Here is a 72,089-nt window from a genome sequence, read left to right as displayed (position 1 = left end):
TGTGTTACAGCCACATCTTTGATATGATCTACATCTCCAGACTGTATTTTCCTGTAATAACCCTATGCTGCCTAGAGAGCCTCAAGATTAAAAAATTTCATTTTTAATTTATTTTTAAAATTTTACTTTTGAAAGAGTGCTTACAAGCAGGAGAGAGGCAGAGACAGAGAGAGAGAGAGAGAGAGAGAGAATGAGAGAGAGATTCTTAAGCAGACTGCATGCTAAGCATGGAGGCTGATGCAGGGCTCAACCCCACAACCCTAGGATCATGACCTGAGCTGAAATCAGGTGCTCAACCGACTGAGTCACCCAGGTGCCCCCGCAAAAAGTTTTATTTTTTAACTAAGTCCTGCCCCTCTCCAGTCTCTCTAAATTCTTTTTGCCAGTTCTTTCTTTAGCTCATACCTGTCTTCCTGTTACAAGGTTACACAGTTAGGAGTACCCAACTGACACTGTCAACACTCTGCCTAGAGATTTCCTTAGCCAACCAAAAACTTTCTGAGTATTCCCCCCCCCTCCCCGCCCATCTTTCAAGTTGCCATAGGCAACACTTTGGCCAATTGTTTTGCTACTATAAAACACAGATCACCATTTTTCCAACCTCCAGTAACAATTTCCTCACCATTTTTTCCAGACTTCACTGTTTGCTTGCCATTTTTCCAATCTCCACCCGTCCCTGATCCCAAAACCAATGCCATGAATTTGGGATTTTGTTAAAGGTAAACATTTCACTTTCAGACACTAGTTCCTGTGATGGTCAACTTTTGCTGTAAAACAAACTACCCCAAAACTTAGTGGTTGAAGACAACTCTTTATATGTCTCACAGCTTGGCAGTTTGGACTGAGATCAGCTGTCTGGTTCTTCTGGCCCAATTATCAGATGGGGGGCAGCTACCAAGTTGATTGAGTGCTGGTTAGTTCAGGATGGACTCAGCTGGGTTGGCTGAGCTCTGCCTCATGTGGCTCCCATATTTCAGGCTAGCCCAGGCTTGTTCACATGGGTGCCTGGGCAGGGATCCAAAAGGGAAGGTCAAAGCATGTAAGGCCTCTTGAGGCCTAGGCTCAGAACTGGTACATGTCCCTTCTTTTGCATTTTATTGGCTAAAGAATGTAAAAAGGCTTTCCCAGATTCAAGGGGAAAGGGAATGAAGGGAAATTCAAAGTCACACAGTAACGGGTGTGGATACAGGGCAGAATAAAACCATGGTTATCTTTACAGCCCACCATACCTCCTCAGAAGCCAGCCTCATCATGAATTTGGTATGCATCCCTCCCTTCCAATCTTAATAATTATGTGAACACAAAAATATATTTTTCCATCACTTTTATATGTTTTTAAATGAATGACTTCATGTATACTAAAGAATTTATGTCATGTTACTGTAAGATACAAATAATAAAATACTTTTGTAAGAGAGAAACTGAATTTTGGCAATACATGTTAATCTCCCTGTGTATCCTTCTCAACAAAACATTCATGTCTCACCTGGACTATGCAGTGGCTTCCGAGCTGACGTTTTCTGCCTTTGGTCTTGCTTCCTCCAGTGAATCAGTTCAACCCACTGTAGTCCCAGTGATCTTTCAAAACAAAAATTGAACCATATCGTTCCTCTGTTTAAAACTGTTCAGTTGTTTCTCATTGGTCTGAAGATAAAACCAAACTTATTAATAGACTAGGCCCTTTCATCATCTAGCTCCTATTTGCACTTCCTGCCTCATTTTTGATCCCTAAATGTGTGATGCTTTTTCTCTAAACTGATCAATGGGTATTGGCCAAAGAAAGTGGCTTCCATAGTTCCCTGTACCTTCTCCTACATGGCATATATCACTGTTGTTATTGGCTGTTTGCTTGTCTGTCTCCACTACTTGACTGTAAGTGTTCTAAGGCAGGGAAGCCACCTGGTTCCTCTGCTTATCCCTGGGTGCTAAGCACAGCACCTGGAACCATGGATACTCACTAATGGTTGAATGAATGCATGAAGAATGAATGCTAGGTTCTGGGGACAAAGAGAAGTTCCACCAAAAGCTCCTAGTCTAGATGGAGAACAGATTAGATAGATGATAGATAGATAGATAGATAGATAGATAGATAGATAGATAGATAGATAGACAGACAGATCAATCTCTCTCCTAAACAAACAGCAAATGCATGACAGGTTGGTAGCTTTAAGTTAGCTTCTAAATTCCACCAGGGGGCACTATGGGAATGCCTCAGGTTTTTCCTGAAAAATCAGTGTTCTTTCCTTGGAAAGACCCTACCTACTTTGAAGCAAATGTAATTTTCAAAGGTGATTGTGGCGGTATAAACTGCCTAGTCAGTCTACTTGAAAGAGCTGTACCTCAGCCATCTGAGTTTGAAGGACTGAAATAACCCCTGTTGGTGTCCACTTTATATCTGTAGTGGTTCTTAACTTGGAATCATCACATGAGCTTACAAAACCATGACTTAATTTATCTTCCACACCAACTGTTGGGAACCAGAATAGGAATTGTTGTTATTATGTCCATCTTAAAGATGGTAACTCTAAGGGTCAAGAGGTGAAGTAATTTCCCCCAAGGAATCAGTTGTAAATACCTTAGCAAAGACTTAAATCTGTCTTCCAAAGTCAAATGTATTTATTCGCTAAAACTATATGTAGTTCCAGGCTGTGTAAAAGATGATAGAAATACAAAGGCATGCCCTCCAAATGACTTAGAAATAAAGACTGTCAAAACTAGAGGGAATTTTGAACATCACCTAATGAAGTGTCCTCAACTCAGACATGCACAAGAATCTCTTCAAGAGCCTGTTAAAAATACAGATTCCTGGAATTTGTCCCCCCCACCCCCCATACACATTCTGATTTAACAAGTCTCAGTGGGAATCTGGAAGTGGAATTTTTCATAAGAATATCTGTTTGTCCCCACCATGATTCTGATGCAGGTGAACTGTGGACTATACTTTTAGAAACATCAATCCACTGGTTTAATCCTTTCATAACAGAAGAGAAAACTCACAAGAAGTGAGTGGAAGTGAGTCCCATAGAAACTCTCCTTGGATATAGTAAGGGAGGCTGCCTCCAGAACTGATAACGAGCAACCTGAAGTAATGATATAACAAAAGAATGCCCAGCCAATAACTGGAGACTCTGATTTCAATCTGAGGCTTTACCATCTTGCTAACGAATCACTTAACCTCACTGAACTATGATTTTCTCAATTATAAAATGCAGAATTTTATATGTATGAATTATACATATTCCATAGACTTATTGTGAGGGGAAAAGGAGATAAATAGTTAGAAAGGGTTTGTCAGTGGACTGGCATGCAGAGGACCCTTGATAAAGAGATTGGTTGATGGGATTATTTTGAATGCTCTTTCTATTCCATTTATTCTATTTCTTTTCATTTTTTTTAGTTTATTTATTTATTTGAGAGAGAGAGACAGCATGCGTGGGGTCAGGGAAGAGAGAGAGGGAGAGAGAATTCCAAGCAGGCTCCACGCTGTCAGCACAGAACCCCATGCAGGGCTGGAACCCACAAACTGTGAGATCGTGACCTGAGCCAAGATCAAGAGTCAGACGCCTAACCTAGTGAGCCACCCAAGTGCCCCTAATTCTATTTCTTTAAATGAGTAACTACTATTGCCAGGTACTCTGCTAGGCAGTCCTGCCTACACAAAGCTTGTGATCTAGTGGAGCAGATAGTCATGAATTACAGAAATGAGAAATTACTATTTTAATAAATACTACTACTAAAGGAAAATATAGGGTGTGTTTTGAATAATGTGGAGATTCAAACCTAATCTTCAGACAAATAAAATGCCCTGAGGAAATGACTCAAAGGATGAGTAGGAATTATTCAGAAATTATACACGGGTCAGGAAAGAGCTTGGCAGGAGCGGGAAATGAAAAGGCCAAAGACCAGAGTGGCTGATGTGGAGTGAGCAGGAGAGAGGGGCATGAAACTGAGGATGATTATTATTTCTGGAAAAGCCTGTCTTTATCGTGCTTTGATATTTATGTGAAAATTTTGATCTTTTCCTTGACACTTTTTTCCATTTCCATTTTCCCCCCACTTTTGCACTATAAAGCCTAATACTAGTAACATTTCCTCAAAGCTAACATAGTAGTCCCACCATATCTGCAGGAAATACATTCCAAGACTCCCAGGAAGTTACTAAAATTGTGCATAGTACTGAACCCCATATATACTATGTTTTTTCCTATACTAATTTATAAATTAGGCACAGTAAGAAATTAAGAACAATAACTAATAATGAAGTAGAACAAATATAAACTACTTTATAGTAGTATATATAGTATATGCTACTATACAACATAGTATAGTTATATACTATAATGTACTATATACTATGTATTTTCTATAATGTAGTATATACTATATAATACTATATATAATATGCTATATACTATAGTATACTATAGTATATGTACTGTATACTATATACTATCCCATATATAATATATACACATACATACTATACATATACATATATATATACTATATATACTATAATAATATATACTATATTAAGAGTTATGTGAATGTGGTCTCTCTCTCAAACTATCTTATTGTACTATACTCACCCTTCTCTTGATTATGCTAGATGATAAAATACCTACATGCTGAGGTAAAGTGAAGTGAAGACATGGGCATAGTGATGGAGCATTTAGGCTATTATTACCTGACTGGGCGTCAGAAGGAGAATCATCTGCTTCTGGACCCTAGTTGGCTTCTGGTAAATGAAACCACAGAAAGTGAAATTGTGAATAAAGGGGACTACTATGCACATTTTTCAGTTTCGGATATTCAGAAATAGGGATTGTCTACTAAGACAAGTTTAAGAATAAAAATCACCTTGCTAAATACCAAGCAGGATCATAAATTGAGCTCTTACAAATTTAGCTGTGCTTAGAAACTATTCTATTGTCACATTGTTATTTGTACTGGTAGTATAATTTAGTTACATTTTAGTTCGGTTTTAGTTACACTTAGAACCCTGTGCTACTTAGAGTGACTTTAAAATTCCTTTCTGGTGCAGAATCAAATTAAATATTACAATGGAGGAAGTTGTAATTATGGGAAGATGGGACACATTCTACAGTGTCTCCCCTTCTTACTGCAGCTATGAAACCTGGACAGAACACATAGAAATGGCATTTGAAGACTCTGAAAAGTAAATGACAGCAGGTAGATTTGGGAAGAAGATCAGAACTTGAAGCACCACTGAGCTGGCATTAAGTTTCCACTTTTCAATCCTCAATGGCCCTAAGCCCAGAATTGGGACCCACGGTGAGGACTGGGAGAGGTGTAGGAGAAGCCCTCTAGCTCTGGCTCAAGCAAAGAGGAATAGAACTCCCCTACTCAGAGGGGCGAGATCTCACATTTCCCTTTTGTTCACTCTTTCCTTGTACCCCACACGTCTCCCGGACAATCTCACAGTAGTGGCCCCAATGGCAGTAGTGGTAGTGAGGTTCCTATGGCGGTCTAAAACATTGACGTATCGTATGTATTACATCTACCTACACTGAAACCATCTCAAATAATGCTGTAATTTTTGTTTCTGCAATTCCAACAGAGTGGGGAAACCCCCACTGATTTTTTTTCTTTCTGTGTCCTCTTGCCATTTGGCTCCAGACATATGTAGTAAATGAGAAGCACATAGCAGAGTAGAGTTATTTGAAGCCCAGGTCTCTGGCCAGAGAACCAAAAAAGGAAGTATCAGCAGGATGGAAACTATCAGAGAGATTGTAGAGAGGGAGAAGCTGGAGAGATCAATCCCATAATTCCTGGACTCACCCCTTAGCTCTGCAGGCATGGACCTGATGCTCATTTGAATAACATAGACCTAAGTACTGAGGTATGGGATAGACCACTGTCTGGGTCCAAATGTGGCACACAAATGGGACAAATCTGAATAATATTGCAAAAACTTTGAAAACTGAACTGACATTGAAATCATGGCCACAGAAGGCAGATCAGAACTTGTGGCCTGACAACAGACACATGAAACGATGCTCAGCGTCCCTCCTCATCAGGGAAATACAAATCAAAACCACACTGAGATACCACCTCATGCCAGTCAGAGTGGCTAAAATGAGCAAATCAGAGAACTCTAGATGCTGGCAAGGATGTGCAGAAACGGGCACCCTCCTGCACTGTTGGTGAGAATGTAAACTGGTGCAGCCCCTCTGGAAAACAGTGTGGAGCTTCCTCAAAAAATTAACAATAGAACTCCCCTATGACCCAGCAATAGCACTGCTAGGAATTTACCCAAGGGACATAGGAATTCTGATGCATAGGAGCACACGTACCCCAGTGTTCATAGCAGCACTCTCAACAATAGCCAACACATGGAAAGAGCCTAAGTGTCCATCCACGGACAAATGGGTCAAGAAGATGTGGTTTCTCTATACGATGGAATACTACATGGCAATGAGAAAGAATGAAATCTGCCCATGTGTAGCAACATGGATGGACCTCGATCGAGGGTGTTATGCTGAGTGAAATAAGTCAGGCAGAGGACAGATACCATATGTTTACACGTATAGGAGGATTAGGAGGAACTTAACGGAAGACCGTGGGAGAGAAGAAGGGGGGAAATAGTGGGGGAGGGGGAGAGAGGCAAACCATGAGAGACTCTTGAATGCTGAGAACAAACCGAGGACTGATGGATGTGGGGGAGGAGGGGGGAGATGGGCATGGAGGAGGGCACTTGTGGGGATGAGCACTGGGTGATATATGGAAAACAACTTGACAATAAACTATTTGTAAAAAATAATAATAATATTTTAAGCTTAAAGAAATATAAATATCTTATGTATATGCACTTAATAGCACTAATTAAAAATAAACCTAAGTATTAAAAAAAAAAGAACTTGTGGCTTGAGTCCAATGGAGTTAACTGCATGCTAACACAAAAATATTAATATTTTCTGTATAATTTAAATAATATCTAGACACATATATTCAAAACATATAGTACTTAATCCAAAAGTACTCTGCATTACTCTGCATATGAAGAACTAGGAAAATCTCAAGTGTGAGAAAAGGCAACCAACAGACATCCAGGAAGAGATAACACAAATGCTGAAAATTGTCAAAGATGGAGGGCACCTGGGTGGCTGACTCGGTTAAATGTCCAACCCTTGGTTTTAGCTCAGGTCATGATCTTATAGTTCGTGAGATCGAGCCCTGCCTCAGGCTTTACACTGACAGCACGGAGCCTGCTTGAGATTCTCTCTCTCCTTCTCTCCCTGCCCTTCCCCTGTTCACATGTGGGTTTGGTTGCTTGCTCTCTCTGTCTCTCTGTCTCTCTCTCTCAAAATAAATAAATAAACTTAAAAAAATTAAACTTAAAAAAAGAAAATTGTTGAAGATTCACAAAATGCTCCAAGAAGCAAGGATGAATACTCTTGAAATGAATGTAAAGGTAGAAAGCATCAACAAAGAAATAGAAGATATAAAGAAGGACCCAATGGAAATGTTACAATTGAAAGTAAAATAACCAAAATAAAAATCTCGTTGATGGATTCAATAGCATAATAGAAATGACAGCAAAGAATCAGTGAACTTGAAGATACGTCCCTGGAATCTATCTGATTTGAACAACAAAGGAAAAATGTGTTTTTAAAATTTTTTTAAATGTTTTTATTTTGTTTTTGAGAGACAGATTGCAAGCAGGGGAGGGGCAAAGAGAGAGAGTGAGACACAGAATCCAAAACAGGTTCTAGGCTCTGAGCTGTCATTACAGCGGCTGATAAGGGGCTTGAACTCAGGAGCTATGAGGTCATGACCTGAGCCGAAGTCAGATGCTTAACCGACTGAGCCACCAGGGGCCCTGAGAAAAAGTGTTTTTAAGAAATGAACAGAGCCTGAGGACCTATGGGACAGTATCTAATTCATGTCATTAAAATTCCAGAAGAGTTTGTTGAAGAAGTATTTCAAGAAATAATATATGAACATTTCCCAAATTTGACCAAAGACATAGGTCTTCAGATCTGAGAAGTTCAGTGAGCCCTAAACAAGGATCTAGTGAGGGGGTGGACTAGAGACCCAGCCATTCAGGACTGCTGTGAGGCAGCTCTGACGGGAGATACTAGCTGCAGCCTCCTTGCCACTTTATTTTAAAAATGTTAACGTTTTTATTTATTTTTGAGAGAGAGAGAGAGTGCAAGGGGAGGAGCAGGGCAGGGGAGACACAGAATTCCAAGCAGGCTCCAGGCTCTGAGCTGTCAGCACAGAGCCTGACGCAGGGCTTGAACTCCATGAACCGTGAGATGATGACTTGAGTTAGAGTTGGAATCAGTGAGACACCTAACTGACTGAGCCACTGAGGCACCCCCACTCCTGCCACTTTGATCAAAGCTTTGTCAGGCCTCTTTGACTTCTCCCTCTGCCCTTCCCTCCTTCCTCTTCCCTTCACAGATATTGATCTATAATAAATATCCTGCACCCCAAACTCTATCTCTGCTTCTGAGTGTTGTAACATCAGTGCAAACAATAGAAGTATAGAGCAGAGACGTGAACCCAGGTATGCAGATCCAGAGTCCGTGTTCTTAGTGGCTACCAGAGGCAGTTTGCCATAAAGCTTAAGCTTCAAGACCCCTAATGTGCACAAACGCTTTCAGAGGCTCTTAGGTCTGGGAGGATGAGGGAGCCTAGCAATCTCTTCACATTGCTATATGAATTTGTAAAATTTGCCAAAAAAAGCTATTTTAGCCACAATTGGTAAAGTTGTCTCTTTCCACTCTGACTTCCTTTCCATTACACTTTCCCTCCTAACACTTCTCATGGTAAGAATGGTGAAATGGCCATGGACCTTTGTTTGCAACAGAGTAGCCACCTCAGCCTGTTTTCAGCCCATAGAAGTTTGGGGGCTTTGGTAGGCAGAAAAATGGCCCCCTAAAGATGTCCATGCCCTAGTTCCCCAAATCTGAGACTTTTGGTGTATTATTAAGTTAAGGATCTTAAGATGGGGAGATTATACTGAATTCATCTTGGTGAGTGACGTAATCACAAAGGTCCTTAAGAGAATCAGAGAAGGAGATGTGACAGTAGAAGCAAAGTCAAATAGAGATGTAAACTATTGCATTGTTGGTTTTGAGGGAGAAGGAAGGGGCTACAAATCAAGAAATGTAGGCAGTCCATAGAAACTGGGAAAAGCAAGGAATAGATTCTCCTCTAGAGCCTCCAGAAGAAACAGCCCTGCTGACAGCCAGTGAGACCCATTTCAGACTTTTGAACTCCAGAAAGGTAAGATAATAAATTTGAGTTGTTCCAAGTCATTAAGTTTGAGGTAATTTGTTACAGCAGCAGTAGGAAATGGATACAGGGTTCCAAAGGCATCTTTTTAAAATTTCTTACCTTCCTCTCTCCCTCCCTATCTTCCTTCCTTCCTTCCCTTTCTTTCTTCCTTCCTTCCTTCCTTCCTTCCTTCCTTCCTTCCTTCCTTTCTTTCTTTCTTTCTTTCTCCCTTCCTTCCTTCCTTCCTTCCTTCCTTCCTTTCTTTCTTTCTTTCTTTCTTTCTTTCTCTCTTCCTTCCTTCCTTCCTTCCTTCCTTCCTTCCTTCCTTTCTTTCTTTCTTTCTTTCTTTCTTTCTTTCTTTCGCCCAAACTGGCAGTACTTCTTCACATAAAATTATCTTAAACCATTTTTAAAGTTTGTTTGTTTGTTTGTTTATGTAATCTCTACACTTAACTGGGGCTCTGAACTCTGCACCGAGGTCAAGGAAGTCACATGATCCACTGACTGAGCTGGTCAAATGCTCCTTATCTGAAAACTCTTGGTGATTTCCTGTAAATCTGATTGGAATCCGTTCCTTTAGAGAAAAGCCACATCTATTTTTCTTTTAGGGCCCTTCTCTCACATGGGCTGAGAGTCAGGATGCTGTGGTACAAGTGTCTTAAGGTTCTTAGAAACATTTTTGCCTGGCTAGAATAGTCTACTTTATAGGGGACACTCTCAAGACTGTTAGAGGCTCTCTTGTTTACCAGTGAAAATCAAAATGAAATAACCTTTCTTTGAAGGTCGGCTAGGCACGCCTTTAAATCTTTCTAAAGTCTCAACATAGAGTTTAAAGCCATACTTTTGAAAGCTTTACCTTGAGGTCATGTTTTACTTGTAGTGCTCCGGGCTTGTTCTTTACTCTGCATCATTTCTTTATTTGAGAAATTTTAGATGCTTGTAAAGACTGTTAGACCTTCTATATTTCCTCTAAATTCAGCTTAGAAACTGAGCCATTCCTTGTATGTTTTTTGTATTTTATTGTGGTCTGTCAGAAGAAGCCAGTTGGCACTTTCATCATTCTGCCTGGAGACTTCATTAGCCAGATTCACAATGTAGTTATTAGAATGTCTTCTGTTTTCACAGTGCCTGCAGGACAAGCTTCATTAACTGTTCTCAGTACAGAACAGCACTCAAGTGCCCTTTTCTCCATCCCACAACAATGTTTTCCTTCCTGTCCTTCAAGCCCTCATCAACAGTCTCCTGGAGGCCCTTCCAGATTTTGCTAACAGTCTTTGTGAGGGCCTTCACTTTGTCAAAGCCAGTGACACATGGTTTAAGGTAAGCTCAATCTTTATTCCCTCACTCAGGAACTGGAGGTGGGCTACCCAAGGAAGTTTTGAAATGGCTTCAGGTAAGGTTGCTCTCTGCTGCAGGACTGACCCCAAAGAGCTGACTGCTGGAGGCTCTTCTGACTCACTCTCTGGAGCTATGCACCAAGTCCTTCCTTGAAAGGGGATCTGGGTGATGCATCTCTGTGTCTTCCAGGAGCAGTGCTCTGCTGGAGCTGGCCCATACACCCTCAAGAGAGCCAGCTGTTAACTCTTTACTGTGTTCAGTGATACCATCTCAGTACCTTGAAAGTGGCCATTGTGGGAGAACTTACACCACAGAAATTAGCAAATGTCACAAATCAGGACTTCTATTGTCCTGGGGAGCTATTTTACCAGCACACCTTTGAATGTAGTCTATACATAATTAACAATGAGTAAGTTATTTATTCTCTCTGTGCCTCAATCTTCTTATTTGTAAAGTGGGACAAATAATACTACCTATGCCATAGAGTCAGTATGAGAATTAAATGAGCTAATACATGCAAAATGCTTAGACAATGCCTAGCACAGAGGAAGCGCTAAGTCTTAACTATTATTTTTACTGTTGTTGCTGTTACTACTGTTATTGGCACCTTAAAACTTCCATTAGATTTTCATAAAGGATAGGCTAAATTTCTTAGTATGTCATGCAATGACAATATAATCCGACAGTTCCAACCACAAGGAACTTTTCATCATTTCTGGAACTCAGACTATTTTTCCATCTCCAAATGTCAGTACCCATAGGTCCCTTCTGCCAGAAAAGCCCATCCCTCACTTGCCTGTCATCTTCTAGAGAATTTCTTTTCATCCTTTTAGACCCTAACACATTGCCTTCTCTGGGAAGCCCTCCACCACCTACCCATGGCAGGAACTCCCTCCTCAGTGTTGCCATTGCTCATTGCACAGCCGTCCATTATCCTGATAGTGCTTTATTGTGCCTACCTGTTATCTATTTCCCCTTGTGAGTCCAGGGTTGGATGTGCTGTTTCTCTGTGTCCTCAGCACAGTAACAGAGGTACTGAATATTTGTTGAATGAATGAATGAATGAATGAATGAATGAATGAATGAATGAACATTGCCTGGGAAGGTGAGGAAAAGAGCAAGTAGCCTAGTAGGATATAAAACTAATAATATTTTTGTTTTCTTAAATGGCCATAGGTATATGGTAAGGAGCAACGCCCCGGGACCCCAGCGTTTTAGGTGTGATATGTCCTAGATTTGTCATGCAGCGACCCTAATCGCCTCGGCCCTCTTTACCAGGATTCTGCCTGTCTCTCATGATGGCTCAGATAACAAGTCTTCCATGAAGGGTTCCTTCCTCTGCTCTCCTACAGCTCTCCACCCACATCGTCATGGCCAACCACATCATTCACTCCTCTGGATTTCCCCATAAGGATCCGGTGGTGTTTCTGTTTCCACTCTCCATCCACCGGGGGGAATGCTTGGGGGACGGCGTCGTTCAGCCATAGACCGGTGAATTCGTCCTCCCGCACCCCCTGCCTCTGTTTCCCCGAACCTGAACGCGGCACAGCGGAAACCCCGTCCCGGGGCCGTGTCTCAGTGGAGGGCGGGCGAACCCTGAGGGCGCCGCAGCCCCCACGCAGGCGGAGGAGCCAGGGGGCAGGCGGGTGGGAGACGGCGAGCGCCCGACGGGAGGCGTCAGAGCGAAGGCGGGGGGAGGGGGCCCGAGGCTGGGCGGCCGGGCGGGGCCGCGCGGCGCGCGCCCGGGGCCTGGCGGGCCGGCCTGAGGGGACGCGCGCGAGCGCCGGCGATGGGCCCCGCGGCGCGGCTGGCGGCGCTGCTGGCTGTCCTGGCGCTCCTGGCGGGGGACCCCGCGGGAGCCGCGGCGCGGGGGGAAACGTTCTCGGCGCTGACCAGCGTTGCGCGTGCCCTGGCGCCCGAGCGCCGGCTGCTGGTGCTGCTGCGGCGCTACCTGAGCGGGGAGGAGGCGCGGCTGCGGGACCTGACCAGGTGAGGGCACGCGAGTGGGGGCGGGGAGAGAGCCGCAGGGGCGCCGGAGTTGGGGAGACTGAGTCAGAGGGCAAGTCCGAGACGCCCTGCTCTGCGGTGGCGGGCGACTCGGTCTCGTTGTCCCTCTGCGTAGGACCTCAGACTCAGCTGGAGACTGGGGAAGAGCCTCGCAAGACTGTGAGACTGAGACACCGTGGCCCAGTGTGACGGTCAGATCCAGGGTCACCTGCGCGGGACCCCGAGACGCCCCCGAGGTGTGCCCCGAAGCATGAGGTCGTGGGGAAACAGACTGAGTGTGACCCCAGGGACGTTGTGTCACACGGTGTGGAGCCTCGAACTCCGTCGCACACACACAGTAGCTCCCCAGATCCACCCTCGCACAGCCAAGTTGATGGCTGTGCAAAAGTGTGGTAGAAGTGACGGGCTGAGTAGGAAGGACCTCACAAGGCACTGTATCCAGCTGTGTGGGACCCCAGGCTCTGTGCCACAGAGACACAGGGAGACTCTAAGAGTGAGACAGAGAAAATCCTGTGTGACGCTGTATCCGCGTGTGTTGACCATGTGTCCCAGAGAACTGGTGTTTAGTATGCAGTGACATTCTGTGACCAGGTATGAGATTCACATGCCTCTGGGACTGCGTGGGCAGGACACTGTGGATATCTCTGCGTGTCTATGAATGCTGATTGTACAGCTCACTATATGACTAATGCTTCATGTTCATTAACTCATTCAACACACACGTTTGAGTGGCTGTTATGAACCAAGCACTGTTCCAGGCAGTGAGGATAAAATGGTGAACAAGACCCAACCCTGGCCTCAAGGAGTTTGGAGTCCATAGCATCATGATTGTTAATCCAAGATATCCTTGCCTCCTTTGCTTCAACTTTCCCTTCTCTCCCCACATAGAAGAGCTCTCTAAATTCTAAATGCAAGATAACTGAGATTTAATATGTCTATGCTGACATCAGGAAAACACTGGGGAGGAGGGCCTAGATGGTTCAGTCAGTTAAGCCTCTGACTCTTGATTTCCACTCAGGTCATGATCTCACCCATTGTGAGTTTGAACCCCGTGTCGGGCTCTGTGTTGACAGCTCAGAGCCTGGAGCCTGCTCAGGATTCTGTGTCTCCTTTTTTCTACCTCTCCCTCCCTCATGCTCTGTCTCTCTCAAAAAACAAATAAACATGAAAAAAAAATATAAAAAAAAAAAGAAAACACTGGGGAAAAGCATACTTGATACTAGACAGTACTGCGTGTAGCACACATAGGCAAATGCTCAACTGTATTCTTTTGCTATGAAATCAACACACTCTAGTGCTACACACTGTGGCATAAAATACTATAGGCTTGAACACGGGCACTCTAATCATGTATTGACTGTCAGTGTCAAACTATGAAAAATGAATGGTTGTATTTTGGTATCGTGTGTTCGAATATGTGTTGTACCTTCTCTGCTTGGGACATTAAGAAGCCTACAACAGTGGTGTAACCACATTGCTATCTGAATATATTAATATAGCTCTTACATCATCTGACCCTCTGCCGAGCCGAGACAACAGAGAGCTGTCTCACAATGTGCTGCTGATAAAACTGAGTGTATGTGATATAATACCAATTCTGGGGTGCATGGGAAGAAGGCGTGTGGGATGCTATGCTGTGTAAGAGAGCCTGGGTTGGAGAGAAACCATGTGTGTGTGGAAGTGTGTGTGAAAGATCTTGTTTGTTACTCAATAGTGGCTGAATGATGATGTAAGTTGGTATGTGCTTTTAAGTATGTAGCTTGCATATAAGCAGTTATATGCATGTTTAAATTTAATATCAGTTTGAAATAGTGTGAATATCCACACACGTACACGCACAAAATGTATGTATGTAACAATAAAAATGATAATTTCAATAATTCTTGTCACTCTTCAGAGTTGCAATTAAGGGGAGCACAGAGAAAGAGAGAGAGAGAGAGAGAGAGAGAATCCCAAGCAGACTCCCCACTGTTAGCACAGAGCCCCATGCAGGGCTCAAACTCACGGAACTGCTAGTTCATGACTTGAGGCAAAATCAAGAGTTGGACACTTCACCAACTGAGACACCCAGGTGCCCCGGGCCTACTCTGTAAAGCAAAATGTTTTAATTTTGTTCTCAGTCCACATGCATTGGCGTCTCAGCTTGTTGGTGGAAGTAAAAGACTCTTCTCTTTGATGTGAGATTCCAACATGCTCCCTGCTACCCACATGCTCCTTCTCTTTATTTGGATGGCTCAGATAGACATGGGGAGGTCAGAATCTTGATACTGGGCCTCTCAGGGAACAGGTTCGAAACTGGGAGTTTTTGGAATTGATAAAAGTGACTGGCAGAGGAGATGAGGGGTGTGGCAGGACTCTGATGCTGGTCTCCTTTACTGTATGATCACCATTGTCACACATTGTCATATGTGTCATTGTCACAGTTTTGTCACAGAATCCTAATCTCATTTGATTCTTACACACAGTGCTTTGAAATAGGTTTGTATTACTCTCTTAAACAAATGAGAAATCATTTAATTATTAATGATTATTTATAATCAAATAAAATATGAGAAAACTAAAATTTAGTACCTTATCCCAGATAGTAGGTAGTAAATCCAGGATTAGGACATAGTTTTTTTTGATGGTTTCTTTCTATCATGCCATGATGCCCTGACTACTTGCTTTATCTGATGTGCCAAGACCCAGACCAAGCCCCATAGTTACTGAGGTTTTATGAGCAGCTGGTGTACATAGTGGTTAAGAGTCTGGATTCAGGAATTTAACAGACCTCTTTTTGAATCCTTGGCTCTGACTTCGGGCAAGTTCCTTTACCTCCATTCTGTAAAATGATGATAATGATAGTACCTACCTCATAGAGTTGTTGGAAGGATTAAGTACCATGTAAAGGTATTTATCATTTTGCTTAGAAGGTAATAAGTGCTTAACAAATGTTAGGTCTAATTGTATGATTTTTCTTTGAGACCGCCTGGTGAACCTAGACCCCGCTTTTGGCTCTAAGCCGTAACTAAGATTGTGAGAGCCCAGACAATAAAAAAGAATCAGAAAAATTCTAAATTTTCTTCTCATATGACTCATGAGCAATTAATTTCACAAAGTTTAGCTTGATATTTTACAGACTGTCTGTTCTTTAGTCAATGCTTTAAAACTTATTGAAATGTTTGCTTTTTAGAACAAGAATTTTGGCAGCTCTTATTCATTTTCCTATACTCCCAATCTGATGATCTAATGTAACTTGAGATGTTATTTCTAAAGACCTCAGTTGATAGTCTTCCTTAATATTCTGAATTTAGAAATAAAATATTTTTCAATGTTGAAGCTACATCTTACCCCAAGTTAATGAATAGAAATTTTTACTACTTATAGTATATATAATTATATACTGGTATAGTGTAAATACTAGTTGTATATATAGATAACAGTTGTTGTAGTTTAAAAAAAAAACTACCAAGATAGAAAAAGTAAAATCAGCAGCAATAATTTTTCTGTTAGGAATTAAACATTCAGAATGTCTCAGAAGAACTGAGGCAAAGCCATTTCTGAATTCCCAAGGAGAAACATATTGAATTAAAATAGCTCATGTATTGCGGTTGGATAACCTATCCAGGCTATGTTTATTGCAGGATTGGGTTGGGTTGCGAATTTTATGTGCACATTCTTGAAGCAAAGGATCTGATTTTCCACCCTCAGCAACATTTGTTAAAGCAAAAAGCCATTTAGGAAACCTTGAGGTTTGAATTCAGCATCCAGTAACTCGGTCTCTGAAAACCAGCTATTTGCTCAGAGGCTGGGAATAAGGCCAACGTTTGGATTCCAAACCAGTCTCAGATATCTGTTGATAGGTTTTTTTTTAATTTGTGTGACAGAAAAATGAGGTATCTGAATAGTGAATTGAATTATGTGGTGCAGAAGAGATCAAACCCCTGCCCTAAATAAACTGACCCCGTAATACAAAGTGGAATATGAAGAGAACAAGGAGCTTGTGCTTTTGATGTGCTGGAAGATGTGGGGGGAAATTTTCACCTCTCTGCCTTGCTTCTTTCCTTTGATGTTTGTTAGTCCTCAAGCACTAATGAAGAATCTATTCAGTTATGGAAAAGATGAAGGAAAGAGAGCATAGAATGGTCGTGCTGAAATAATTCATAGAGATCTTCTAGATTAGACCATTTGTTATGTTAATTTTTTAATGTTTATTTATTTATGAAAGAGAGACAGAGCACAAGTGGGGGAGGGACAGAGAACGAGGGAGACACAGAATCTGAAGCAGGCTCCAGGCTCTGACTTGTCAGCACAGCGCCCCACACGGGACTCCAACCCATGTACTGCGAGACCATGACCTGAGCCAAAGTCGGATGCTTAACTGACTGAGCCACACAGGTGCCCCCAGTTCAGTCATTTTATAGAGGAGGAAACTGAGGGATAGTTAGAGGCTGGGTCAAGATACAGCTCGGGCCTCCTTCCAGTCCAACTGTCTATAACATTACTGCCCACTCAGCCTCAGTTGTCCTTGGACACTTACTCTTCAGGCTGGATTCAGGCCTAAATCTCTGCTTGCTTTAAGCTTTTGTCTAGAAGTGGAATATCTTTCACTAAGTAGTTCCATATGGAGCTGAAGCAGGAAATAATGGGTAGTAAAAAAAAAAAAATCCCACACCCTGGAGGTTGGCTTAGTTTTTAAAACCCTAGAGTAGCCGCTGTCAAAGTGCACTGTCTCAGGGATCAGAGACATCCTAGGACTTGACAGAGTCTCATTTCCTCCCTGGGGCCCTCAGGCCCTGATTCTTGTTCTTTAGTTTATGCTTGAATTGAACTCTTGGCTGCTCTGGAAGCACCTGGGAGCAAGTCATCTTCTGTTTCAGGCTCCATTTCACAGTGGCGGGCTCCACCCTTGAGAAATCCTTAGGTCAGACTCAGCTTCAAGGGAGTGAATCCCTCCACGCTGCCACACCTCTTCTCTCTACTTTCATCCCTTCCACTCTGGCCAAAGGACTCACACACTCTTGAGCACATTCCTATAAATCCATATCCTCTTCATTTTGCACATACTTTTTTCTTTTACATCCATTGTTACTATATTGTTCTTGAAATTAATAATTTTAAAACAAAAAATTTTTAAAAAGTTAATGTTTATATATTTTTGAGAGAGAGATAGAGTGCAAGCTGGGAGAGGGACAGAGAGAGAGGGAGACACAGAAACTGGAGCAGGCTCCAGGCTCTGAGCTGTCAGCACAGAGCCCGATGTAGGGCCTGAACTCATGCGCCATGAGATCATGACCTGAGCCAAAGTCGGACATTTAACTGTCTGAGCCACCCAGGCACCCCAGAATAAGAAAACAATTTTAGAGGGCATGGCTGGAACTCTTAGGTCTGCCTTATTATAGTCAATAATTTAATAATGTTAATCCCAATAGTGTGTTATAAATGGAATAACTGTAATGTGCCAGGAAAGGAAATAACATCTTATTTTAATGTTTATTTATTTTTGAAAGAGCAAGACAGAGTGTGAACTGGGGAGGGGCAGAGAGAGAGGGAGACACAGAAACCAAAGCAGGCTTCAGGCTTTGAGCTGTCAGCACAGAGCCCGACATGGAGCTTGAACCCACAAACCATGAGATCATGACCTGAACCAAAGTCTGGTGCTTAACTTACTGAGCCACCCAGGCTCCCCAGAAAACAGCATCTTTTGCTTATGTGAAAACTCTTGTATGACATCTGAAGAGGAGAGAAATTAACTCAAAAGATAATCACTTCTGGTCCCACCATTTCTGGCCCTTTTCTACACATGTCAGCAAGCCAGAGAGGCTGGAAGCATACTGGACGGCCCCACGTCTACATCCCCCATTACAACCATCACTGGTTTCTATGTGGTGTGCTCCCTAAGTAGCTCCATTGAATCCATCCCATTCTCTGCTGCCACTGTCATTATCATGGTTCAGACTCTCCTTACTCTTGGTTAGTTTTGAATTGGCCTCCTAACTGGTCTATTTGCCTCTGGTCATTCCCGCTTCTGAACCCTCTTTCTCACCCTCTCACAAATTCATATATGTAAACATGTCATAGTGTGTCCAACTCTCACTTAAAACTTTTTGGTGGCTTGTGAGGCGCTCCTCACTTTTCCTGGCTAACCTACCTGTCCTCCACCAGTGCTGAACAGCTTGTAATTTCCCTACTGGTTCTCTATCCTTTCACATAGGTTGAGCTGTCTCTGCCTGCCTCTCCTCCCTTCCTCACTGTTTGCAAGTTTTAGTTTATTACCTCCTCTGAAAAATCATCTCTGACTTGTTCTGGCCAAATTAATTACCCCTTCTCCTTACAGCCCCTAAACCTTGTTCTTAAACCTGGTGTTGCATCTGTAATGTAATTATTTGTTTCTTACCCAATAGTCTGTGATTCCTTGAGACCAAGTTTATTGTCCTATTCGAAATTCTGTTCCTAGATCCTAGAGGAGTATATATTAGTCATTCTTTCATAGAAATACATATTGAATTTAGGTATAGAGTGATGAGAAAAACAGCTATCTTCTTGTTCATGAAATTCTCGAGCGTTGGACCCTGTCTTGCCTTTGCAATGGGGTCTGACATCTGGCAAGCAATCATTATAGACTGATGTATTGAATGAATTAACATATCATGCCTCTGTGCTCTGATACATGTTAGTCCCTGTTGGCTCAAAAAACATTCTGCCTACAATACAGAGAAGTTGAGCATGGTTCCTGCACAAGGATGCCATATGAATTCATGAAATGTTACATATTTTTTGAATCGCTTTGTTGTGCTTGAAACTAATGTCACACTGTGTGTCAACTCTACTCAAGTTAAAAAAAAAAAAAAGAACTGGGGCACCTAGGTGGCTCAGTCAGTTAAGCATCCAACTTTGGCTAAGGTTATGATCTCATGGTTTGTAAGTTTGAATGCATCGTTGGGCTCTGCACTGATAGTTCAGAGCCTGATGCTTGCTTCGGATTCTGTGTCTATTTCTCTCTCTGCCTCCACACTGCTCGCATTCTGTCCCTCTCAAAAATAAATAAACAATAAAAATAAATAAATAATAAATAAATAAATAAATTCTTCCTTTCTTTGTTCTAGCTCCATGGAAACGATAGGGCAAAATCAGCTGAGAATAAGCTTCAGAGTAAAATCTGGCTTTGTCACTCACAAACAGTGTGGCCTTGTTTCAGTTTTCTCTCCCTGTAAAATGGGCATGATAAAATATACTCTAAGGGTTGTTGGGATTAAATGAGACAATATATTTAGAGCACTTATCAGGATGCCTAATAGAGATAAAGCTCAGTAAGCAGGAACTATCAATTGTTTAATCCTTTAGGACTCAGATCAAGTGCCATTTCCTCTGGGAAGTCTTCCTTTACACCTTCTGACTCGCACCTGGGTTAGGGGCCCTGCCTACAAATCACTGTAACATTACATAGCATTGCAAGTGCATGTCTCTCCTAGCAGGTATCATGATTATCACAATTAATGGAACAACATTTTTGAGCTTCTACCAGATTTTAAATATGGAATATAGAGTGATGAGAGGAAAAAAAAATATTTTCTGGTTTGCGAACTCCTTGAGACGTCTACCCTGTCTTGCATTTGCATCTCTAGCATCTAATGTGATGCCTGATGTTCAGTAATTGACCAGTAGAGACTGACTCATTGAATGAATAAATGAATGGACCTACTCTGTTGTGTTCATAATTTTAATATTCTCTGCGCTTATTGGTTAGAATATTACATGAGTCTCGAGGGCTTCATGTTTCATTTTTAGCTACTCTAAATGTACATACACCATGCCAGCCTTCACCAGAGGCAGTGGCTGTTCTCAGTAAGTGAGATCATTCTATTCCTCTCTTCCAGATTCTATGACAAGGTGCTTTCTTTGCATGAGGACTCGGCAACCCCTGTGTCTAACCCTCTGCTTGCATTTACTCTCATCAAACGCCTACAGTCTGACTGGAGGAATGTGGTACATAGTCTGGAGGCCAGTGAGAACATCCGAGGTAATGAGGAAGAGGGCTGGAGGGTAAGAGAAAATTCTGTCTCCTGACTCTGGAAAGGAGAGAGATTCTGGTGGAATGTGATGAAGGGTAACGAAATGGGTAGGTATTTACTTGATCTTCTTAGCTCTAGCGATTACTAAGAACTAGGTCCCCTTGTTAATATGTTCATAAGAATGTATATTAGAAAGCACTTTCATATCCATTATTTCATTTGATCTTCACTATGACCCTATGAACAAGTACAGGTTATATCATCTATTTACATATTTGTCTGATAATTTCTATTTTATTAAATTGCCACTGTAATGTGATCTATATCAAGGTCAGTTTCCTAATTTATATTACTTTTGTTTTGTTTTTAACGTATTTATTTCCTTATTAAGATACGAAACATGAACATAAGGGAAAGGAAGGAAAATAATATAAAAACAGGGAGGGGGACAAAACATAAGAGACTCAAATATAGAGAACAAACTGAGGGTTGCTGGAGGGGTTTTGGGTGGGGGATGGGCTAAATGGTAAGGAGCATTAAGCAGGGTCCTTGTTGGGATGAGCACTGGCTGTTACACATAAGGGACGAATCACTGGATTCTACTCCTGAAATCATTATTGCACTATATGTTAACGAGGATGTAAATTTTTTTAAATTTTATTTGTTTTTTGAGAAAGATAGAGAGAAAGCAGGGAAAGGGCAGAGAGAGAGAAGGAGAGAGAGAGAATCCCAAGCAAGCTCTGCACTTTCAGCCAGAGACGGATGAGGGGCTTGATCCCATGAACTGAGAGGTCATGACTGAGCTGAAATCAAGAGTCGGATGCTCAACTGACTGAACCACCCAGGCACCCCTAATTTATTCTGTTTTGTACTTGACAAAATGTTTTGACTTTGGGGAAGTTATGAGGAAGAAGAGTTGTCTCTACAAAGGACAATATTTCTGGAGACAGAGGATAGAACAATACACGTGTGCTTCAGTTTTTACTCTAAAACTTTTTTCCCTCATTTAGAAGATTTGTGTTAGGCATCTGCTCTGTGCCAGGAATTGCACTTGCCACGGGGAATAAAAAGACAGAAAACATTATCTTTGCTCATGAAATATTTGAATAGGTGATTATGCCTTACATGTATCAAATGCTCACCACCTGTTTTTTGAAGGGTGGATTGATGTTTTTACTGCCCTCACAGCTTTGAAAGATGGTTATGAAAAGGTTGAGCAGGACCTGCCAGCCTTTGAGGACCTTGAGGGAGCAGCGCGGGCCCTGATGCGGCTACAGGATGTGTACATGCTCAACGTGAAGGGCCTTGCCCAAGGTGTCTTTCAGAGAGTCACTGGCTCCGCTGTCACTGACCTGTACAGTCCCAGACGGCTCTTCTCCCTCACAGCAGATGACTGCTTCCAAGTTGGCAAGGTAACAATATTCAGAGAGAGAGCGAATTGTTCAGCTCTAATTTCTCATGGATGAAATAACTATATCCTGATTGCTTTTACATATTTCCAATCCTTCCAGCAAACTTGGAAACCTGGTATTATTCCCCATTTTCATATGAAGAAGCCGAGGATCAGACAGGGTAAATAATTTGCCCAAGGTTACACAATTTTAAGTAGCAGAAATAAATTCTGAACCTGGGTCTTTTAACTCTGAATTGCATGTTCCTTCCATGATAGCTAAGGTGATCACATATGCAGGACACTTTTGAGAGTGAAGGGGGTGTTATTAGTTATGCCAGGACGACAGACAAGCTGGGACTGAGCTGGGGAAAATGGTCCTGTGGTCACCCTAACAAAAGCACCCTGCCAGCAGATGAACAGCTGGGTAGAGAGGAGAAGCAGGGTCCAAGGGTGGGGAAAGGGATAAGAGGCGGAGATGTGAAGGTAAGATCATGGAAATTCAGCTGCCTGAGACTTTCTGGAATCCCTTGCAACATTTTCCAAGCAGTTAGAAGTACTAAATTCAAGTAGTCTCAAAAAATTGTGGCCATGTACTTTAACATTCCTTGAGGAAATAGCCTTCAGGAACCTTCCATATGAGATATTAAACCAATCTTTGATCATAACTTATAAGCACACTTGAGGTCATTTTACAATATACTCTTTGTTAGCATTTGCCTTATAAGTAATGGAGTAAATCCTTTTTAATTTTGGAGATGTGCATTGCAGGAAAGTGAATTTTCTCAGCCTCAACAGTATTCATAAGCAGACATGAGAGTGGGCCTCAGGTGCCCTGATTTCAAGTTTCAAGGATCAATCTTCCAAATTAATAAAGGGTGTGTTGCCTAAGCCTCTACCATTTTTACTTTTTTAAGATTGTAAATGGAATCAGAGCTCAATCATCAGGCTCATGGCTAATTTAAATTTAAGCCAGTTGAAATAGCTCTGTGTGTGGAACCAATGCACGCTTCATTTGTGAGGCCTTTATGAGACTAAAACCATATGTTGAAAATTCAGTAAGTCACTTCCTGAAAGCTTCATTGGCAATCTTAATTCTGTATTTATTTACTTATATTCAAAGATAAAACATTTCTAATATAAAAGAAGTATATAAAGTAACAAGCAATTATATCTATAACTGAGATGAAATATGTTTAAATTTTGCAATATTTGTTTCAGATTTTTAAAAAGGAATTTACATAAAACTTACGACATTAAAATTAATATTAAAAAATGAATTTAAGCCTGATTCTGGACTCAATCCCACAAACTGTGAGATCAGGACCTGAGCTGAAGTCCATCGCTCAACCAACTGAGCCACCCTGGTGTCCCACAAACCACCTTTCTTGACTCTTTGTGACAGTGGGCAGAACTATACCTCTTTTAAGGTATAGTTCTTCATGGATTTCAGTTTTTTGGTGTGACTTCGTTCCAACTCCTAGCTTTGGGGAGGTGTGTGGAGGGCTCACATGCTGTCCTCATGTGGGTATTTTAACTAAAGGTTGCTAAGTACCAGGACTACCAAACTAACACTCCACCCTTTAGCATCTGCTCTTATGTTTATTGCTTGAGTTTTTAGCTCCTTTTTTGTTTCCTGTACCTGGATATTTTCCATTCTTTCTTGAAAATGTAAAATTTTTGTTACATTTTATTCAAAAGTTCTAAGTAGTTTTGGTTAGAAGGATTCTAGGGAAAGCTTAATTAAATAAACTGTTAACTTAGCAGAAAAAGTTGAGTCATTTTGATTGTTATTCTTCAACTCAACCTTTTTACAAACAGAAAACCTGAGGATCAGAGAAATAACACAACAGATTAATGGCAGACCTGGAACAGCCACTGATTTATTGTTTAGACTGAAGAGTTTTAGTACCTCTAGGCTCTGCCCTGTCTTTCTGCCAGTCTGGAAGTTATACCAGAATTAGATTATTTTGCAAAAGTGCTTCCAACTCTGTGACTTTATAATTCCATGCTGTCTTCAACACCAGCTTCCAGGAAATTCCACCTGCAGTGCTGGTATTGTAGTTAACTGTAAGCTATTAGGATACAGAAGATGGGTTTAGTACATATTGCCATATTCCCACCTTCCAACATTTAACACAGAAAAAATGCACTGAGGTCTTAGAGCATTCCCATGTAGGTCTAATAACATTGTGTTGCAATTACTGGTTTACTCTTGTGCCCCTCATTTGACTGCAAGCTCTAAGGTCAGGGATCGCCAGAGTGGGAAAATACTGGGTAAATAATGAATGAATGAATGAATGAATGAATGAATAAATAAATTCGATCTGTTTCTCACATTGCTATTGGTGGTATCTTCTTAAAAATATGACACTCACAACTCTTATTAGCTTAGCCTATGCTGCCTTTTGAAGTTCATTTCCTGTTTTTCTTCACCTTAGGCTATAATCGCAATGTCCTACCTGAACACAAACTTGCTTTGGGCGTCTGTTTCTGCCATTCCCTCATCTTAAAATGTACTTCTTCTCAATTTATGCTCCTTGAAATTCTTTTCTTTTTCAGGGGAGGCCTACCAGATGCCAGTTCTTCTATGAAGCCTTCTGAGATTCCCAAGTCTCCCCCTTCTCTGCCTTTGTGACATATTATGCATATTTCCTTTGAGTATTCCTGTCATTCTGCCCAGTATTACAGTTAATTGAGTTTCTGTATCTCTCTTTTCCCCAGATTATGAATTCTTAAATGCGTTCTTTAAATGTATCTTCTCTACATATAGAACAATGTATTGGATATAATGGATCCTTAATAAATTGAATTTAAATGAATTTGAGATGAAAACTTGCCTCCTGGTGTTCCATAGGCTCTCTCTCACTCTTTGTCATTTCCTTTACTCTACCCTTGGATTAAGGTTTAATGACGGTACTTATCTTGCCTACAGGTGGCCTATGACATGGGGGATTACTACCATGCCATTCCATGGCTGGAGGAGGCTGTCAGTCTCTTCCGAGGATCTTATGGAGAATGGAAGACAGAGGATGAGGCATGTTTAGAGGATGCCTTGGATCACTTGGCCTTTGCCTATTTTCAGGTAGGGGAGTAAGTGAGGCTTACTACTTTTATCACAATAAGTATAGTGCTTTATATCTGCTTTACAATTTTCTATGCATTTTCATGTCTCTCAATTTATTTCATCTTCCCAACAGGACCAAATGTGAGTCAGGCAGGGCAGTTGTTTTATTATTTCCATATTTCACATGTGAGTAAACTAAATCTCCAAAAAATTCCTAACTTGTCACAAAGTTCATAGAGCTGAGATTAGAGTCCACAGCTGTCTGACTCTGTCTGGTGCTCTTTCCAGTGCCTTGACTGCTTTAAAATCCTCTTCCGTGTAGAAGGAGGCAGTCTCCCATCTGTAGCGCAGCAGCTGCATTGACAAACGTCTAATGGGTTCTTAGTCAATGTAGATCACTCCTTTGCACTGTCAGCAACTCTTATCTCTTCACAGATGTTCTGGCACGATAGTGCCAATATCCAAAGAAGTTTGATTATTACTGTAGAGCCCCAGGGCAGGCTGTCCCAGGATGGGCCACTTTGGCATAAAGATTATTTTGAGTTAAAAGTAACCAAAACCAACCAGATGCAGGAAAATATCTCTCTGCCTCCCTGCAAATGCCAAAATTCACATTGGAAAGGAGAGCCTGTAACAGGAAGAGAACTATAAACAGAGACTCCCCCTTACCTAAGAAACTTAAGGGCCTAATAAGACAACCTTGTTTTTCCAAACAACTCCTTTCACCTTCTTACTAATGATCTTCCTCTCCTTTGTGTCCTCTAGCCTTATTCCTCTCCTTAGCTCATATAAGCTTCCTGTTGCCTCATTGTCTTTGGAATTCTATGTCTATATGGATTCTCCATACATATGCCTATTAAATTTTATTTTCTCCTGTTGACCTGTCTCATGTCAGTTTGATTCTCTGTCCAGCTAGAAGGACCATAGGGCAGAGGAAGTTCATCCTCCCTAAGATTATCCTCTCTCACCTTCAGTTGAGTCCCGCTGTAATTATGAGTAGCTGCTGGTTACAGAGCTAGAGTCATTGGTCTGCAGTACCAACTCAGTGCCTCCTCCAGGTGTTGCTTTTCCTTGGCACCTGATCTATGAGCTATTGTAGATCCTCCCGTGGAAGCTCATTTCCCTAAATATGGGATCTGTCATCCTTTTATATAGTTAATCCCATTTCCCACCAGAATTGTATAGTCTTTAAGAATAGACTGGAAATATCATTTACAGAGTCAATTCCTTAGAATTTCCAAAGCTAATAAACCATTTCGGCTCCCTACATTCCTTTCTCTTTCCCCCTTTTCCTAAGAAAAAGGAGGAGGACGTGGGTGGTCCAAACCCACATGTTGCTGCCAAAATGGATTTATTCTCTGTGTAGTAAATGGGCCTCTTCCTCTTATGGAGGTTCCTGGTAAGTGGATCTTGGTTGTAAAACTTTCCAGGATGCTCTTCCTAACTCTCCTGCTCAAGTTGCTGCATGTTAAAGCTGAAACAGAATCACTGTGGTGCAACTAAGGGCAAGAAGAGATTGAATTTTAATAGAGGAAGAAAATGGAGGATTGACATAGAGACTAGAAAAAGATAAACTAAAGAGCAGCTTACCCTGAGAGACAGAGCTTTAAATGTAGCGCCTGAGTATTAGTTTTGGCTTTTCCCCCCTGTACTGAATTGGATTTCTCTTCTGCTCACTGGTAGACTCTCCCTTTCCACAATTGTGCTTTGTCTGGTAAATTTTATTCATCTCACAGGGCATGGCTCATATGTCACCTATTTTGTGAAGTCTTTCTTAATTCTCCTCAGACCCCTTAGACTTTCCTTCTTTGTGTTCTTACAGCATATTCTTTTAATACGACAATAGTAGAACACATAAGGCATTGTTTCATAGACAATTTATGGTCGCCTTGTTAACCCTTGTAAATCTGGGATGGATGCCCCTCCATGGACATTTTGTTATCATGTAACAACATATATGATATACACCAGGAAAAATATTATAATATGTAATACATATAATAGCATATACTATATAATACTATATATCATATAATAGTTTTTCATGATATATTTTAGTTAAAAATTATTTCAGTAATTGTTAATAATGATTAAATCACAGGTTCTGAAGTCAGACTGACCTGGGTTCAAATTCTATGAAAATTTGGGCAACTTACGTAACTTACTTAACTCCCCGGATCTAAATTTTATTTTATTTTATTTTAATTTTTTTAATGTTTTATTTATTTCTGAGAGAGAGAGAGAGACAGGCAGTATGAACAGGGGTGGGTCAGAGAGAGAGGGAGATACAGAATCTGAAACAGGCTCCTGGCTCTGAGCTGTCAGCACAGAGTCTGATGCAGGGCTAGAACCAACGAACCGTGAGATCATGACCTGAGCCGAAGTCGGATGCTTAACCAACTGAGCCACCCAGGCGCCCCAATTTTATTTTCTTTAAAAGAGGAATAATAAATGATGCTGTTAGGAAGTGGGCTGTTGGGGGTGGGATAGTTCTTTTCTAATCTTCTGAGTTCTTGACTGAGACCTCCCTATCATAAAAAAACAGATTAATCAGAGGAAAAATAAACAACAGTTTATTTCACATATACCTTCTGTATACATGAGAGATGGGGTTGGGGAATGAGGAATTCTTTGAGGTGATTGAAGCTGCCGCCTTAAATACCATCTCTAGCTACAGAAAATAGGAAGAAAGGTGTGGAGGAGACCAATTCTGGGGGGTTACCAGGAAAAGCAAACAAGGGTAAAGTTGTTATGCAGATTTAAGTGACCCTTCTCCTTGATAAGATACTCATATGATTCAAAGTCAAACTTCTTTTCTAGGTACGCAGAGAGAGACACTCTTACCAATGGAGGTTTCCTTTATAAATGTAATTTTCTCTTACAAAAAAAGTAACTTCTCTGGTTTTTCAGAACTCCTCCTGTGTCTCCCATTTCTCAAAATAGTTAGCTCAAAATAATCCATATGCCAAAGAGGCATATTCTGGGGTGGCCTATTCTGCTCCCCTTCAATACTCACTCAAAGGGTTGCCATGAAGATTAAATGAGCTAGTACATGTATAGCCCTCAAAACAGTTCATGATACATATTCACTCAACAAGTGTAAACTATTCTTATACACTACAAGTATATGTTTTCCTTTTTCATTTAACCTTCCTTAGTGCACACATTTCCAAATAAATTTAACTGGGACATCAAAAGACCTTTGTTCTTGATAAAATATAATTTTCTCATGAATAAGCCTTTGAGTTTTAAAAAATACGTAAAATTGTATTTCAGTTTTCTTCATCTCAAAAGAATTTGAAAAGCTATAATCGTGAGTTAATAATCTGACATTATAAAGTATCAGTAGATTACTTAACTATCCCTCTGTTAAATATGCAACAGAATAACTAATAGTATTAAATAAGTACAATCTATACATCTGAGTCCTCTGTGATGTAGCTTCTAGATGGAATAAAATGCAGCTGTTAAAAATGTTTCTCTTGTATGACCACATTCATAGCAGCATTATTCACAGCAGCCAAGAAGTGGAAGCAACACAGGTGTCCACTAAGGGATGAATGGAGAAACAGAATGTGGTATATCCATACAATGGGATATTATTCAGCCTTAAAAAAAAAAAAAGGAAGTTCTGTTACATGCAACATCATAGATGAACCTTGAGGACATTATGCTAAAAGAAATAATAAGCCTATCACAAAAAGACAAATACTGTATGATTGCACTTATATGAGGTATCTAAAATAGTCAAATTTATAGGGACAGAAAGTAGACTGGTGGTTGCCAGGGGCTGAAGGAAGGGGACAGTTGAGAGTTGTTGGGTACAGAGTTTTGGATTTGCAAAATGAAAAAATTTTGGAGATTGGTTGCACAACAATGTGAATATATTTAACATTACTGTACACTTAGAAATGGTTAAGATGGGAAATTTATGTTGTGTGTTTTTACCATATGCCATCTCTGAAGACTATGAAATGATATAAATAGTACTCCTGATAACAATGTACAGTGAAACAATCAAGATATGATAATGTATAACAAATATGACTATAATAACTGTATAAACACTGTGTCATCTATGTGCCTGGGTTTCAGCAGAGCATTTTTTTTCCTATTTCTCCTGTTTCATAGTGTGCTTATTATTGCTTTTTTCATTAAACATGATTTTTTAAATGTGCAAAATTGAAATGATCAGAAGAAGTACAAATCTATCAGTTCATCATAATTCCTTGGGACCCAGGGCAGTTTCACAGTCCACCTACACTGAGTTCTGTTTCCCAGGTTTGTCTGGAAAGCCCTTGTGTACTTCTGACCATGTGCAGCCCAACGTCCAATGGCGGCTGGAAGAGGTCATTACAGTTTGGTGGGAATGTTTCAGGTTCAGTTCTTCTGTTGCCTCCCTCCCACTTCCTTCGTAGACTCTAGGAAGGACTGTGCCTGGAGAACAAATTATATTTTTACTAGGGTTTTTAGAGTTCCTTATTAAGTTTAATAATGAAATATACCAAAATAACAACACCCCATGATTGTGTGGGTTTGCATGCTGTAAGATTTGAGGGCACTTTAAGAAAGTTCCTTTTTCATTTATTTTTCTACCTTCCCTGGTAAGGGTGGTAATGAGTCATTTGTAAATGAGGAAACTGAGGAGACCTGAGTTGCATTAGGGCTGCAAATCTGAATTAAGATCAAGAACTTCTACATTTCTAGTCTGCTGCTCATTTCAATGAGTCTTATTGTCTACTTGTGGTAAGAGTGTTTTATAGTTTTTTCTAAAAATCCATTTAATGATTTGGTCAAAGGAAATATCCCCAGTATAGTTAACTTTTCCTTTTCTTTCTTTCTTTTTGTTTTATAGGCCGGCAATGTTTCCTGCGCCCTCAGCCTCTCCCGAGAGTTTCTTCTTTACAGTATGTAATGATAGGAGATAAGCCACAACTCTGATACACTGGGAAATCCCTTCTGCTTCTGGCCTTTAATCCCTGCAAGGAAAAGATGGCTATGTGTTTTTATTTTTTCTAATTTTATGATCCAAGCCACATTTCTTATTCTGGATCGAATCTCACCTATCTATTGATCAATGCAGCAGGGGGAAGTTTTTTGTTTTGTAGGAAAATGCTAAGAAGGTATTATACCTTTCTCCTCCACTCCCAGCCGGCTATATGTTACTGTTGCTTCAGTGGTGAACAAGTCCAGGACTGGGAGCAAATGAAGTCCGTGAGAGTGCTGTGTGCAAGGAGAGTGAATACCTTCTCAGGATAACTCATTTTGGCTGTTTCCACAGAGAGATCAGTCCTTCCCTTTAAACCAGAGTTTACTTGGCTATTAAGCATCCTGCCTAGTTAGGGCAGGGCTCAGCTTCACCCCTTGTCAGGCAGCGCATCACCAGAGTTAAACAGGAGGGAGACTTCCTAGCTTAGCCCTCTGCTTGGAAATTTTTGCTTAAAATTTTGGTAGAAGATGGTTTCCCACGTTTCCCTCTAATAAGATACTGAGATACTCAGGGCGCCTGGGTGGCTCAGTCAGCTAAGCATCTGACTTCAGCTCAGGTCATGATCTCACAGGTCATGAGTTTGAGCCCCGTGTCGGGCTCTGTGCTGACAGCTCAGAGCCTGGAGGCTGCTTCAGATTCGGTGTCTCCCTTTCTCTCTGCCCCTCCCCTGCTCACACGGTGTCTCTCTCTGTCTCTCAAAAATAAATAAGCATTAAAAAAATTTTAAAAAGATATTGAGATACTAAGGTAACTAAATACTCACTATTATATTTTAATATTTATAAGGTATTTCACATAGGACTTTGCAATTGTATGTATTTATCACTTCTTAATGAATCGATTTAGTAACATTATTCCATTCTGATAATCGGGCAAACAGTAGGATAAGGAAGTAGCCGTATGGTCTGGAAACATGTGAGCAATTAAAACAGGCAAAATGATAACCCAATCCTTCTTTATTTCTTTGTGCTTGATCTATTAAAATCCCTGTCTGTCCCAGAGAACCCAAACTGTGCACAGTTATAGGTGGATAAGCAGGACACAACAAATTGAGATTACTGGTTTCATTTCTGGCTTTGCAATATTTTCACTGAGGTTTTGGGCTCATCATTTCCATTCTCCCAAACTTCATTTCCCTTTTTGTTAAAAAAAAAAAAAAAAAAAAAAAACATGGTAACACTATCCCCTCTTTTACCAGGGTGGTGGTGGTGATAGTTAGGAGCACACTGAGCTCCTCAGAGAAAGATGCTTTGGAAATATTAGAACAATTCAGCACATCCTTCTGAGAGGCACTGAAAATCATGCACAGAGGCTACCAGGCCATGGGTGGCTGCCAAACCCTTGGGCATCTTACAGCCAAAGTGGGTACCAACAGGTGCGCATAAATAAGACATAAGAGCCCTGTGGGAACCCAGGCTAGAACCGAAGTCTAGAACTCCCTTGTCTCATATTGTACTGTTCTGTATCTAGGCCAGTTAAGGATTTTTCAAGAATCTAGTAGATTTGGAAATGAATTAATTAGCTTTCACTGCTCCAGCGAAGAATAGGTTGGGTCTCTCTGCTATAGGCTTTGGCTCTCTGGACTTCTCTTCCATGGCATTTACAGGTTTCATTGTAAGTAGTTATTGAACATATCTTTTCTCCATTAGGTTCTAAACTCTGAGAAGTTAGTCTCTAGCACTGCATCCAGTACATGGTAGATATTCACTGAACATTTATTGAATGGGTGAATGAATGAATGAATGAATGAGTGAAGCTTCTTCCCTATACATAAAACTTACCATCACGCTATCTGAGAACTGTCATCCTTATGATCCCTTGGTTTGACAGTGTTAAGTACCACTTTCCTTCCAAAGTCCTTTGCGCCTTCAGATCTACCAGGCCTACCTCAATCTTCTTTAATGTCAGGTACCTTTCTGGGAGTGAGGGTCTTCCATCCTCCTGTACATGGACACAGGAGTTATTCAGGGTGTGCAGTGGTTGGTCATGTGCAACAGGGAAGCTGTAGGAAACCTTAGAAGCACTCACTGCAACCGCTGTTTGGTAATCTGTATTATTCCCTGCTCTGCTTTCCTCCAGGCCCAGATAATAAGAGGATGGCCAGGAATGTGTTGAAATATGAAAAACTCTTGGCAGAGAGCCCCAACCAGGTGGTAGGTGAGGCTGTCATCCAGAGGCCCAATGTACCCCACCTGCAGACTAGAGACACCTACGAAGGGTTATGTCAGACCTTGGGGTCCCAGGTAAGATTCCTCAGGGAAAGATAAAGAGGGAAGAGGCTTAGCTAGAGAAAGAGAAGGTAGAATTGGAAATGATGTGAGGGGAAAAGGCTGATGCATTAAAAAAATCAAGCTCATTTGGACGGCATCAGAGTGACTGCATTCTGAATCTCCCGCGTGCTAGGATTTTATGCCGTAGTTCCCCTATATTGGCTTCTGCTCCTAGACCCTTCATGTCTTATGCTGATTCTAAGCTTTCCTTCTAGCCTACTCACTACCAGATCCCTAGCCTCTACTGCTCCTATGAGACAAATTCCAGCCCCTACCTGCTGCTCCAGCCCATCCGGAAGGAGGTCATCCACCTGGAGCCCTACATTGTTCTCTACCATGACTTTGTCAGTGACTTGGAGGCTCAGAAAATTAGAGGACTTGCAGAACCATGGGTGAGTGTCCCCAAAGCCTGCCAAGAACTTCTCTTTGTGTCATCACATGCCTGGAGTTCAAGAATGTGAGAACAGTCAGCCTGAACAACTACACACTGTATCCGGCCAGGAATTCAAAATGCCAGCCATTCCATACAACAAATCAATGGTGGAAAAAAATCACAGTAGCTGTTGGTTCTCAGAGGAGGAAATTGGCTGGGAAAGGGGACAGGGGCATTTTCTGGGGTGTTGAAAATGTGCTCTTGATATCTTGTTAGGGATGTGTAGTATGCAGCTGTGTGCATTTGTTAAAATTCAGCAAATGGTATACTTGAGATCTGTACATATCATTATATGTAAATTTTACCTAAAAATTTCAAAAGTAAGTATCCCTCCTTCCCAATGTCAATCATTCCACACAATGGGTAGAAATTTCTTTTTAAGAAAGGGTGAGGCGGTTGGAGCATCTGGGTGGCTCAGTCAGTTAAGCATCTGACTTCCACTTAGGTCATGATCTCATGGCTCGTGGGTTCAAGCCCTGCATCAGGCTCTGTGCTGATCAGCTCAGAGCCTGGAGCCTGTTTCAGATTCTGTGTCTCCCTCTCTCTCTGCCCCTCCCCAGCTCATGCTCTGTTTCTCTCTGTCTCAAAAATAAATAAACATTAAAAAAATTTTTTTTAAAAAAAGGGTGAGGGGACACCTGGCTGGTTCAGTTAGAAAAGCATGCAACTCTTGATATCAGGCTCATGAGTTCAAGCCCCTGGTTGGGTGTACAGAATACTTAAATATATATATAAAAAAAAACTTTAAAGAAAAGGGTAAAATGATGGGTAAGGAATTATATCCTAGTACAGATTTACAGAATTACAGAGTAGAAAGATTAGTTTAAGTAGGTTATTTTATTAAAGAGGAAACAAAGGCCCAGAGAGGGGAAGATACTTGATGAAGGTCACATATGTATCTAGAGCCAGACTTGGAATTTAAGGGTATGTCGAGGGCTGCTCTGTAATTCTGCCTTCCTATCTCAGCTAACTTAGGCTAAATTATGTTCAGTAACAAACAGCCCCCAGATCTCAGACACAACAACAAAGGTTTATTTCTTACATTATGCGTCTGCTTTGGGTTGGCTGCAGTTATGGCATAGAACTGTCCTCACTTTGAGACCCAGCCTAACAGAGCAGCCTTTGTTTGGGACATTTCCAGTCTCATAGGAGACAAAAAAGACAGAGATGGGCAAACTCCTAGCTGGCTCCTAAAGCTTCTGCTTCGAAGAGCCAGACAATACTTTTGTCTTTGTTTCATTGGTCAAGGCAAAGCTTGTGGCCACAATGAGTTTAATCCTCCCCCAGGAAGTGTGGCAAATATTTAGAAAAATACCACCATCTCTCTCATTTTTATAAGCATGTTGCCTCTTTACAAATGGCATATTAAGGCTGTTACTGAATTACTTATGTCATCGTGCCCTTGATGGTAGCTGTTCATCCAGGCAGTTATTTGGCTGTTCACCAATAGTACAGAGCCTGCTGTGGGCCACACATTGTTCTGGGTGCTGGACAGGCACAGAGATTAAGTACTGGCTCTTTCCCTTTGGGGGCTCACAGCTTAATGGGGGAAGACAGATATTTACACTGCCCTGTGATAGGTGCCATCATAGAGGTGTGTGCAGGGAGCTGTGCTGTGGCGGCATCACAAAGTGAACCTTCCTCTGAGGGAAAGGCAGATGGGAGAGGAGGGAGAAATGGAGGCTTCTCTGCGCATGTGAAATTCATCAGAGTAACAAGATGGCAATAGGGTATTGCAGAAAGACAAAACCATATGCAAGGACGTCATCTCATATGCAGTGTGTTCAGAGAATGGGGTAAAGCTTTGCTGAAGTGCACAAGGGATGGGGTCGAAGGTGATTAGAGACGAAGCTACATGGTGAGATGCCATGAGGAAGTGCTGAAAATCCCATGCTGGGGAGCTTGGATGCTATCCCATAGGCAGGGGAGAGCTGTCGGATGGGTTAAACAGGAGATGGGCATGGTCAGGCCTGTTGATTTCAAGGAAGATTTTGCCAGCAGACGTGGATTGGAGGAATAAGAGTAGCAGTAATCATCTCATCCAGAAGCCCCTCCGGCGAAGTCTGGAATCTGTGTGCAGAAGACTTTTGAGAGATTAAGCTTCACTGGTCAATTGGAACAAAGTACCTTTAGTAGCTTTGGCATCTTACTGAGCCAGTGGTGGTATTTGGCCAGCGGCTACTTTTTCCTTAGGACAGGCAGCCCACCCGGCAGTCCTTTGTGGCCAGGTCATCTATTTGGCCTGCACAGACATTGCCACTCTCCCTTTTCCCAGAAGCTCATCTGGAGATGCCTATCCCTGTTTGGTCTTTGGCTTTGCCAGGAATAAGCCTTGGCTCATAGGGTGGGGCTGCTGCCTGGGAACTGAGCCCAAAGGCTTCGGTGGCTTGTGTTGAATTTAATTAATCTGCTTCCCATCCCAGAGAATGCTGTCTTGCCACTTCTCCCTCTGCCCACATCCTACCCATTCCTGAAATGTGCCCCCCTGGGCCCACTAGCCCTGTCACTTTGGTCCACTTTCATGGGCTCTTTCAGTAGAACTTTTTTTTTTTTTTATTCAGAGCATTTCTTGGGGCTACGTACAAAAACTTCTCTTTTTTGAATGCAAAGCTTTTGTCACCAGTTGTCTAGTCCTTAATTTTTTTCATTTATTCTGCCATTTTTCTGTCATCTGGTATCACTTTGTTTTCTTTTACAGTTTATTGTCAAGTTGGTTTCCATATAACACCCAGTGCTTATCCCAACAAGTGCCCATCACCCCTCTGCCCCCTCCCCACCCCCATCAGCCCTCAGTTTGTTCTTAGTATTTAAGAGTTTCTTATGGTTTGCCTCCCTCCCTCTCCTTAACTATTTTTTCCCCTTCCCCTCCACTATGGTCCTCTGTTAAGTTTCTCCTTTCCACATATAAGTGAAAACATAGAGTGTCTGTCCTTCTCTGCCTGACTTATTTCACTTAGCTTAACACCCTCGAGTTCCATCCACGTTGCTATAAATGGCCAGATTTCATTCTTTCTCATTGCCATGTAGTATTCCATCGTATAGAGAAACCACATCTTCTTGATCCATTTGTCAGTTGATGGACACTGAGGCTCTTTTCCATGATTTGGCTATTGTTGAAAGTGCTGCTGTGAACACTGGGGTACATGTGCCCCTACGCATCAGCACTCCTGTATCCCTTGGGTAAATTCCTAGCAGTATCACTAGCTGTTTCAAGGGTTAGCATCCTGTGTCCTCAACTAGACTGTAAAGTAGGAGGGATGGTATGCCATCCTTCTTGGGATGCCTAGCTGCCCCATATTATGCCCAAGGCAGCCAGAGTAAGCTTTAAAAGGTTGCATCTGATCATGTCAAGCCCTTGCTTGAACTCCTTTATGGGTCACTTTAATTTAGTCACTTAATGCTCTTTGGCCTGCCTGTTGCTCATCTGCTTCACAGCATGTGCCCCTTGCACTTGACACCTCAGCCTCACTAAACAACTTGCACCTCCACGAATAGACCATGGTTTCACTAGCCTGCACACACTCTTCTCTCTGCCTAAATCACTCTTCCCTTGGCCTCTTTTCACCTGTATGATTCCAGTTGTCTTTTGCGCATCCTGGGAAGCCTTCCTGTCCCCCATCAGAAGGGACTACATGCTCCTTCTTAATGTTTGTTTAGTGCCCTGTACTTGTCCATTATGGTCTCACTGCAGACTCATGTCTGCTCCATATGTTGTATTTCCAGTGCCTAGCATGGGGCTCAGCACAGAGAATAATCAATAAATATTTGCCCCCACAAGTGAATGACTTGCTGGTGTACAATAAATGTTAAAGGGATTAAGAGCAAGGTGGCTTTTTAGTGGGGAGGGAGGTGGAGTGGAGAATCCCTAGGATTTTTCTTTATTTTATTTTATTTTTTAAAGTTTGTATTTATTTATTTATTTATTTATTTATTTATTTATTTATGAGAGAGAGAGAGAGAGAGAGAGAGAGAGAGCATGAGCAGGGGAGGGTCAGAGAGAGAGGGACACAGAATCTGAAACAGGCTCCAGGCTCTGAGCTTGCAGTCAGCAAAAAGCCTGACGTGCGGCTTGAACCCACGAACTGCGAGATCATGACCTGAGCTGAAGTTGGATGCTTAACCGACTGAGCCACCCAGGCTCCCCCCCTTGGATTTTTCTTTAAACCACTGATGTTGCCCTAGAAAAACATGAGTAACTCCTCTAAGAATGTCTCCTCTATCCTTTACAAAGGTCTCAGGGGAGGATGCCAGGTGAAGGACTAGACAGAAGAATTATCAGTCATCTGCTGATTTCCTGCATCCTGGTACCATACAAGGATAGGCTGAGAGGACCTCACAAGAATGTGTTGTTCACATGCTGCATTTTATAGCGAGGGTAATGGGTCCAAGGAAAGGATGAGACTTTTTCAAAGTTGTCTACCTGGTTTAGCAGCAGGAACAATAATACTATAGAAGCCTCCAAGAAAGGAAAGGGTGTATGTCTTGCTCAGTTCATTGCCCTCTGTTCTGCTCTGAATGCCTGTGAAGTGCCAGGGTTGGGTCATTAAGTACAGGACTCTGGCTCATTCATTCATTCATTTGTTCATTTCACCAATATTGAGCACCTACTCCCTGCCAAGCTTTCTCTGGACCCTAGAGACACAGGAATAACAAGACTTGTCATCATGGAGGTGACATTCTGATGACAGATGCAGAAGTAGACACATCCTTATATAAATATTTCTCTTTCTGGGGTGCCTGGGTGGCTCAGTTGATTGAGTGTCTGACTCCTGATTTTGGCTCAGGTCATGATCCAGAATTCTGGGATCAAGCCCCGTGTCAGGGTCTGCACTGAGCATGGAGCTTACTTAAGATTCTTTCCCTTCTTCCCTCTCTCTCTGCTTCGGGGAACCTGGGAAGGCTCAGTTGGTTGTGCCTGACTGGCTCAGATCATGATCTCACAGTTCCCGAGTTCAAGCCCTACATCAGGCTCTCTCCTGTCAGCCCAGAGCCTGCTTCGGATTCTCTGTCTCCTTCTCTCTCTGCCCCTCCCCTTCCCATACTTTCTCTCTCTCTCTCTCAAAAATAAACATTGATAAGAAGATTCTCTCCCTCTCTCTGTCTCTCTGTCTTTCTCCCTTTGTCCCTCTCCCTAATAAAAAAAAAAGTTATCTTTCTGTTTCTGGTACAGTACTTTTGCAGTTAGAAGCCACTTTATTTAAAAAATTTAGGGGCGCCTGGGTGACTCAGTTAGTTAAGCGTCTGATTCTTGATTTCAGCTCAGGTCATGATGTCACAGCTTGGTACGTGGGATAGAGCCCTGCTTTGGGGGCACTGACATTGCAGAGCCTGCATGGGATTCTCTCTCCCTCTCCCGGCCCCTCTTCTGCTCATGTGGTCTCTTTCTCTCTCAAAATAAATAAATAAAGAATTTAAAATTTATATCTACACACTCAGAACAAAATAGAAACAGTTAAATTAACAACTTTGAACCTGTTTGGGTTTTCCCCCCTGTAATTAAGGCAGTAGCAGCAAAACAGATTTTGATTCTTTGTAGAGAAAGGCTTTGTCAGAATTGTTGAGAGGAGTGGGCTGTGCCCAAGGGTAGGGAGTTTCCCTGTTTGTTAGAGGTGTTCATTTAATTTGACAAACACTGAGTGCTTACTGTAGGCCAGGCCCTGTGCTACTAGGAGACAAAGAAGAGTGAGAAACAACCTTGTTCTGACAGAACCCACAGTCTCAGATACAAAAGGGATTCAAATAGCACTTTATTTCAGTTAACAAACTTTTATTGAGTGCTTATTGGCTACCAGATATGATGCTAAAGGTTATTTTTAGCTCTGAGATTTTTTTGGTTACTTATTATTTCTTATTTTTGAGATTGATAGCTATCACTAAATTTGTAGCATAAGCAAAATAACTTTTTGAGAGATAGTGTGCATGTGTGGGGGAGGAGCAGAGCGCGTGAGAGAGAAACTTTTTTTTTTTTTAAATATCTTATTTATTTCTGAGAGAGAGAGAGGCAGAGTGAACAGGGGAGGGTCAGAGAGAGAGGGAGACACAGAATCAGAAGCAGGCTCCAGGCTCTGAGCTCTGAGCTAGCTGCCAGCACAGAGCCCTACACGGGGCTTGAACCCATGAACCGTGAGATCATGACCTGAGTCAAAGTCGGACACTTAACCAACTGAGCCACCCAGGTGCGCTGAGAGAGAGAAATCTTAAGCAGGCTCCATGCCGAGTGTGGAGCCTAACATGAGGCTCCATCCCACGGCCCTGGGATCATTACCTGAACTGAAATCAAGAGTCATGCTTAACTGACTGAGTCACCCTGGTACCTCCCAAACTTTTTTTTTTTTTTGAAATGGTGATTGTTAGGTTTACATTGAAGTGAGGGGCATGTCTATGGAAATGATAGAGTCCTTCCCTTCACATCATAACCACTTGTACTTTCTCTTACGTCCATCAGCTACAGAGATCCGTGGTGGCATCAGGTGAGAAGCAGTTGCCAGTGGAGTACCGCATCAGCAAAAGGTAAGAGAGGTCCTTTCGTGGTAGGGACTCCGGTCATACTTGCTGCCTGTCCTCAGGCCTGTGGCACAATGGAAGGTCAGCAGTAGCCATCCAGAGATGCTTCTAGAGAATCCAGAGCTCATATGTTGTGTCTGTACATTCTTGTTGAGAGGAAGAAATTTCCACTCCCCTCACCCAAGGGCCTTTGACAGGTTATATGGTCTGAGGACTTAACTAGGAGGCCCTTAGGGAAAGACTTGACATAACTCCTGTGCCCCAAACCAGAAAATAAGTGTGCACTTATTCTCCTAATCAGGACTGCTTTTCCAGAGAATTCAGTCCTGTCCCCATTTGGAATTTGACTTTATAATATTCCATTCCCACTTCCTGACTCATATTCAGAACATGACTTGCCAACATTCAGGCAAGAAGGGTGGCCAGAATCTCTGGACCTGATGGCTTCTAGAGAGGCAGATTCAGCTGAGCGCCCAGCTTTATCCTCTTCCCCCAATCCTTGATTTGCACTGTAAAGACAGGACTTAGGATTGGTAAGAGGATGAGTCCCCATCCGAGCCATGAGAGACGGTGACAGCAGCATCCATGGGGAGATGCCAGACCTCAGGATGAGTGGATAGTTTTTGTTTGGGAAGTGAGGTGAATAATTAAAGTTTTGATTCAGAATCATTTCGCTTAACTTCTTTGGTCTGGTACATTTTGTGACCTTTTATTAGGAGTTATTTTCTAAACTTTGGAAGGTCCATATGACCTCAGTTTCATTGCTTTTTTAACCTTTATGACACTGTAGTGTCAAAGAGAAAATTCGACCTTCTACTTAGACTCATTGCTTTTAGGGGGGTAGGTGGTATTCTTTTTACTTCTCAGGTAAAGAAACTAAGACCCTCATTACCTCCTCTTTTTTCCCTACCATCACTCTGCCAAAATCTGTTTGAATTTTCATTCTGTTCTCACAGCTTCTCTGGAACTGGTCCTTCAAAGGCCACCAGTGAACTCCTAACCACCAAATCACTTTCCTGCCCACCAGCCTTCACTGATTATCCATACCCGTAAAGACCAGTTTTATGACCATGGTGTCCTCACCTTTTTACATGTCCTGAACCTGCTTTTCCAGACTTGTCTCTCATTACTTCTTTCATAGACCAAATGCTTTCACACTTGTGCATACTCTATATTGTTATACCTCCATGTTTGCGCTTATGCTGTTTTTTCAGCCTTCCTTCCTTCCATCCTTCCTTCTGGCAATAGATGTAACTCATTCATTCATGGACATATAGTCATTTCTGAATCAGATCATTGATGCTCCAACCTGTGGTGTGTTTTAGTGCCTGGCTGAAGGACACTGTTGACCCACTGCTGGTAACCCTTGATCATCGCATTGGTGCCCTCACAGGCCTTGATGTCCAGCCTCCCTATGCAGAGTATCTCCAGGTGGTGAACTATGGAATCGGCGGTCACTATGAGCCTCACTTTGACCATGCTACGGTAACTATGGGGTCAATGATCAATCTCCTGGTGTAGAGAACCAGGTTATTCTTTATTTCTCTGAGGCAGAGCCCTTAACATGCTCTCAGGGAATACCAAGTGAAATCTTAGAACAAAGACTCTTGTTGCAGGAAGTCTGAAAGCCTTAGTTTCAAACAGACTGCTGCTGACTCATTTCCTTTTGGGCCACCATCACCCCTCTCTAAAATTTGCTAGTGGGGAGAAGAATGTACCCTTCTGTCTTGCTTCATCCAGGGACTTCTCAGTGAAAATTGTCTTTTTTCCAATCACTTTCCTTTCCACATGATTTCAACAGCCCATCTTTGTTGATGTGTATTTAGCAAGTAATTTTTGAGGATTAAAAGATCTCCCCCAAACTGATATATAGACTCAACCCAAACTTTATCAAAATTAGAGGAGGGACTTATTTTTATGAAAATTAATAAGCTGATCCTAAAATGTATACGGAAATACAAAGGACCCAGGAAAGCCAAAATTTTGAAAAAGAACAAAGTTGGATGACACAACACTACTTGATTTCAAAATGTAATATAGAGCTACAATAATCAGGGCTGTGTGGTATTGATATAAGGATAAATACATAGGTCAGTGGAACAGAACAAAGTCCAGAAATAAACCCACACATTTATGGCCAATTGAATTTTGACAAAAGTGCTGTGGAAATTCAGTGAGGAAAAGATACACTTCAACAAATGGTTCTGGGACAACTGGATATCTACTTGCAAAATACAAACAACAACAACAACAACTTTAGACCCTTACTTCACACCATATACAAAAATTAACTGAAAATGGATTATAGACCTAAATGTAAAATGCAAAACTCTAAAATGTCTACAAGGAAACATAGAGAAATCTTTGTGATGAGGCAAAGTTTCTTAGGATAGCAAAACATAATCCATAAAAGAAAAATTAAGAGTGATAAATTGGACCTCATCAAAATTAAAATCATTTGCTTTTCAAACACATCATTAGAAAATTAAAGGACAAACCACTAACTAGAATAAAACATCTATAAATCATATATCTGATAAAGAACTTGTATTCAAAACATATAAAGAACTTATAATTCAATGATAAACAACTCAATTTTTTCTTAAAAAAATTTTTTTTAATGTTTTATTTATTTCTGAGAGAGAGAGAGAGAGACAGGGGAGGATCAGAGAGAGAGGGAGATGCAGAATCTGAAGCAGGCTCCAGGCTCTGAGCTGGCTGTCAGCACAGAGCCTGACATGGGGCTCAAACCCACAAACCGTGAGATCATGACCTGAGCTGAAGTCGGACACTTAACCCACTGACCGACCTAGGCGCCCTCTTAATTTTTTCTTTATCTATCTATCTATCTATCTATCTATCTATCTATCTATTTATCATCTATCTATCATCTATCTAAGTAAGCTCTATGCCCAATGTGGGGCTTGAACTCATAGGCCCAAGATCAGGAGTTGTGTGTTTTACTGACTGAGCCAGCCAGGCACCCCATAACTCAAGTTTTTAAAATGGGCTTATTTGAGGGGTCCCTGGGTGGCTCAGTTACTTAAGTTTCTGACTCTTAATTTCAGCTCAGGTCATGACCTCACAGTTTATGAGTTTGATTCTCACATTGGGCTCTGTGCTGACAGTGTGGAGCCTGCTTGGGATTCTCTCTCTTCCTCTCTCTCTCTCTGCCCCACCCACCCTATCAAAATAAATAAATAAACTTTAAATTAAATAAATAAATAATATGTTAAAAATGGGCTTATTTGAATTAATATTATGTATAGGTTAATAATGAAATAGGTTGTTTGAATGGATACTTCACCAAATAAAATAAATGAAGGGCTAATAAGTGCACAAAAATATGCTCAATGTCATTAGGGAAGTAAAAATTTAAACCACAGTGAGATAGCACCATACTCCTATTACAGTGGCTAAATAACAAAGACAGAAAATATCAAGTATTGTTGGTACTATGCAGGAGCTCAAACTTTCATACATTGCTGATAGAAATGTGAAATGGTACAGCCACTTTGGAAAATATTTTGGCAGTTTCTTAAAAAGTTATACATACAGAGGTGCCTGGGTGGCTCAGTTGGTTAAGCATCCAACTTCTGTTCAGGTTATAATCTTACGGTTTGTGAATTTGAGCTCTGTGCTGACAGCTCAGAGCCTGGAGCTTGCTTCAGATTTTGTATATCCCTCTATGTCTACCCTGCCCAGCTTGCACTGTCTCTGTCTCTCTTTAAAAAAAAAAAAAAAAAAAAGAAACATTAAAAAATTTAAAAAGTTATACATACACCTACATATGATCCAACTATTCCACTCCTAAGTATTTTACCCCAGAGAAAAGGAAATATGTCCATACAAAGACTTGTATAAGAGGGGCGCTAGGCAGCAAGGTTGGTTAAGCATCCGACTCTTGATTTCAGCTCAGATCAAGATCTCACAGTTCATGAGATTGAGCCCTGCACTGGGCTCTGTGCTGACAGTGCAGAGCCTGCATGGGATTCTCTCTCTCTCCCACCCTCTTTCTTGCCCCTCCCCACTCACTCACTCTTTTTCTCTCTCTCTCAAAAGAAATAAATAAACTTAAATAAGAAGACTTGTACAAGAATGTTTATAACAGCTTTATTGGTAATAGCTAAGAATTATAGACAACTCAAATGCTCATCAACAGCTGAATGAATAAACAAATTTTTCTATATCCACACAATGGACTACTACTCAGCAATAAAAAGGAATGAACTATGATATATCTAACAATACAGATGAACCTTAAAAACACTATGCTAAGTGAAAGAAGCCAAATAACAAAAGACTACATATTTTAGGAGTCTGTTTATTATGAAATATCTAGAAAAGGCAAAACTATAAAGAAAGAAGGCACATAAGTGGTTGCCCAGGGTTGAGGGTGAGATGGGGACTGACTGCAAACTGACACAAGACAACTTTTTAAGCTGAGACAAGTGCTCTTAAATTGGATTGTGGGAGTGGTGCACAACTGTTAAAATTTACCAAAACTCACTGAAAAGTACTCTTACAATGAGTGAATATTATGGTATGTTAATTATATCTCAGTTATATATTTGTCATAGAACAGAACAATGTCCTATGACAAAACAGTGTGTCTCTTTGGCAAATAATTGGGAACTCCAGTCTTACTACTTTGTGTTCCTACAGAGTAATTATCTGTAATAGTGTATCTAAAAATTTCTTTATTTCACTGGAACCGAAGGTACAGTTAACCTCAGATAGTACTTTCACTACTGACAGGCAATTGTTTGATTAGCACAGTTGACCCTTAACCAGCTCAGGCCAACCCTTTGCACAGTCAAGAATCTGTATAACTTTTGACACTACAAACACTTAACTTCTCATAGCCTACTGTTGACCGGAAGTCTTGCTGATAACATAAACCATTGATTAACACATATTTTGTATATGTTTTGTATACTGTAGTCTTATAATAAAATAAGCTAGATAAAAGAAATGTTATTAAGAAGATCATAAGGAAGAAAAAACATGTTTACAGTACTTATTGAAAAAAATCTATGTACAAGTGGACCTGCACAGTTCAAACCCATATTGTTCAAGGATCAACTAAATACAATTCATTTAAATGAGTCTCTGATAAATTAGTAAAAGAAAAACAGTAATGGAGTACCTGCCAGCAAGGTGAGTACTCAGCTAGGTGTGGCTCAAGGGAATAGCCCTCTGTGACACCCTCATTTTCCTACCTGTATTATGTTGGGATCCTGACTGTTACTCTGGTGCCATGTGCATAAAATAATGATATGTTTTATTTTTGTTTCAGTCACCAACCAGCCCACTGTACAGAATGAAGTCTGGGAACCGAGTTGCAACATTTATGATCTATGTGAGTCTTGCTTTGGAAGGAGCAGAGCCTCTTATTCAATGACTGTTTATACTGCTTTATTTTATGATTTTCAAAACAGTATCAGATATTATTTTATCTATCTATCTATCTATCTATCTATCTATCTATCTATCTATCTATCCAGCACAAAAATCTCTGAGACTTTTGTGACTTTCAGACAGTAGTTTTTTAGGCACTATAGGAGCTAAAGAAATATAAGTCAGAGTTCCTGCCTTCAAAGAGCTTATACTGCATACACTTAAATATGACCTTCTCATAGGCAGTAATTAGGAAGGGAAGTGGGTTTACATTGAAGGCTGAGAGATCCTGGGATTTGACAAACACAGAAAGAGATTATGAGGGTCTCTATCTTTGAGGTTCCAAAGACTAGCTGGCTGGTGTTGGAAAGCATGGACCGAGAGATGAGGTTGTGGAGCCATGATGGGAAAGAGGAAAGAGAAATGAGACAGTTAAGATTATAGAAGAATAGAGATGCCTACTGAGATGCTCTCTTATATGTAGTGAAAATTCTCTTTCCTATCTCCCCATAAATCTTCAGTAAAATTGGCCTTAGACCCCCCTTAACCAATCAATTGGCCTCCTCTCCTAATTTCTGACCTGATTCTACAGGAATTGAACTTAGTTGCTATTATCTCATCTAGCCCCTTACCTTCAGATCATGTGGGCTTAGTTCCTTCTTTATGGACAAGTCATAATTTCAATCACCTGTCACTTAAATTATAAGAGGTGTATTACTGTTCACTGAAGGGATAAACATGTTATAGAAGGGCTCTTCATAACCCCCAAAGATGAAGTCCTGGTTTCAGGCTCATTAGAATGGCAGACACGCCCCACCCTAGCATTCCCTCTTTGGTCAGTGCTGTGTTGTCTCCACAGGACAGCCAAGAAAGGACAACTAGAGGCCACACTATGGTCTGTAATACTGGTGATCCCATCGTATTTCCTCACATGACTCAGTTTTCTACTACTTGCAGAACTGGAAGGCTGTCACTTCCAATGTGTCTGAACTCTAGTGGTCATTCTGAGTGTTCTGATCAGAGGGACATCAGCTCTCGAGGCAGGGGGCGTGTCTTATTGCCTGCAGCTGGTTGCATCCCTGGTTGATGACTCAGGCTGGCATGGGAGGTCACAGTGACAAATATTGTTATCAACCAAAGAGTAGGACATCTAGGGGGCAGTATTTCCCTGTCCTTTACTTCCCTAGTATCTCCTATCTCTGGTTCCCTGGTTACAGAGGTCTAGTTACTATGGTAATATTTATCATATGATAATATGGTAATTATTATCAATGCAAGAGCCTTGCAGTTTTAAATGGCAAAATGCAAGTGTGTGTGTGTGGGGGGGGTGGGGGGTAAGTGCACAGACACATGTGCATGTACGTGTGGGTTTTAAACATTTGTGACAGTGAACTGGAATGCACTTTGGGCTTGCACAGTGGAATGGGGTGCACTTAGAGTTGGCCTAATTCTGGTTCTGCCACTTAATATATGTGGCCTCAGCACAAATTACATCAATCCTTTGAGCTCATTTTCTTGTCCGTGCCTCCTCATAGGGTTGTCATGAGGATTTGATGAGATAATGCAAGGGAACATTACTCTATAAAGTTTTATCTGGTATGTTTCTATCATTGTATCCCACAAGAAGGTATAGGACCCCTTAAAGGGGCACTGGCATCATGGGACCTAGGAAGTGCTAGGTTATGTCCAAAGACCATCATAAACATTTCTAACAACAAGCATTAGGGTTTGTGGGAGAACCTAAGAGTAATATTGTAGGGAGAAAATAATCTATAAGATGTACAGAGACTGAGCTGAAATCAAGTTTGTAATTTTCTGTTCAAACTGGATAAGATCAGTCCCCATACAAAACAGTGAAAGGTTTAGTCCTACCCCACCGACCTCGCAATCCTGCTCAGGAGCTTCATAGCACACAGGTCAGGTTCTCTTTTTAATTTGTTGGATAAGTCATTCCTTCCCACCATACTGCAAAACCACAGGTTTAGGAATGCAGGAAAGCCCACAGCTGCCAACAGCAGGGATTAGAACAGAATCATCCAGTTTGTTAGTTACTTGAACACAAGGGGCAAATTGTTGCCTCATGGACTTTCCCAAAGGTCGCTAAGAAATGCTAAAAGTCACAGGGAGCTGAGAAATGCTAAAAATTACCACTGCCATTTTTCAGGTTCTGAATCACCATGTCAACTCAATTTCTTCTAACAAGTGCCAGCATCCTAACCCCTAACAGGTGAATGTGGTAGCATCCATGACTGTTCGATAGACAGGGCGAAGTAAGGCTGGCATTGTCGTGTTGTGCTGCTAGTGCAGCATGTATCAAAAGTATTCAACGCATGTACACACTCTGGACTCAATAATACTAATGGTCGACTCCTGCAAGAACAGCGTAAGATGAAAAAATGATTTTACTCATTAAGAGTGGTTTATAATAGTAAATATTTGGAAATAACCTGAATATTCAAGGGTAAAGCATAAAGATTGTAATCAGGGACTCTGTAGTTAACATTGGCTCAGTTAAATCAGGCTCAGTCACTGAGGAGTTATGTTACCTTTCGTGAAGTACTTAATCTGAGACTCAGTTTCCTATCTGTAAAAAGTGAATTATAACAATAACAATTCTAATTTATAGGACTGTTGTGAGGATATCATGCATCCAATAAGCAGGATATCCATGAAGACTTAGTATAATATCTAGCATATAGTCAATGCTGAATAAATGTCAGTTATTAGTATGTAAATTATAAGTGTCCTTTTTTCTCGATTAAATGATGAGTAATTTTTAAAGTATTTTCCTGTATTTTTAAATTGTTTATATATTTGACATTCAGAAAACATCTTCATATTAAGAGAACATACCCACAATTCCAGAATATACCAGTGGTGAAACTCCTTAGCTGAGGTTACCTAGAGAGAAGGATGAGTGGTCTCAAAAACATGCCAAAGCTGCAATCAGTGGTCCTATGATGCCCAACTTTGAAAACTAATCGTAATCTAAATAGTGCTCTGCAAGCCACAGTCATGACCCATTCGTGGGCTGTGAAATTAATTTAGAGGATGTGGTCAGCATTTCAGAAATCTGAACTAGAATAGAGTAAAATAAAATGGAAAATAACAAAGGGTATCTCGTGTACTAAGAATGTTTATGAAACTTGTACTTCAGGGGTCTGTGTGTGTGTCTTGGGTTGTGATAATAAACTAGATTTCTTCCTGGTGGCCTCAAACTTTGAATCTACTTAATGTACCCCTCAATAAGGATGTTAACTGGAAGGATAAAGAAAGTGGGGATTCCTAAAGGCTCTTCTCTTGTGGCCCTGCAGGCAAACACTGATTGAGGCAAACACTGCCATCGAGTTAGTCTAATTTCTAAATTGAGTCATTGTCTTTCAATAAGTATTTCTTCCAGAGTTGAAATAGAGGACACAGAAAGGAATCTATGTGGAAATGGCATCAGATGTCAGGTGGGGCAGAGTTGGGTAGTCAGGGGCTATTTCAACACTGGCTCTTCTCTGGCATTGTAGCTGAGCTCGGTGGAAGTTGGAGGAGCCACCGCCTTCATCTATGCCAACTTTAGCGTGCCTGTGGTCAAGGTAAGTAGGGGTCTGGTCCCAGCACCCGGTGGTAATAAGTGCAGAACTAACACCTGAGCTTTGATGCTGTCTGTGTCTGCAGGCTTAATCCTGGGAGGGAGGATAAAAAGATGTTTTCCCCTGATTCTCAAAATTGAAGATAATTCCTCAATGTGGATGGCTACATGTTACTTGTGCCTCTTTTTTAAAAAAATTTTCTGACTATATTACAAGTAGATGATTACATGTCTGCCTTCTCTATTACAATAAACTCCTCAAGGTAAGAACTTAGGTTTAGTGACCCTTGGATCCTCTAGAACAACTGGTCCCCTCAGTCATTCATTCAGTAAACACTGAGGGTTGAAGGCACTGAGGGTACAGGGAAAAACTTAGTCCTTGTCATCCAGCAGCTCACAGAGAAGTTAACAGGCAGTAACAAAACATGACAATAAGAACTATGAAATCACATGAGGCACAGAGGAGGGCCATGTGATAAGACATCTCACCCCCCACCCCCACCCCCAGTCTCAGACCAATCAAGCTCCCTCACAGCTCTTATCTAATTCAGGAATGAAATAAAGATATATAAGCCTATAATACACTCAGCACAGTGCCAGGCACATGATAAGTATTGCATAAGTAAATTCAGGGATCTATGAATACTCAGGGTGTCTGTTCTGGGCTTGGGAATGCAGAAGCTGTCAGTGAATCCTGGAAAGCTCATTACCTTGGGCTTTAACTGCTTCTAATGGCCAAGGTTAAACTAAGTGTATAGGAATTGTATAGGGGAAAACAACTGTGTATAGGAGAAAAAGGAACATACAGGATTTGGAATCAAAACACATGGGTTTGAGTCTTGACTTTGCTCCTTCTGAACTGCATTATTTAAAGCCCCTAAGCCTCAGCTTCCTTGCTGGCAAAGTTGGGAGTATGATAATGCCTGCTTCCTGGGGGTGTTATTAGTAAGTGCCTAAGGAAGGGTGAGCATCTGAATTAAGTTCTTAATTCTATAAGGAATATTTTGTTCCACCTTGTGGTTTTTGCTGATTGCCTCTCCTTAGTGATCCAGTAACATAGTGGGTTCACCTTTCTCTTCACACTTGCCACATGGTCTTGTCCTGGTTTGTTTTTATGTCTTGTCTCTCCACGGAGACTCTGGGCTCCTGAGAAGCAGAACTGGACATGATTTGTCTCTGTGACCTCAGGGCCTGGAGCAGAGATGGCCCTCAGTAAATGACGCATGCATGAATGAATGGGTGAACGGCAGCTTATGCCATTTTGTGCCATTTTATGCGTGCCTTGCTTCCAATCTGCATGGATAATTTTTTCATTTAATGACATGCATGCATTTGTCTTAGTCACGTACTTCCAAAGGACTGAAATTCTGGGCTGACCCTCTCTGGGGTGCGCCCTTTGTTTTCAGAATGCAGCACTGTTTTGGTGGAATCTGCATAGGAGTGGTGAAGGGGATGGAGACACACTTCATGCTGGTTGTCCTGTCCTGGTGGGAGATAAGTGGGGTAAGGCCTATCTTTCTGGGCATAAGAATGGGGTGAGGGGTGCAGAGTAAATTGAAATAGGGGGTGGATGGAAAATAGCATGGCCTTGTGGTTCCGATAACTTCATTGTAGTGCCACATTGTATTGTGTCAGGTTGTGGGTTAGTTGCCCCCAACAGATTGGAAGCCTTAAGGGACAGATCCTCTCACAGAGGTTTCAGTGAGTTTATTGCATTGACCTGACCAGACAGGCCTTGATTTCTGAGCACAGCTGAGGAGGAAAATGGTGCTAAGATCCAGCCCTCTAATCCAAGGAGAGAACCATTGAGCTACTGTGTGTAGCATTTAGTGCCTCCTCATGAGGAGATGGTCAAACAAGGAAGAGATATATATGCAGTAGATGTGTTTATGTCATGTGTGTGTCCAAAAACAGGTAGTTCTGATGACAGAAAAAGAAGTAGATGAGAGACTCTTGTGCTGAGATAGAGCCACCCCTTTTTTCTCATTACTCTGGATTGGCACCAGAGGGAGGTAGACTTTTAGGAGCTACATGAATGAAGAGTAAGTGACTGTAGTACCCAAGATTTGAGGATCAGTCTACAGTAGACAGGACCTGTCGGAGACTTTTTCTAGGGGACAATGTCTTCTTTGCTATTTATCTTTGCTAGAAGCAACATCCTGTGGTCTGTAGCAGGGCTGGGACGAGGATGAGGCAAGTGAGTTGCATAGGGTGCAGAATACAAGTGGGGCCTCGCATGGCCCTGGGAGTGAGCACTGCTGCCATGTGCTCTGTTGAGCCTGCTCTCTTCTTCTTCCCCCTTCTCTCCCAGTGGCCAACAAGTGGATACATGAGTATGGACAGGAATTCCGCAGACCATGCAGCTCAAGCCCTGAAGACTAAAATGTTGGCTGAGAGAAACTGGTGGAGTCCTGTGGCTTTCTAGGGAAGCCAGAAGCTAAAAACCTAAGCTAGGAGCTACCTTCTGGAAGACAGCCTTGTAAGCATTGCTTGTTCCTTGCAAATGGGAGATAAGGAAGTGGTCTGTATCAGGGAACACATGAAAATGTACATGGTTTCTCCTCAAGCCATCACAGTCAGATGGCTTGACACAAATCCATAGAATGGATGGGCAATATAAAGAAGGCAGCAAGAAGGCCAAAGGGAGAAATTTCTGGGGTTCAGACTCTCTGTGCTGGAAACAGGATTTGCCAACAGTCCCTGGGGTTTAGTCAATGACATTTCTGCCACTTTGAGTGCTGACCATAGGGCCCCAGAAGTGGCAATGAGGACACCTGCAGGAAGGGGCTAGCCTGACTCCCATGGCTTTTTGCCCTTCTCTCCTCTGACTTCTGCTGAAGACTGAGCAGGGACTGTTTCTGTAACAGGAGTGTACCTCATATGATTTTTTTTTTTAAATGAAATTTTCTTTTTTTATGTGATGATTTTTTAATACAGCCATTAAATGTGTTTATAAATCATTTTTCACAACCAAGAATATTCTTACATGATAACACTGAGTAAAAACAAGTATATATATGATTATGCTATAATCTCGACTTGGCTCACCTCCCATCATTCCCTTCTCATTGCATACCAGACACATGAAATTCTTTCCATTCCTAAAGCCACTATGCTTATCGCCATCTGTATCGTCCCCACCTTTCAGGTCTTTGCATTGGTTGCATCTTAAGTCCCCCCATGGCCAGCTCTTCTCGTCGTCCCACTCCAGGCTCAGTGTCACTCCAGAGAGGGCTTCCCTGACCACCTGACCCTCCAGCCATTTTTTGCATGTTAACAATTTATTTTCTTCATGTTTCTCAAATTGCAATTACTTCCATCATTTAATTGTGGTCAGTTCCCTTCCCTGCAGGGTGAGTGCGTTAGGATTCTACCCTACTTTGTTTGTGTCTCTATAATAGCCCCCATTGCCCTGAATTGCAATATTTGTTTATTTGCTTGGCTGCTTGCACTAGACTCTGTACTCCTTCCTCCTCTTGGTATCCCCAGAAGAAGGTCTGGTCCAAATAAGTAGGCATTCAGCAAATATTTTTGGATAAGTGAATAAAAAGGCATCTTTGTAGCTGTGCTTTGGAGGACTGGTAGAATTTTTTTTCTTATTTATTTTTCTTCGTTTTTTAAATTTACATTCAAGTTAGCATACAGTGCAACAATGATTTAAAGAGTGGATTCTTTAATGCCCCTTACCCATTTAGCCCATCCCCCCTCCCACAACCCCTCCAATAACGCTCTGTTTGTTCTCCATATTTAAGAGACTTTGTCCCCTTCCCTGTTTTTATATTATTTTTGCTTCCCTTCCCTTATGTTCATCTGTTTTGTATCTTAAAGTCCTCATATGAGTGAAGTCCTATGATATTTGTCTTTCTCTGACTGACTAATTTCGCTTAGCCTAATACCCTCTAGTTCTATCCACGTAGTTGCAAATGGCAAGATTTCATTCTTTTTGATTGCCAAGTAATACTCCATTGTATATATATATATATATATTCTTTGTAGGTTAAGGACTTTTTTTCCTTTGCTGCTTTCATGATTGTTTTCTTGACTATTTTGTGAATTTGACTATAATATGCCTTGTTGATGGCTGGTTTTTGTTGAATCTTATGGGAGTCCTCTGTGCTTCCTGGATTTTGATATCTGTGTCTTTCCCAAGGTTAGAAAAATTTTCTGCTATGATTTGCTCACATAACTCTTCTACCACTTTTTCTCTTTCTTCATCTTCTGCGACTCCTATGATTCTGATATTGTTTTTTTTAATGAGTCACTGATTTCTCTTATTCTTAAATTGTGCTCTTTTGCTTTACTCTCCCTCTTTTTTCCTGTTTCATTATTCTCCATAAATTTGTCCTCTATATCACTGATTCGCTGCTCTGCCTTGTCTGTCCTTGCCGCTGTGGCATCTATTCAAGACTGCAACTAAGTTATAGCATTTTTTTATTTCATCCTGACTAGCTTTTCTTTTGTCTCCATAAGGAGGGATTCTAATCTATTTTTAACCCCAGCTAAGTATTCTTACTATCGTGATTCTAAATTCTGGTTCAGACATCCTGCTTGTAGCTGTATCGGTTACATCCCTGGCTGTCATTTTCTCCTGCTTTTTCTTTTGGGGTGAATTCCTTCATTTAGTCATTTTGAAGGAAGAAAAGGAATTAATAAGGTAAAAAAATTTAATTAAAAAAATGAAAACAACACACACACACACACACACACACACACAAAGGCAAATAAACAATGCTAGATCCTAGGTGTGTTTTTGTCTGGTTATTGAAAGGAGCTTGATTGATTAGAGAAAAAAGGGGGAAAAATTAAAATTAAAAACAATGCGCGTGCACACACACACACACACACACACACACAATCAAATAAGTGATGCTAGATCCTAGGTGTGTTTTGGTCTGGTTATTGAAAGGAGCTTGACTGATTAGAGAAAAAAGGGGAAAAAAATAAAATAAATTAAAAAAAATTTTGAAAATTTGAGAAAAAGAATACGATGATATTGAATAACATGAAATGATGGAAGTAAAGTATAATTGGAAAAAATTTTTTAAAAAGTAAAAATTTTAGTCAAATAAATAAAAGAAAATGTTTTTAATAAAAATTGAAAATAAAAATAAGTTTATCTTTCTGTATTCAAGTAAAAGAAATGAAAAAGAACAGAAAGAAAAAAGAAAATTGAATAGATAGACCAGTGAACAGACTGAAATACAATTGATATTACATCGTTTTCCCCTAGAAGTCAAGATATGAAGCAGTTTATAGTCTGTAAACTAAGCAGGTAGAGAGATTTGTGTGTTCCTGAAGAGCAAGGTTGGCCCAGTTGGGTGGGGCTTAGTGTAACTGCTCCCTTCTCCACTAGACGGTGCTGCTTAGCTTACTGGGGTGGATCGCTGTGGTACCTGTAGGTGTGTGTGCACGCATGCGTGTGTGGGGGGGTGAAAATGGCATCACCCAGCTAGCCCGTCTGGTATCAGAACTCTGTGCTTTGCCTGACCAAGAATCGTGCACGTCCTTTGTCTCCAGTTTCAGTCCACTCCCTGCTCTTACACTGTCTGTAACCACGCATCATGTTGCCAGGCGGCACCTTCCTCCTGAGTTTTATCTGAGATGCAACTGTGTTTCCCGACCCCTCACTTCAGGGTAGCTGTGGATTTAACCTGGTCAGATCCTCTGGGGGAGGGTCTCACCCAGCAATGGCCTGGTACTGGCCACACCTGGGAACTTTCACGGGGCCTTGCTGCTGTCGATGTCCAGAGTACTTGCAGCTGGGTGCCAGCTCGCCCCAGAAAAAGTTCATGCGATCGTGTAGCAGGAGCGTTTCCAGGATTATGGAAAGTCACTCATAGCCCGAGCACCTCCAGACCCACTCTTCTCCTGGGACTTCGCCCTTCCCACCAGAACACCACAGGTATTTGAGCTGCTGGGTTTTAGACTCTGTGTTCCCCCTGGTTATAAAGTCTTAATGGAATTTAAACCCTCTCCTTTCTCCTTTCTCCCTTTTTAGTTCAGTCCCTGTGGCTGTTTTCCACTTTCTCTCCAGCTGCTTTTGTGGGGGGTGCTTTTCCCGTACTCTCCACTGGTCTCTGTCCTCTCTCTGCAAACAAAAACAGCTCCCTGCCCTCCATGGCTCCTCTTTCCCCCAGTTCACTTCTCCATACCTGTTGGGTTCTGTGGTTCAGGTTGTGAAGATTGTTGTGTTAATATTCAAATCAGTTTTCTAGGTGTGCAGGATGGTTTAGTGTTGATCTGGCTGTATTTCATGTACGGGAGACAAAAAAGACTTCCATGCTGTTCCTCCATCTTGGCTCCTCCAGAGGACTGGTAGAATTTTTAATGTAGAGTCTAATGAGGAGAAGCACTTCCCAGAAGAAGGGTAGCATAAGCTAAAGCTGTATTGATAAATAACTGTAATGTCTGAGCACTTGTGCAGAGAATGTTCCAGGCAACTTGGCTCAGGTTCTTTAACAGGGGTGGGAGTGTGGGCCTCACTCACAAAGACCGCACACAGTCAAGCAACTGTGTGGTTGGATGCTGTGTTCTCTCTGCTCCCTCCCTGCACCATGCACTTCAGAATTTTTGCTTCCCAGAGCTCTGTGGCCCCTAAGGAAAGAGTTCTGATGTGCTGGTAGTCAGCTTTCCCCAGGGCGTCGATGAGCACCTGGTCACATCTTTAGTATTTCTGCTGAGTGTGCCAAGATTCTGGAAATCCTCTTACTAAATTACTAAATCTTGTCATCTAGGGGAAGGAATTTTAGCTGTACCCTTCTGTATTCTTAGCTGAGATCTCTGTAATAAAAGATTAATAAGAGAAAAGCAGAAGTTTTATGAACATGTACACCTCACGTATACATGAGAAACAGGAAAAAATGAATAACTTCCCTAGGTGGCTTAGAATTCAGGATTAAATATCATCTTAAAAGGGAAAGGTGAAGGGGCAGTGTAGGCCTCTTAGGGGAGATTTTTAGGAAAGATGAATGGGCCCTTAGAATAAATGAGAGGTATGATAGTTTGTGACAAAATCTGTCTGGGTGTGATGTCTACTTCTAGTTTCCTCTCCTGTGCTGAGAGTCAATCCTTCTCAGTTGCGGAAATTCCCAGAGGGGGGAATTTTTGACAATTGATTTCCTTTTGAAGGATCTGTCTTTAGGCAGATAATGGGAGTTCAGAGAAAGCTGCTCCTTGCATTTGCTGTTTTTCAAGTGCCTGCAGCTCAACATAGTTAAGATACCAGAGCAGCATATTTGGGAGGGGCATGGTCTGCTACCCTCAGTCACATACTGAGGCTCCAGAGGACCAGGCTGGAAACAGAAAGCTACTGTCTGTGAGCAACACGGCTCGCCTTTCTTTGCAGCTTCAGGGATCAGAGCTGGGCCTTCTCAGAATTGCAGGGTTGGTTTCAGCAATAGGAGCAACGGTGAACTTGGGTGAGTTTACTGTATGATGGGCACTGTTCTAAGGCCTATATGTAGCAATGATTTAAATGTTCATCCCAACCCTCGCTACAGTGTTATGCCTGTTTTGCAGATATGGACGCAGAGATGAGTTTAAGTAACTTGCCCAAGTCCCATAGTCTGGCTCCAAACCTTGTGCTTTGAACCACTACTTTTGCAATGTCTGATATGTGGCAATTATCACACATCCTGATCAGGTGACTGAGGCCCAAGAACTATCTGGCAGATGAAACAAGCGCTTACTGAGCATTCTCCAGGGGCAGGCACTGGGCCCAGGCATGCTCTGGGGATGCTGAGGTGCACGACGCAGTCCCTGGGAGCTAATGGCCAGAAGGGAGATAACACAGATGCATCCAGGGTTAAATGTAAGTTAAGCATGATGTGGAAAGGTTACATGCAGTGAGAGAAGAATTGTTGAATGCCACAGTCCAGAGCTGAAGGGATCATTGTGGCTTGGGGTAGTTGGGATAGCCTCATTTGTTTATCCAGATCACATAGCCAAGGTGCCGCCTTAGTGCCAGGCCCTTGCAAGCACCAGGAATGGAGAGGAGAATTAGAATGCTGACTGTGCCCAGACCTTCAGATCATCACAAGATAGGCTCACAGGTGGAAATAGGAACACAGCGCTGAGAAGCTCCCCCCAGAGGCTTCATGGGAAGGAGAGGCTGATGAAATCTGGAAGATGTTGAGGGTCTGGAGAGGCCTGGAAGGAGGGGAGGGCTGTGCAAACAGGGGGAATACCTGTCCCTACGCTTTGAATGGTACCACCTTACTTTTGGTCAGTATGTTAGTTTTCAAAACACTTTTAGCACTTCTCTTGAATTTCACCCACCCAGGGTGTAAAGAAGAGCGGGCATTATGGAAAGCAAGGTCTGTAATGGTTAGTGGTTTGCCTGAGGTCACACAATGGGGCTTGGTCTGAGGCCTGGCCTTTATTCTCCTTCACCAGTGCTTTCCACTTAGTGGTTATCAAAGCTGTGTCTGTCCATCGTACCACAACTGGAGAGTGGAAAGGCTTTAGTCTTTCATATTTGCAGCAGTCTCCATGCCCTCAGAAACTCTGATTAGTCCTGCTAGAAAGTGGTGTGCTTTAGGGGCCCAACAGTGTTTAGGGGGTAGGTAGCTAAATCTAGATAGGACTGACTGCTGCTTGGGGCATTGCTTATTTATAATTTTGTTTTCTTGCACCATTGTTTGGCCTTTTTTTTTTTTCCTTTTTTTATCATTTTTTTGTTTCTATTTATATTTGAGATGAGGGAGGGAGGACAGGGTGGGCAGAGAAAGAGAGGAAGACACAGAATCCAAAGAAGGTTCCAGGCTCAGAGGTATCAGCACATAGCCCAGTGCGGAGCTCGACCTCATAAACTGTGAGATCGTGACCAGAGCTGAAGTCTGACGCTTAACTGACTGAGCCACCCAGATGCCCCATTCAGTCTTTTTTCTAATAGCCTTGTCCAGTTGAGCTCCTGGCATTGCACTACGTATCACTAACAAGCCTCACTCTAGGAATATTCCTTTAAGTAAATGATATCACTAGTGGCCCCAGACTGACCATGTACAATAGGCCAACCCTGTGCTAAGAACTTAGGTGTACTTGTCTCCTTCAGTTCTTACAATGAGATAGGCACTATTATCCCCAATTTGCAGATGAGAGAAACTGAGGCAGAGAACATGTAATGTGCCTGAGGTTACACATCTATACAGCGACAGAGGCAGGATTCAAACTCAGGTCTGTCTCCAAAGATCTTAATTAGCCTTCTGTTATCTGCATTACATGTTATTTGGCTGTGGCTGTTTTGCTACTATTGGCAATAATATCTTTGGATCCAACAGTTTTTGAGAGGAGTTTCTAACCCTTTCCCAGGCATTGAAAGGTCTATCCATTCTGCCTCTGGTGCCTAATGGCTAAGAATACTATCAGATAGTTGTTTGTTTTTTAAGTCTATTTAGTTTGTTCGTTTGTTTAAGTATGCTCCATGGCCAACGTGGGGCTTGAACTCACAACCCTGAGATCAAGAGTCGTATGCTATACCAACTGAGCCAGCCAGGTGCCCCAGATGTAGGTATTTGTTGAATACACAAATGAATCACCTCAATTCCACAGAGCTACAGTGAACACCTATTGTGTGAACAGTTCCATGCTAGGTGCCCCATGAGAATCCAAGAAACTGAGGAGGCCTGCTCACTGCCCTTAAGGCAAAATGAGCACACATCCAAATATAAGAATAGCTAATTGGATATAATCAAGTGGAAAGCTGTGTGGTGTTACCCTAAGGATCATGGGAGCTGGGAGAAAGGGGAGAATGCTTTGGCTAGACTGGGCCGAGAGAGCCCCGGGGACACAGTGGAGAGAACATGTGCCTGTGGAGGGCAGGGACCAGCCACCACCTCACTTGTCCCCCTTTTACACACAAGAGGGCACAGAGAGCTGTCTGGGAGAAGGAAGCGAGAGGGTGTTAATTCTGGGGGGTCCTTGTCCAGCAATGCTAGCATAAACTGCCCTTTCATGGAACCATTCAAAGAGTCTCCTGTCTGGGGGACTTGGCTACTCAAGCTGGGAGAGGGCAAAGGAGAAGGGGTGGGCTGGGGAGAAGGGACATTTGCAGGCAGAGTGTTGTACACTTAGCAAAACTATGAAATGAGCTAAAAGCTAGGGAGAGGAGACAAACATTTGTGCCTACTCTGTGCCAGCTATTTTATGTCCCTTCTCTTACAACAATTATCCCTTTCGGCAAAGGAGGAAAAGGAGGCTCAGAAACAAAACAAAACAAAACAAAGGAAAAGAAAACAAAATGTCTAAATTCACATAGCTAGAAGCAGAGTTGGTATCTGGAGCGTGGAGTTTCTCCCCACCAGCTGCTTCTAACTAACCTCTTTCTTTCTGGACTTTTCTTTTTCCCCTTACCTTGGGATCCCCACAATTTTCTCCCCCTTAGGAAGGAGAGCCTGCCCTGCCCACCCTTTCCTTGGTCACATGATCCTTCCCACCCAGTGCTTGATTGGCCTGTTCCCTGCTAAGGTCTGAGTGACAGAGGGACCCTAGGTCGTGGCCAGGGGCATATTTGCATGTGAAACGGGTAGCTCCAGGTGAAATTAAAGATCATTTCAAAGGAAGGAGGTGCTAAAGAGACAGTCTTTTTGGCTAAGGGTTTGAGGGTAAGGCTCCGATGGATCCCTGTAGATAACTACTCTCTCTATCTTCTTTAAAGTTTGCCACATTTTCAGATGGAGCAAAACTAAAGCACTGACCATCATACCTCCGGTTCACCTGCTTATTACCTCATGTGGCAGGAGGGCAGCAGTCACTTTCAGCACATGTAAGAGGCCAGCCACTTGGCTAGTCTCTGTTTCCAAGGTTTCGCCTGGCTACAGGCTGGGGTTTTCTAGCAAACTGCTGGGAGAGGAAACCAGCTCTAGGAATAAGGGAGCCTCTTGAGTTTACATAACTTTCTGAGCCCTGGACCCAGATTGAGAACGTGTTGATTCTGGCCGCTAGTGGGACAGCCGGCCATGGTAGAAGAGTTGGCTCAAAAACTCTGTTCCTGCAAGGGAGAGTGTGACTGCCTTTGCTTTTCTCTACTCCAGTTTTAGACTCTCTTCTTGCCTCTCCCTTCTTAAAGTCCTGACCTTTTAACTCCCTACCCCTGTTTCTGATGACCCCTAACTCCAACTTAAGGGCCCTTGGCATCTCTCCGTCCAAATTGGTTTCTTTATTGTTCATTCTGCTTCCAAAATAATGAACCTTTTCAGGGCGTCTGGGTGGCTCAGTTGGTTAAGCATCTGACTTAGGCTCAGGTCATGATCTCATGGTTCATAGGTTCGAGCCCCATGTCAGGCTCTGTGCTGACAGCTCAGAGCCTGGAGTCTGCTTCAGATTCTGTGTCTCCCTCTCTCTATGCCCCTTCCCCACTTGCACTCTGTCTCTCCCTCTCAACAATAAATAAACATTAAAAAAAAAAAAGATAATGAAGGTTTTCTCTTACACCTGCAGCCACTGTCCTAGTTAAGCATACCTGTGCCTTTTCTCTGATTGCTGTAACTGACTCTTAGTGTCTCCTGCCTGGAGTCTGCTGCCTTCCAATCCACTGCACAGGATATTAGAATCCTCAACTTTTGAGGACTCGTGTTCTTGCCACTCAAGTCCTTTATGTCCTGCCTCCTGCTGACTCTTCTGTCAGCCTCTACTCCAGCCATACTAATCACACTAATCCGTGAGTTTGCCTCAGACTGACTTTCCAGTATATTGGGCTTGTGTATGCTGTCCCTTCTACCTGCCTTGTATTTTATTTCCTTTCCTTCTTCACCTGCACCTCGTGATGATGCTTCAAAGCTCAAATCAAATTCTATCTCTTTTGTGGAGCCTTTCCCGACCTGTTTCAAAGAGGTTTAGTTGTTCCCTTCCTCTTTACACAATGCAGTCACTAAATGTCACTTTCTCTAAAAGTCTGTCTAGACTATGAGTCCATTTGAAGGGCTTCATTATTTGTCTCCAAAGTTCCCTGGAAGCCTGGTACAGAACAGGTGCTCAGGTTTGCTTAATCAGCAAATAAATGCTCCTAACAGTAGGTTTAGAAGAGGGTAATACCAAAAAGTCATTCAAATCCTGCTCCCCTCGTGCCTTTGAGTCCTCTCAATCTCAAGGTTCTTTCCCTACCAGTAGATCTATGGCTACCCCAAAATTTGCCTACATTCTTTTTTTGAGGAAGTTCTCCTTAGACATTCTTTAGTGCGTGTGACAGAATGGCCTTTGGTTTGGCCTAGACATGCTCCTTCTGACTCTGTAGTAAATCCTTCATTCAGAGGGTCTGAGTCTACTCTAATTCTTTCCTGAGTTCATAGTGCTGATGTGTAGGCTTCATAAGGATGTTGTTATGGCCAGCACATAGTAGGTGCTCATTAAAGATATGCTGTGTGAACATATGAATCGTTCCTTCCCTGCTTGGGTGCAATGGAACACTCAGTAAATAGAGATGCTGCTGCCTCCTAGCCATGGCTGTGGGCAAGTCACTTTACATCTGAGCTTCAGTTTCCTTACCTTTAAAGTGGGGGATAATAATGCCTATACTTCACAAGGATATAAAGGAGATGTATGTGACTAGTACAGAACCTAACACAAAGTTCAACATATCATTCATTCTCAGTCTCCATCCATCAAACCTGAAGGAACCAAGTCCCTGGTCATCATCCTCTTGCTATTTCAGTCTGGTACCTAGACCAAAATGACCTCTGCCTAGGGTCCCCTGTATTGTCCAGGAGGCGGTGTGAGGAGGAAACAATCTAGGTTTGAATTCTGACACCAGCACTTCTGACCTGTATGAATTTGGACCTGTCTGGCTACTTGTGAAAGGAACATAACATCACTTACCTCATAGGGCTGCTGTGAGGATTAAATGAAATGAGTATAAAGTGAATTAGATGACACTCCAAGTTTGAGGACTATTGGGACTTGCCTGGTGAACAGAAGCACTGTTGTGTTCCTGAAAATCATGCATGTGATTATGCTGCCCTCATGTGGACAGAGGGCACACAGCCCAGCAAAGGGACCACCCACCCTCATGCACACCCCATCAAGGGCTTGGTGGGAGAAATCCGATCACACACAAGGCACTTTTCTTCTTTGCTAGGGAGCTCATGCTTTATCCTGAAATATTTAGGGAACATCTAAATCAGAACTTTTTAGAATTAATGTGTGTTAGAATGAGATCAGTTGACTCAGTAGGTCTGGGGTGGAGACAAAATCTCGAATAAGCTTCCAGATGACACCGATGCTACTCGTCCCCAGACCACACTGAGTAAAGGTCTTAAGTACAATATAGCAGTGACATGACAGGAACTATTTATAAAGTGCTTATTACCCTGTGCCTGTTGCTGAGAGAGCCAGTTAACCTATATTAACTAACGTAGTCTTTAAGACTATGAGGTAGGTACTGATCATTTTTCAGAGGAGGAAACTGCAACACAAAGAGAGAAGGCACATGCTATCTCATATAGCCTGTAAGGGGAGGGCCTTGGGCTCTAATTTCGACAGTCTGGCTCTAAAGCCTAATAAAAAGAAGACTCCCAAGAGTGTGTAGAGGATGACCAAGGGAGGGACTATGGCAGAAAACCAGCAAGGGTACTGAGTGAGCTAGCTGACAGAAGAGGCCTAACCTATGGCAGAGGCTGTGGGATGGAAAACAGGATGTAGAAAAGAACACGGGTAGGGGTTTGGTGGTAAGCCGGGTATGGGTGTAAGGGAGTCATCTAGAGAGCTCTGCGTGTCTGGTTTGGACAATGGAGAGATGGTGGTACTTACCACTTACAGAGCAAGGGAACATGGGAGGAAGAACACGTTTTAGGGGGAAGGTGAGTTCAGTTTCAGGAACAGTCAATATGAGCGGCTTTTGGTCATCTGGGAGAGGTAGGAGGAGGAAGACGGATCTAAGCATCCAGAGCTCAGGAGAGGACCTGGGTTGTGGACAAGTTCCGGTGTTGGCTGATGTGAAGCCATGAGAGCCTGCACTCATGTGAACAGTGCACAAACTGTCCTGTTCTGGGCCAAAGTTGACTGAGCAAATAACTGGGAGAATGGGACTGGAACCTGGGTCTCCCTGGCTGCAGTGGAGGCTGGCTCTGCCCATTTCACTGGGCATTCTGGATGTGGGCAGCAGGGAGAGCATAAGATGCTGATGGGCTTCAGGAAAGGGGTTTCTAGAGACTATAGTGACTAAATCCAACAAACTGTCCCCTGCCCCCAGATCAATAGAAATAAGGACAACTCCATGGAGAAAGACAAGATCAATAAAGGTTGGGAGATATTTATTTTCTTTAAACAAGGTCATAAATAACAAAGAAACAAAGTAGGTCCCAGACTCTGGACCGTGCAGCAGGACAGGGATAGGAAGTTGTTGGGTGGAAAGGTGGAGGGGGCTACGCATCACCTAAGACAGTCACAGAAAAGATGGGCTGCAGGAGACGGCCCCTTCCTGCCCTTGGAAACAGCGTGCCTGGGCAGTAGGGGAAGCCGCAGTGCTGTGGTGAGGCAGCTGGAGGAGGGCACAGATTGAGGGTGCTGGGCTGGCCTGTTTCTATGAAGAGAGACATGGAAACCACAAATGGTGAAGATAAGCTGTGGGTCTAGAAGAGGCAAGCGGGCACTCTGCACACCTCCAGGGACCAATTATGAAAATGGTTAAATCTGATTCTTAAAAACAACTCCACAGGCTTTGGCCTATGGCTTTGTGCATGGGCTGTATTTAACCTGGGTTGTTCTGTGGCAGGTGAGGGCTCAAGAGGCCCCTGGAGCAGCCTGGCCTCAGCCCAGGGCAGGTGCCCAGACATGTGGGAGAGGGACTGTGGGCTCTCCTCAGTTGGGAGGCCATGTGCTTGGACTGGCTGGATCTGATTTTTTGGCTGTTTTCTTGTGATGCTATCCACTACTCCTCCCTATTCCTAAGGATGGGATCCTGGCCTCTCTGGGTCTTCCAAGCCTGGAAGAGTAAGACTGGGATAAAAAGGTACCTGACTGGTATTTTATTAGAAAGGAAACATAAGGACCACCCTGTGCATGGTCCATCCCATGAGGTAGGGCAGGACCAAACCAAGAACAATCTTAAGGAATGGAGGTCCCTGAGCCTGGGGAGACATTTGGACCCAGGTGCGTTGCCTAATACCAGGAATGGGGCCCAGGGTGGCAGTTCTGATGGAGGCTCCGCCCTAAGCAAGGCAGGGAGAACAGGCAGGGGCTACCCCTGAACAGGAAAGGGGTGGGAGCCGGGGAGCCTTGGACTGAGTTGGTCGAGGTTGGTCAAAGGCCCTAGAAAACAATGCTTTTGGCAGGAATACACAAAAGGGTTTGTACATCTGGGGATGCCCGTCTATAGGGAGCCGGTGTCACACGGTCGGGCGGGATGGTGAGGAGGAGACAGCGGCATCACAGTGGCCTCTGGTGCGATGTATTTACAACAGAGCTCAGTGCTGGGAGAGGGACGGATAGCAGGTTACTAACAGCCAGGAAACACACTGTGAAGAATGGAAAGAGAAGGAAAACAAATGTGACCATTACTAGCTTTCCCCTGCTCACCCTGTCTCCTCCTGAAAGCACAGGCCTCCATGACCACCAAGGCCCTTGCAGACTGTCCGACCTCCCCACAGCCCCATCTAGTCTAGACACAGGGTCTGTGAACTGGTGATATGACCAAAGCTCCAAATGGCCCAGGGCCGCAGACACTATTATTATCAAGAAAAACTAAGTCTTTACTTTTGATTCTTTGGGTCCGTCAATGGTAAGTTGCTTGAGGTCAGTTGTGTGTCTCACTATACCAGGCTCCTATCATCATTTCCAATGCCGACCTTGCCCTGTGACCCTCCCTTCCCAGGACCTGATATTTAGAGTTTTCTAATGCAGAAGCGATTTCTTTTCTTCAGCATTTCTTCTTCAAATTCCTGAAGGCAGGGAACCAGTTCCCCTGGACCCTCAACAAAATCAGGAGACTTTCCAGCTGGCAGGTGTGACTCATTGGGTTTGTGGGCTGAGGATCAGGGGCATTCTGTAGCACAGACTATGAGTTCCCTAAGGTGGGGACTGGCCTGTGTGGTTTGGGTAATCATGCCTCTCTTCCTCCTCCTCCTCAAGAAAGTCCAACTGTCTCTCTAAACAGATGAAGAGCTTCCTAGGATGAGAGGCATCCTTTTTCCTTTAAACCAGTGGTTCTTAGCTGTGAGTGATTTTGTCTTCCTTGAGACATTTGTTGAAACCTAAAGACATTTCTCCTTGTCATAACTTTGTGTGTGTATGTTGAAGTGCTACTGGCTTCTAGTATATTACAGGGTCGGGATGCTGTCAAACATCCTACAATGCAGAACACAGGCCCCCAAACATCAATAGTTCTGAGGTTGAAAACCCAGCTCTGCATCTCTATACAATCTCCATGGCCTGCCCAGCCTTCCTCAGCAGCAGGGCAGGAGAAGCCATACAGAACTTATCTGAGAGTCTAAAAAAAGAGATTCCCACCCTAGCCTCCTCAGACAAGGGGGCACCTCAAGAAGTGGGGGGATTTCTTTAAGAAGTCGGGTGGAGTGGGGACTAGGGATGATTTAATCTCAGCTCTGCAACAACCCACTGGACCCAAGGCACACAGAAACATTCAACCATGGCTTAACAGAAACACACACACTTGGCTCTGTGTTGAGGAGGAAGAAGAAAGGCATGGTGACCCAAACCAGTCAGGGGTAAGGCAGAGATATTTACAACATTACAAATATCTTGTTGTGGTTGGCCAGCACTGCTGGGCTCTTTAAACCTTTGTTACTTACTTACCACTGGAATCCACCGATGGGCTCTGCAAACCTGTGCCGGATCAGGAAAGTGGCAACAGCTTCAGCTACCTGGAAAAGGGAGAGAGATTCCAGGCTATATGACATCAGCAATGTGGGTCACCTTTGGAGGTCCTGTGGGCTTTTGTTGGGAGGTTAGGCTCTATAGTGGATTCATGGGGCCTGCAGGATCCGAGTCCTGTCAAGGCTAGGGAGACTCTTCCCGGCCATCCTTGCCAGGGAGAGCCCCAGAGAAGTCAAGGGGAATGACGTGAAGGCTTATTTATCCCTTATTCCTATAGGAGAAGTACACATTAATTTCTAACTATGCCTGTAGTTTAGGAGGCAGTTTCTACCCTAATTTTCCCTTTTTACATCTGGCTCTTGGGGAAGTGAGAGAAGCAGAGCTTAAGATCTTAACCAGAGGAACCTGGGATAAACAGCAGGGTGTCACTGGCTCCTCAGCACATACACAGAAAGCCAAGACCATAAGCAGCCAAAACCAGGGAGAGGTCTGGGGAGATGGTGGAGTTGTATCTGTACAACTCACAATAGCTACTGTGGGCAACACAGGCTAACTCAAAGGCTTGTACTACTTTCTGTGAGAGCCAAGGTTACTCTCACAGCTGTCCTGCAACAGTCACAGAGCATCAGACTCACCTTGTCAGGTGCATCCTCATGGACTGCGTGGCCACACTGGGGTAGGACCTGCATCTGGAACTTTCCTGGAGAGGAAAAAAAAATCCAGGTGATTTCAGGGACTAAAATGATCCCTTCCTGGGGCAACTGGGTGGCTCAGTTGGTTGGATTTGGCTCAGGTCATGATCTCACAGTTCGTGAGTTCGAGCCCACATTAGGCTCTGCAATGGCAATGTGGAGCCTGCTTGGGATTCTTTCTCTCTCTCTCTCCCTCCCTCCCTTCCTTTCTCCCTTCTCTCCCACACTCTGTCTCTCCAAATAAATAAACTAAAAAAAAAAAAAATGAATTACATAAGAAATAAATTAAAAAATAAATAAAATGGCCCTTTCCTTACCAGCTCTGTAGTCTCACAGGCCACTCTAGGAGTTCAGAACCTCCCTATCAACTCCCCTCCCAAGTAGTCTGGACCCAATCATCAAGGTTTGAGGAGGATGTAACCTTGGGCAAATAATTTTCCTGTCATTTTTTCCTTTGGCGTGCATTTACTTTGGGCCAGACACACAGGAAGAAACTGTTCCTGTTTTCAGGAGATTTATATATTCTTGTAAGGGAATACAAAAAACAAAATTTTAATGTAGCATGTGGTTCCTGTGATAAAACTGAGCACACGGTACTGGAAGAACATAGAAAAGGAGACTTCACAATCAAATCCTTATTTGATTTAAGGATTAAAAGAAGCCTATACAAATGAAAGGAGGATGAAATGGCATTTGTTCCTGGAAATAAAAAGGTTGGCATAGAGCTCATGAGAGTTGACAATGAGGCTGGAGATAAAAGCAGGGACCATACCATTAAGTGTTTTGTAAGCTATGTTAAGGATTTTGAAATTTATTATTACAAGAATAAGTTACCATTTGAATGCTTAACTATATGCCAGACTATACTGATCACTTTCTCACACCTGTAGAACACTGTAAGCTCACCATTAATGTGATAGCTATTAAGAGTGAACCAAGATAACGGATAAAGCGAGATCCCGGAGCAGACCAAAGGATATGGGACCTAAGTAGAGAGAGCAGACTCTCAGAGCCTAAGTGGCTCCTTTACAAAATAAAGCAATATGCTCTGGAAGTCCTTCTGGTCATCACATTCTAGGATTCTTACTCCAATTACACAGTGCTTTAAAATTTTTTAAAAATACTCGTCTATCAATTTTTTTAAGTTGATTCTCAATCTATGCTATAGAATTGGACAGGACAAACATTGAAATTCTTTTCTGAGATGATGAAACTAATACCATGGTCAGTGATTTGCCTGTCTGCTTATTTAATCAGTAGAGGAACTAAGACCATTCCATTCAGTAAGGCCCAGCTTATGCCCTTCCACTTGCCGTAGTCTGCCCTTGGATGCTCCAGCCTGGTCCAGCCTAGTCTCTGCCCTCTTGTACTTCCTAAGGTACTATAACTAATACATTTGGATCCAAACATAGAGCAGCTTGTGCCCCTCTTGTTTTGTAAACTTTTATTTTGTATACCATTGGTGCTTGCCTCCCCAGGAGTATGTCATTTCTGTAAAAACAAAGCCTAATATCATTACTTGCTATATCCCTAATAGGGCCCCACACAGGGCTAAACATGGAAGTAAGTGCTTAGTAAGTCTTGAATGAGTAACTAAGCGAATGACTTGTTAACCTTACAACTCCAACCACCCTGGGCTTAATGTCTAGGGATGCATTTTTTATTCCTACGTACTAACAACACTGTGCCTAGTACACATAAAATAACAATTATGGGTAATCCTCACAATTATTCTATGAAGTGGGCATTTTTCCAACAATTCCCTCTCAATTTACAGGTAAAGAACCTTATGTTCAGACAGCCTAAATTATTTACACAAGTTGCATCATGAATAAGTGCTAGGTTTCTAGGAATCTATAACTAATTTAGCAGGTTTAAACTCAATGCTGGGAAGGCTGTGGTTTGGAATCTATGCCAAATTGGCCATTTTCCTGTTTTATGGGATGTCCCTCACTTCAGCCATTTACTTTCTATACTCATGGGATACTTTGAAAGAGAAAGTAGTCTTGGCATAATCCTTACTCAGGAAATAGCAGGGCATCCAATGAGGAATCATGAGTACTTCCTGGATAAATGAAGGCATCATTTCACATGCATTTTCTTACTTCACATGCATTTTCTCATTTAAACACCACAAAAATGTATTAAGATATAGCATTGTTTCCGTTTTATAGATGAAGAAACTTGAGATTAAAGAAGTTAGCAATTCACTCAGCCACAACACTAGTAACAGTGACTCACCACCCAGGACTGTCTGATTGCAAGGCTGGTGATCAATAATGGTTTCAAATGCTATTCCAGTCCAGATCAACTGCTTTCAGATAGTCTCAGGGGCCATATCTGATTCTTCTGTCTGTCTAGCATTACAGAATAGGTCTTACACAGAAAGACTGCTTAGGAAAGGTTTTTTTGAATTGAATTTAAGGAAAGATGTCTAAGCTCAAAATTACCAACATCAGTGTCATAAAACTCACACAGTCCCAGTCCATGGTCTTGCTCCAGGCTTTAGGATACTTCTGTTGGAGGAACTGTAGGGTAGAAGTGCCTGGATCCATGATGTAATAAATCATTCAGGAGCCTCTGAACAACTATTGTGAGGGAATATAGTCCCTTTTACTGTGAAGAGCTTGAGGACAGTTAAAAGAACAGTTTGAGCCCATGAACATCCAAGTAGAGATATCCAACAGGTTTGATACATGGGTCAGGTCCAGAGCTCAGGAGACAGGTATGAGTTGGACGTTTAGCTTTGGGAGTTATCAAGGTATAAACACAAGCCATGAGATTGCCCAGAGAGTGTAAGTAGGAAAAAAGGAAGGTCAAGAACACAATCTGGTTACGCCTGATGACTTGGGTTTGGAGTTAGCATCTCTTCTTCCCATAACCCAAAAGATGTCAATGCCTACTGACTTCACCTTTACCAAGCTTTTCAACTATACTAAAGCGAGAGCCTCCACAAAAGTGGTCCTACAGCCTCCACTTCCATGTGACCAACACATCTGGACCTGAACACAATATGTCATTTTTCTAATCATTATAACTCATGATCCCTGTGAAGCTGCCATCAACTTTCTCATTTTATAGACTGAAAAAACTAAAGCTAAGGCAAGTCAAGTAACTTGCTTGGGGGTCGTAAAATGAGTAGGAAAGAAGTAGTCAAAGTCAGTTCTTCCAACCTCAGAACCTTTGCTTTTACCACCTCACCGTGCTATTTTCTAAACACAGTTTATACCTTTATGCATTTCATTATCCTGGATTTTTTCCTTTCCTAAGAATTCCAACAATGATAAAAATACTGATCAGTATTCAGAAAATCTCCTTTCACAATTATTTTATGTTTATAGGGTACTTTATGGTTTATATTTCCCTCTGCAAAGACACAGCCTCATTTTAATCCTTACAACTCTTGAGATGTAGATAGTAGTTAAGTCCATTTTCAGATGGAAAAAAAAAATTGAAGCTCAAAACGGGAAATATTTGCCTATAATCAAATAGTGGGTCAGAAGTAGATGTTGATGTCAAGTTTGGGCTTAACTCTAAAGTTCATTAACTTCCACATGACTCTGCCCTCAGAGACATAATTTCTTGGTGACTTACCTTGCATTTGGCCAATAGTCAGATCCTTATCCAATCTATCAACACCTACAACAAAATAGGAGAATCCAGAAGTAACTTACTAGAAAACCCTCTGTGAAACAGGTTTTGCTATTCAAGTAGGAAAAACTGCTACAAAGTTGTAAATGTGATGACACTATCAATTCGTGTTAATGCCAATCCTCACTCTTTGAGGGTATATGCTCACCTAATGACGCTTTCCAGAATGAGGTTCCCCTGCAATCTTTTTGCTCATTTAAACTGGTTTCTGAAAACAGGGTTTTACTTTTTAAATGTCCATTATACTCAGAATATCTTTACACCACTCTAGAAAGACTTGGGTTTAACCAGGGACTGAAGGCAAGTCAGAATTAGGCTATCCCACGTGGGTGCTTGTGCTTAGTTAGGTTTAGGGATTTGGTATTGAGAGGAAAAAAGCATCAATGAGTGATGATGTACTTGACTTAGGACGTCACTACCCATTTGGTGAGTAGTTTTAACAAGGACATATTCAGATGTTCAGTACCTATACTGTTTTGGACTGAACTGTGTCCTCCTCCCCCTAGTTTGTACCCTGAAGCCCTAATCCACCAAATGACCACATTTGGAGATATAGAAATAATTAGGGTCAAATGAGGAAGTAATTAAGGTTAAATGGGGTCATTTGGGTAGGGCTTTCACATGACAGAATTAATATCCTTTTAAGAATAAACACCAGAGAGCTTGCTCTCTCTCTCTCTTCTGCCTTGCAAGGACACAGTGAGAAAACAGTTGTCCACAAGCCAGTAAGAAAGCTCCCACCAGAACTTGACTGTGCTGGTACCCTGATCTCAGAACTGTGAGAAAATAAATTCGCTGCTTAAGCACCCAATTTATAATATTTTGTTACGGCAGCCAGAGCTAATACATACACATACGCACTTACCAGCCAAGAGCAGCAATTTAGGAATAGGACAACTAAGAAAGAGATTGGATAAGCCTCGGAACCAGCCATCCCAGTATTTTTCTGTTTTTGCCAGTTCAATTCTCCAAGTGTATGGATGGTCTTTCTTGGTCTGCAGGAATAAGAACAAGTTCTGAGTCTCCGAGGGCAACCCCTGGTGGAACAGGATAATAACTAGGTCCCTGGGAAAAGGAAAGGGAAGGAAACTAGCACTTAAGGGCCTACTATGGCCCATTTTCACATACACTTAATCAATTATAACAGTCTTGTGATAATAGGTTATCGCTGTAATTCCCATGTTTAAATAACTAGAAGTTTACTTTTTACTTCTATTAATTTCAGTGAATTTAGGAAACTTTCTTAAAGTTACAAAGCTAGTAAATGGTAGAGCCAAGACGGAGCCTCTCTTATATCTAACTGACAAAAAAAAAAATCTATCAAAAGGATAATTACAAAAGCACAGTGCAGTATGAAAAAAATGCTTATATAAAGAGAAAGAAGCAGGGTATAACATGTCATCTAAATGAGGATTACTAAAAATGTGGTACATGGAGGGAAGGAACTGGAAGGGAAAAGGGAAAATACATTGATTTGTTGGTAGAGCATTTTTTCTTATATTTTGATTAACAACAATGACATAATGTTCTGGCAATAGTAATCTGAAAAAGGAAACCTGACTCAAATATTATAAAATATATGTTAACCTAGGAGAAGGGAAGGAAAAATAAGAAATACAGAGAGGGAGATACTTAAATACAGAGAACTAATTGAGGGTTGCTGGAAAGGAGGAGGTGGGTGGGGAGATGCGTGATGGACATTAAGGAGGGAACTTTTCAAGATGAGCACTGGCTGTCATATGTAAGAGATGAATCCCTCCTAAAGCCAAGACTACACTGTATGTTAAATAACTTGAATTAAAAAAATGTGTGTGTGTGTGTGTTAAATCCTGATATATAGTAGACAGGCATAAAGTATGCACTCATCAAATATAAGCTGAACAAATAAATGAATCTCTATACTTTTCTGGATCACTGAAAATTTGAAATATTATAACTTAAATAAATAACTGGCATACTGAAGCAACCACAATATGAAAATCTAGAAGTGAACATGAGGCAGCAACATACTGTATTAGAGATCACTGGATGGTTAAGATGTCCATACCACCCAAAGCAATCTGCAGATTCGAAACAATCCCTATCAAAATCCCAAAGACATTTTTACAAAAATAGAAAAATTCATATGGAATCTCAAGGGACCCCAAACAGCCAAAACAATTTTGAAAAAGAACAAAATTGGAGGACTCATTTTCTCTAATTTCAAAACATACTGCAAAGCCACAGTAATCAAAATAGTATGGTATTGGTCTAAAGACAAGGAGACCAATGGAATACACTAGAGAGCCCAGAAATAAACTCTCACATATATGGCTGAATGATCTTTGACAAGGGTCCAAGATGATTCAATGGAGAAAGGATAGTTTTTTTAAACAAATGGTGTTGGGAAAATTGGATATTCACATGCAAAATAATGAAATTGAACAATATACAAATTTAATTCAAAGACCTAAATGTAAGACCTCAAACTATAAAACTTCTAGAAGAAAACAAAGAAGTAAGCTTCATATAGTTTTTCATGACATTGAATTTGACAATGATTTCTTTGATGTAGATAAATGGACTATATCAAACTTAAAAAACTTCTGTGCATCAAGAACTCAATCAACAGTGAAAAGATATTGAACAGAATGGGAGAAAATATTTACAAATCATATATCTGATAAGGGGTTTATATTCAGAATATATAAAGAACACCTACAACTGAATAACAACAACAACAAAAAAAAAATCTGAAAAAAAGAATGAGCCAAGGACATGAAC

General features: G+C 42.0%; 2 protein-coding genes and 1 non-coding gene across 5 annotated transcripts in view; 2 read left to right on the top strand and 1 right to left on the bottom strand.

Annotated features, from left to right (window-relative positions):
* The first annotated feature begins 12,368 nt into the window (after positions 1-12,368).
* On the top strand, positions 12,369-51,251 carry P4HA3 (prolyl 4-hydroxylase subunit alpha 3). Its single transcript, XM_039228677.1, has 13 exons — positions 12,369-12,576; positions 20,451-20,593; positions 21,774-21,997; positions 24,911-25,060; positions 29,898-29,949; positions 32,112-32,275; positions 32,518-32,694; positions 39,181-39,245; positions 40,565-40,724; positions 44,539-44,601; positions 48,155-48,223; positions 49,626-49,722; positions 50,531-51,251. Exons 1-13 carry the CDS (start codon positions 12,377-12,379, stop codon positions 50,599-50,601), a joined length of 1,635 nt encoding a protein of 544 aa, XP_039084608.1. The 5' UTR covers positions 12,369-12,376; the 3' UTR covers positions 50,602-51,251.
* Positions 19,248-19,351, top strand: LOC120229660. The gene has a single exon (XR_005527803.1). It is a non-coding gene; the product is annotated as a U6 spliceosomal RNA (small nuclear RNA).
* An 11,194-nt stretch (positions 51,252-62,445) lies between the features above and the next one.
* The window catches only part of PPME1 (protein phosphatase methylesterase 1), a 71,627-nt gene continuing 61,983 nt past the window's right edge, over positions 62,446-72,089 (bottom strand). For 2 of the 3 annotated variants that reach the window (XM_039228778.1, XM_039228780.1), the window contains 5 exons: positions 70,192-70,321; positions 69,270-69,314; positions 65,619-65,683; positions 64,963-65,030; positions 62,446-63,665 (listed from right to left, as the gene is read on the bottom strand). In XM_039228778.1, coding sequence (XP_039084709.1) covers positions 63,647-63,665; positions 64,963-65,030; positions 65,619-65,683; positions 69,270-69,314; positions 70,192-70,321 — 327 coding nt within the window. In that variant the 3' untranslated portion in view covers positions 62,446-63,646. Of the gene's footprint in view, positions 63,666-64,958; positions 65,031-65,618; positions 65,684-69,269; positions 69,315-70,191; positions 70,322-72,089 lie in introns of all 3 variants that reach the window. The other variant, XM_039228779.1, reaches the window with a different exon arrangement.

The sequence above is a fragment of the Hyaena hyaena genome, unplaced genomic scaffold, assembly GCF_003009895.1.
Source record: "Hyaena hyaena isolate Hyena2069 unplaced genomic scaffold, ASM300989v1 scaffold_34, whole genome shotgun sequence".
Lineage (NCBI taxonomy): Eukaryota > Metazoa > Chordata > Mammalia > Carnivora > Hyaenidae > Hyaena > Hyaena hyaena.
The sequence above is the reverse complement of the archived record's forward strand: the minus strand, read 5'-3'. Positions and strand labels throughout refer to the sequence as shown.

Coding starts and splice junctions, on each gene's coding strand:
- P4HA3 (XM_039228677.1), top strand. CDS start 12,377: ATGGGCCCCGCGGCGCGGCTGGCGGCGCTGCTGGCTGTCCTGGCGCTC. Junction 25,061..29,897: donor TGGCCTTTGCCTATTTTCAG/GTAGGGGAGTAA, acceptor TTTGTTTTATAG/GCCGGCAATGTTTCCTGCGC. Junction 32,695..39,180: donor GAGGACTTGCAGAACCATGG/GTGAGTGTCCCC, acceptor TACGTCCATCAG/CTACAGAGATCCGTGGTGGC.